This window comes from Pinus tabuliformis, chromosome 2_1 (genome assembly GCF_031772625.1).
Source record: "Pinus tabuliformis cultivar Carrire ecotype Pingquan chromosome 2_1, CPIR1, whole genome shotgun sequence".
NCBI lineage: Eukaryota > Viridiplantae > Streptophyta > Pinopsida > Pinales > Pinaceae > Pinus > Pinus tabuliformis.
The window spans coordinates 749,812,992-749,885,080 of record NC_142299.1 but is presented as its reverse complement, the minus strand read 5'-3'; positions in this window follow the sequence as shown (position 1 = coordinate 749,885,080).

Below are 72,089 nucleotides of genomic sequence, written 5' to 3'. Positions count from 1 at the left end.
ACGTAGCATTCACATGTAGCCCACATTCTTCTAGCGTGAGAAGTAGATTGGAGTAGAAAATATGATCTTTGAACATAGGGAAGTAAGTTTTTTCCCTATTATAGGAAAATACCTTGTAATATATGTTATGGAAAAATCTGTTATTAATCAAAGAAGACGTAGCATTCACATGTAGCCCATATTCTTCTAGCATGAAAAGTAGATTGGAGTAGACAATATGACCTTTGAAAATGTTGAGGGACATGTTAATGGTAGAATGGATGAAATTTATTTGCACCATAGTGAAGACATAGGAAAATGCATTGTTATATATTTTCTTATATATAAATGAATGTTATAACTTATAATGAGGAACTTATTATGGAGAAATTATTAGAATTGGAATAATCTCAAATCCCTAGGAAATTGGTGGGTGGGGTGGCATGTGGCACAAATCAATTTTTTTTAATTTATTAAAAGTAATGGACCATTTTGCTAAATAAATTTTCCTTATATATAAATGAATGTTATAAATAATAATGAGAAACTTAACAGAATTGGAATAATCTCAACATGGAGGAAATTATTAGAATTGGAATAATCACAAATCCCTAGGAAACTGGTGGGTTGGGAGTCACATGCCACCCATCTAATTTTTTAAATTTATTCCAGGTAATGGACCATTTTGCTGAATAAAATTTGTTTTTATATAAATGAAAGCTATAAATAATATTGAGGAACTTATTAGAATTCAAATAATCTCTACATGGAGTAACTTATTAGAATTGGAATAATCTCAAATCACTAGGAAATTGGTGGGTGGGGAGCCATGTGGCACGAATCTATTTTTTTTAATTTATTAAAAGTAATGGAACATTTTGCTAAATAAAATTTTCTTATATATAAATAAATGATATAAATAATAATGAGGAATTTGTTAGAATCAGAATAATCTCAACATGGAAGAACTTATTAGAATTAGAATAATCTCAAATCCCTAAGAAATTTGTGGGTGGGGAGCCACATGGCATGAATCTAATTTTCTTAATTTATTAAAAATCAATGAAACATAACAAATTCGTAATACACTACATTCATTAATAAACATTAAGAGAAGAATATGCATATTCCCTTGAGAATTAATCTAAGCCCTCAATTAAAAAAAGGTCAACAAACCTCCTTCCATCTAAAGTTCATATATATACACCTATCCAGGAATTATTATTAGTTTGGAAAAGTAAGTGTAATATGGGTTTAAAGTATAAAATAAATTATTATTATTTTTTAAAAGTAAATGTAATAAAGGTTTACGGTATAAAGTAAATTATTATTATCTTTTAGCAAATTATTAATATTTTTCAAAAAAATTAATAAATTAATAAATGATTAATAAAAAATCATTTATTTTTTTTATTTTAAATTTTAAAATAATTTTATTTTAACTTTTATTATATTTAAATTTATTAAACTTCTTCTTGTAATTAGCCCAATGCTTCTTATTTCAATTTAAAGTGGATAAAGGTCTCTTGATATTTTTTCTTAAGGGAATATGCTCAACATATGCTTAGTCTAAATGCTTATCAAGGGTTCGAAGTGTTAGAGAGTTTGATATGTTGCATTGAATTTTAATAAATTTAAAAAAATTGATGTGCTAAATCCCACCAATTTCTGAGGGATTTTCAAAGCATACCTAATTTAAGAAAAAATGTGCTATGTCTTAGTTGTAAAGAATAGAAACTTTTCAACACTTATGTTTTTTTATCAAGACCTAGAATTATTAAAGGTTAAAAAAATCAAAGCTATTAATAATATTTTTGTTGCAATAATTAACAATATTATTTTTGTTGCAATAATATTTTATTTATTTATCAATGGTAGATACAAATGAAGTCATTAACTATATCAATCACATTAATATTTTTAATATGATTGTATTAGTATAAAGAGATCTCAAAACTAATAATAAATTTATCTTAATTTATTTTATATATAAAATTGGATAAGAATATTATTAAAATAAAAATCTTTATATTTTAAAAAAATTAAAAGCTTAATATATAGATATATATTTGGAATACTGTAATTCAAAAATATTTTCGGTTAATAAAAAAATATTATAAATAATATTCATATTATTTTTATGTAATATGAGGGGATGTGACAAACCGTTGTAAACAGACCAGACATGTTAAACCTAAATACTAAAGAAAATGCGTATTATTAATTTTATATTATTTATTTAAAAATAAAATAAAGAATTAATAATATATTAAGTAAATTTAATATATGAAATAATTTTATAAATAATTTATTAGAAAATGGTTTACTTTATATTTATTTTCAAAATTTAATATACAAATAAATTTCTAAATTATCTAAAAAGATTTACAAAACAAATACAACCTTTAAAATAATTTATATATACTTGAAAATGATCCATTTCATTTCAAGTAAGTTGAATATATAAAATAACTTTTAAAATTACAAAAATTCAAAATATATTTAAAATAAAGATTAGATAAATTTATCTAAATTAAAGTATATAATTTTTAAAAATTATATAACAAAAATATTTTTTGAATATTTTTTTTTAAATCTATACTATAACCATGTTATATATTGGCCTGTCCTGATTCCCAAAAAAAAAAGAATTCTAGCAAATAATTCAAAATCGTTATTATAGTGAAAAACATTATAGAAATTTATATATTATATTAAATTAATTTAAAAAATATTGAATAAAAAAATTTATAAATATTTAAAATTAATAAATTATTTAAATTTAAAGTATTATGTATATGTGAAAATTCAAAATTATATATAGTGATATAAAAAAATCCAAAATATGAAATTTTTTTCCAAAATTATCTAAAATGAATTTAGATCTAAAAATCAACTTAAAAGTGAAAAGAAAAAGCTCAAATTAAGATCATATTAAAAATGACTAAATGTAATTTTCAGAATTATCTGGAGTGATTATACATTTGAAATAGACACTTCTAAAAGCACAAGCAAAAAACTCAGATAAATAATAAATTGACACTTGGAAGTGAAGGTAAAATACATATATGCTACATGTAGATCATGTTTCTGTTTAACATTGTAGTACGTTCACATTTGCAGATTTCAGATCTAGATCTCCGAGGTTTATGAATATATCGCAGAGTTGATTATATGACATGAGAATATTGTTATGAAGTATAGTGATTATATCATAACAAAGAATCTGCTTTAGAAGTGCACTGTACAGATTTCATGGCCTCTCTGGGTAATGGGATGTATGAAAAAGCTCAAATTTTTACCTACAATAAGCTAGTGAAAACGACAGTTTCAGAATGCAATCAAAGAATATAAAATTTTCAATGCCTCAAAGATGCAAAGACAAGTCAAGCTCCACATCTTCTGTACTAGAGGTAACGACACAACGAGAAGTTGTATTGTGCTGCTCAGGATCATCGTTTCTGGGCCTTTTCACAGAGGGTAAAGAGCTCAACGCCGATTCGATGGCATTACTGGCCCTTTTGACAGAAGACAGAGAGTTCGATGCCAGGTTGACAAGAATGTTGTGTGGCCACTGCTCAAAGTGAGGCTGATTATTTGAGAGCTCCACTCTCTGGAACTCAAAATTGTTACAAAGTCTACGATTGGAAGCAAAAATAGCATGAGCAGGCTTCTGTCCCACAGGAGGGTACTGAAATCTCTCGGTTGGCAGGCTATTCAGACTGGGATTCGATTTGGCTGCAGCTCGCTCTCTCTTATGGGCATTCTGATGGCCTCCCAGCGCCTTACAATTGTAGAACTTTCTTGGGCAATAGCGGCAAGGAAAAACACGGGCTTCTGGGCCCTGAGCGGAGCTAATGTTCTTGGAAGCAGAACCCTCTAACTCCGGCACCTCTTTATGACCTTCCTTGTTTGCACGTGTTTCGCCTCCTGAAATTTCCTTTACTTGGTGGTTATCATGGATGCAATTAGTGTTGTGCTGGTTGAGATCCACTCCGAACAGTCTGATCTCTTGCTTCTCATGATCGCCGCTGGAAGCCATGGATCCGCTGTATATATGACCTCTGCACTTTCCTACTGTTTCCAACTGAAAAACTACTGTCCGATCTCCCTCCGCTCACTCTTTGGCAGTGCTTTTTGAAAGCATTTGCTGTAGTGATGGTTTACTCACTCAACACAACTTCCTAAATTTATAGAAAAGCGTGGGCAAACAAACCCACTGTTGGAGATTTTGGGATAAACTCTCTCCCGATTTCGATACCTCATCACACAAAAATGAATGTTGTATGGAAAGAAGAATGGAACTTGCAACCAGATCCCAATCTTCTACCATTATTTGATTACGTTACCCATGACTGGTTGATTTAGTTGATATGATTATTGACGATGCTCGATAAATCACTTAGCCAAACACCGTAAAATGTAATTTGAAATGGCCATTGCACGGTAGACCAAATACAGGTTCCCTAGATGTGTGGCCAGTGAACGGTATATCAAACACAAGTTCCCCATATCCATGCTAAACACCCATGGTTGACATGGGATAAAACAAAGACATTTTAAAATTCGAGTGAACCAATGATTTTATTTTGTAGACATCCATGTAAATCAAATAATATATGTTTAGATAAATCAAGCACTTTTTTAGTGTAATTTTCTATTTAGTTTATATATTGGTAAGACTTAAACATTTTTTAAAATTTTATATGTTGAGTTGAATTATAAGTTAAGGTAAAATTGATGTTAAATAATATTATTTTTCAGGTGAGTTGGTTTATTTAATATATTTTATCAACTCAAAATCTCTAGAGTAAATGCAAATAAATATATAAATAATTGTTATTGTATTATATTATTTATCACAATTTTACAAATAAAATAAATATATTAAATATTAATATATAATTATGAGATTTGGTAACACAAAAATTTAAATGATGAGAGTTTATAACATAATAAGTTTTAGATGGATAATGATGATTATTACAATTAGTTTCCACTTAAATTATGTTGATGGTTTATTGGAACTTAATTTTTTTTAGTTTAAAAATCATTTCCAAAGATGCTCCACATTACCATAGTTCATTTAAAAAAAATATGAGGAAGATTGCTCTTGCAGTAAATATTTCTAACATGAGATCTAATCTTTCAATATGTAGTGCATTTTAAGAAAAAAAAATTATGCAACATTCTTAATGTTACAAAGGTGACAAAGTCTTCTCTTTCATCGAAGGCATTTTGGGAATTGATGAAAGCTCAATTTCACTATGGAGCTCATGAGAATTAATTCTTATTTTAGCAATATCTATTTTCATCTTTACGCTTGCCACAATAATAATATACTTTTGATCTCGGAATCGATGAAAGCTTAATTTCACTATGGAACTCATGAGAATTAATTCTTATTTTAGCAATATTTATTTTCATCTTTACACTTGCGACAATAATAATATACTTTTGATCTTTTAGATCATGGTGCATCGCCTCTTTATAATATCTTAATTTTATTTTTCCTTTAACAACTCATTTCCCCCTTAAATTATGTATTTCAATAACACTTTTGGCATTATCCTTATGTGGCATAATGATGTCTTCATTTATCCCCTAATGGTTTGCCGAGAGTTAGGCATCCTTATAGCATCTTGACTTGAGCTAAATGTGGTTTCAACTAGAGTTAGAAGCAATTTTTGGAAGCCTCTTACCTTCCAAGTTGTTCAACTTGCCTTCATACATGGTCATGCTTGTGTTGTCAATGGAAAAAATGTTTTCTTTTGTAAAAAGGATAGCATTAATATTATTTCCTTTAATTTTGAGATTATAGGTTATACAATTTATTTGGGTATATTTTATCTTTCTCCATCACTCTCGAGATATTGCTTCCCCAAAATTTGTATTAATATAAAATAGCAAGAGTAAAAAGAATGTTGAAAAAGATAGTTTTTTCTTATCTCATATACAAAGGTTTACTAATTTTGAATTGTTTTCACACCCATAATAAGCTTTCTACCCTCTATTTATCATTTTTTCAATGTTATGATTATAGTTGAGCTTGTGATGAATATTGATTCCAAGATATTTGTAAGAAGGAAAATCCTCCAAGTTATTGTTGTTATAAACAAAAGTATTATGATTGATATTATTAGAATTAATTATCATGACCTAAATTTTTCGACTATTATTACTTAGACCTATATTGGAGTAGAAATCCTTAACAATTCTTAGTTGCTTTCTAAGATCATATGGAATCCTTGCCATAAGAACAATATCATTAGCGTAAAGAAGATGAATGATGGCTATATTAGCAAGAATTGGGCCAATGTAATCTTCTTCTTCTAACTTATCACTGTACATGTCAAAAAATGTAGGAAACAAGGGACAAACTTGCTTCTAACACATTGAAAATGAACTTATTTATGGAGATACAAAAGTTCATTGTAAAATTGTGTAAATGTATTTGTTGATGTCCATATAATTTAGAAGATTTAGGTTATTATTTAAATCATGTAAGAAAAGATAAGGATTACTTTTTAAAAAAAACATATGCTTTCCATTATTAAAATTTGGTTGAATGGGGCCATTATACATGGAAAAGTTTAGAGTTAGGGTGAAAGGTCCATGATTAAAGTTAGATTCATAGGCAGTTGAAAGGTTAACAATTATGTTTGATTTGATATGTAAATGTCAAAGTCCACATAGTGGACCACACTAATTCCTATCCCATGAATAGAAGTCATGCGATTGGAGCTTGACCATTTCATTACACCCTTGTGAATTATTTGTTCTTGGTAACTTCATATTTTGACTAGATCAATACCAAAAAATATATTGGAGAAGTCTTCATAGTTTCTTCTATATTTGTTAGCTGAAATAATTTCTTCATCTAGTCATAAAATATCAGTGTAACAACCCTCGTAAAAGATTGATGTAAAAGTTAATAAACATAAATTAAGACCTTGATCATGGGACATGTATTCCAAGCTGAATGTTGGGTAGAAAAATAGTGATGGGGATCACTTGTGATTAATTAACGGCTCTTGAAATTGGCAAAGTAAATGGCTAGGGCTTTCGAAAGGAAAAATGGAATTTTTAGCAATTTGTTTTTGAAAATAATGGAAATCGGGAGGAAATGAAGGTGAAAGGTCACGAGTTGCACATGAGGAGGAAAATGAAGGAAGATAATGGAAAATGAAGAAAATAGAGGCCACATTAATAAAAATGCTTCTGAGGATTAGTTCATTGCTTTTGACAAGTTTAGTTTTGGAGCTCTCATTTTCTCTCTCTCTCTCTCTCTCATACTCTTGGAAACTTATATTTTTCTTGGAGCACTCTTGGAGGAATGTGGTGTACTTGGGATTTGGAGAAAGAAGGCAAAGGTAGAGTAGGAAAGTGCAAGATGACATTGGGATCAACAACTACAACATATTTTTCTTGCAGGTACCAAGTTTCATGTATTATTTCCTTGCTAGTTTTGTCATGCATGGCATATGCATATGGTTATTTGGTTATGATTTGTCATTGGAATATAGGATTGCCTAGATTGGCTGTGCTTTTCCCTATCCTTGCCATTTCTTAGATAGCCATGGTGTTCTAGGCTTTACTTTTGTTTTCTGGTTGGTTTTCTTGTGCCTTTGGCTGAGGGTTGAGCTATTAATTCCTAGAAGACTTAGTTGGACAAACGCTCTCGAACCCCCGTGAAAACTTAGGTTGAGTTACTAGTCCTAGAAGCCTCAGTTGAAAAAATTCTCTGGAATCCCTTGGTTAATTGAGTTACTAGTCTTGGAAGCCTTGGTTGGATAAACGCTCTGGAAACCCGATAATAGTTATGGGTTGAGTTATGAGCCTGGGAGCTCTGGTTGGAACAAAGACTCTAGAGCCCTTGACAACTTGGTAGAGACGAATCTGGTGATGGTTAGGGATGTCCGACCATGAAGTGGAATCACTGGTTAAGGGTTGAGGTGGTTTGGCCTCTAGAAGCCCTATATGGTTTCGATTGTTTTGTCTTTTGAGATCACACATTCATGCATGGCATGAGGTGACCAGATGAAATAAAGATTTGGTTTAGCCTAGTCCATGGTCGGGTGGTTCGTGGAAGTCCCATACTTGGTCGTCCTATGCAAACATCAATAAGAGTTCTCCTTTTCCTTGGAATTTTATGGGTAAATATACTTTTTTTATATGTGTCTTATATGGATATTATATACTTGATATTTTTGTTGGTTATATGTTGCTTGTGAATGAGTTTTATGATAGTGGAAATGTATGGCTCTCACATGTTTTGGTTACTCACTAAATGTACAATAAATATGGGACTTAATACATGGTAATGTGGTTATTGTGATGAGGAAACATTACTTGGTAGTGAATCTCAAATAAGATTGAGACCCCTATGCTCATATATGTTGTTTAGACCTGTAGGATGCATATTTGTGACATGTTTGATGAAATGCCTATCATGGCTAGTAGGGCTCTAGTCATGCCGTTGTTCAAGTATTTGCATCCATATCATTATTTCAATGTTAATTTTTATTCTGGAAGTTTCACGGAGTTTTGGGTAGTGGCACGAGTCCTGCCCCTGAAAAGGTGGCGCAGAATGAGGAGTCACTAGCACAAAACTACTTAGAAAAGTCCCCAATCACATGCATGCCTTGTTGTGGGAGAGAATGGAGGGCCCAAAGTTGCATGCATGCCCATGTCAAGGGAGAGATTGCAGCTTCAATGTAGCAAGAATTTAGTTTGTCTCAAGGGTTGTATACGTGGATGGGTTATATGGCTCATGGGGGCTATGTTGCATATGTAGAAGGTCAAGTTGTTTTTGTTCTATCAGTTCCACTTCCTTAACTTTTACATGGGGAGTTGAATCATATCATAATAACTCTTCATCACATGTTTACACCAATTGGCTGATTACTTGGGTATATATGGGAGGAGGGTGCTACATATTAGCATCAAAGCATGGTTTGTTGCTTGGACTGGATTGGCGGTGTGTTGGTCATGCATTAATGTAGGTTGCATATATGTGTTCCTTATAATTGTGGTCTATGTGATTGTTCCCTGTGCATGGTGTTGGTCATGGTTACAATGATTTCTCCATGCGGAAGTTGATGGCATTGTCATTCTATGTGGTTTTCATGAGTGTATGTCAGTTATGAATTAGTTATGCATGTTAGTGGTTATATAGCGTTATGCAAACATTGATGTGGTTGTAGCTGTCATGCATGATGCCATATCGTATGGTTGGTATTACCATGCATTGGTGACTATATAATGATCGAAATGATGAATAAATGTTGATCTATATATATGTGTGTGTGTGTGTGTGTGTGTGTGTGTGTGTATTGCGCTAATCTAGTTGGTCTTGCAGACGAGACATCCTTCCATAAACTACACTAAGGTACGTTGGTTTATTGGTATTTTGGTTTAGCTGACATGATATACCTTGCAAGAAGAGAAAAAACAAAGATGACTAGCAATATGGTAGACTACAGTTCCCTTAGACTCTCCCTATGTATCATATGAGAAGCATGGTGTTGGGAATTCTTATGACTTAAAAAACACATTAATAAGTTTGAAGGTAGAGATAAGAAGTTGTAAAGTAGATAATGAAAAAATAATGCAGCCACAGGAGAAACAAGTAGAGGTTAATGCAGTAATCCTTCAAATTTTTTCATAACCGTAGAGACAGGCACCACTTCGGATTATCCATGGACAGGAGGACATAACTAATGGGGCATATGGCAATAGGTATCGTAGTGGGTACATGTCAGATAGAGATGACACAATTAGAGATGGAAGGAGCTTGGATACTCTAGATAGGAAAGGTGATGGACATAGGTACTATTCTAGTTCTGGTTCTGACAGGTATCATGGTCATCATTTTTATCATCCTTAGAAGAGGAGTGATAGGGGATATTTGTAGTTTCAGTTAAAGAAAGAAAAGCCACCTACATTCGATGGGGAAGTGAAGAAAATATAGGATGCAGTAGCATGGTTTCTTGGAATGGCTAAGTTCTTTACATTTCATGAGTACTCAGAGAACATGAGGGCTAGAATAACTACACTCAGTCTTGAATGTAAAGCAAATATCTAGTGGGAATATCTAAACAACGTCTAAGATATTTATGAGGAGGAGTTGAATTAGAGTGAATTCGAGAGACTATTTAGGAATAAGTATCTATCAGATAGGTACTACATTGATAGGGAAAAATATTTTTATCAGCTAAATATGGGCTCTATGAATGATGAGGAGTACACTAGTAGATTTATGGAGTTGTTGAGATATGTGCCTTACCTCAAGGATGAGAATGCCAACATTCAGAGATTCATTGGAAGGTTGTCAATAGCATTCAAGGACATGATTGTGTTTGATGAGCCTAGATCGTTAGAGGAGGCCATTTGGAAGCTAAAGAATTATTATGAGAAATAAAAGCATATATCTTAGACTAAACCAAATCAGAAAGGTAATGCAAGGAATAAATGGAAATTGGATAAGAAGCGAGAAAGGCCTCAAGACACTGGTAAAAAGAGAATGCAGCACGGAAAAAGAACTTCATTACATCTCACAAAGGGAAGGGATTCCAGTCTGAGGAGAAAAAAAATGATGGAGGTTGGAAGGCTATATAGGGTTGGACTTGTGGCAAGGATCATCGCAGGAGAGATTTTCCACAACATTAGGGTGGTAGACAATAGATCTACAGTGCACAGGAAGCCCAGAAAGTGAAAGATGTTAGACAGAGTGTTCCTCAGATCTATGCAACGTTGGATAACAGGAAAGCATATCACCAAATGTCTATTATCGAGATGGATGGTAAGCTTTGTGATCAAGTTGTTTCTATTTTGATTCAACCTGGATCTAATTATAGTTATGTTAATCCTGACTTGGCGCATAAGTGTGGCTTGAATAAAGAAGTGCATGTAGAATCTCGGTTAGTACATTTGGTTACAGGTACAAAGAAGCAAGTTTGTCATTGGCTGAGATCTTATGAATTCGAGTTAAATGGTATGTCTACATCAACACATTTGAATGTATTTCCATTGGGTTTTTATAACATTATTTTGGCTATGGTCTCGTTGTATCTCCATAGAACCAAGGTGGATTATTATGATAAAGCTATTGTGTGCTTGGATGAGAATGGAGAACATTAAATATTGCAAGGGTAAGAAGAAAGCAACATCAGTTAGATTGATGATAGTTATGCAAGCAAAGTGCAGTCATAGAAAAGGATGTGTGTTATTTTCAATGCACATTTATTGTGACAAAGGTAAGGAAGTTTAGGATGAAATGTTTTCAGAAGGTACCCTATTTTACAACAGTTTAAAGATATATTTCCCATAAATATTTCAGAGTTTCTTCCTCACAAAGAAGTAGATTTTTCTATTGAGTTTGTACCAAGGGAAGAACCAACATCAAAAGCACCATATAATACGAGCACTCTAGAGTTGGTAGAGCTAAAGTTGCAGTTGAAGGAAATGCTTGACAAGGGATACATTAGGCCAATTTTATCACCATGGGGCGCACATGTATTGTTTTTGAAGAAGAAGGATTGTACTATTAGTTTATGCATTGATTACAAGTATTTGAAGAAAGTGACCATCAAGAATAGGAATCCATTGCCAAGTATTGATGATTTGTTCGATCAGTTGAAGGGAGCAATAATGTTTTTGAAGATTTATTTGAGATCTAGATATCATCAGGTATGCATTAAAGAAGATGGCATTGATAAGACAACATTTTGGACTAGGTACAAACATTATGAGTTTGTTGTCGTTCCATTTGGTTTGAATAATGCTCCAACTACTTTTATTTATTTGATGACTAGTGTGTTTCATCCTTATTTGGACAAGCTTTTTATTTTGTTCATTGATGACATCTTGATATATTTTAAAACTGAATAAGAACATGCCGAACATTTAGTAGCAGTTTTGAGATTGTTAAGCAAGGACCAGTTGTATGTTAATCTTAGCAAATGCAGTTTCTTTAAGGCAAAGGTACATTACTTGGGATATGGTGTTTCCAAGGAAAGAATTAGAGTAGATCCAGAAAAGATCATTGTAATCATGGAATGAGAAGCTCCAATGAATGTGGATGAAGTAAGATCATTTATTGGGTTAGAATATTATTACAAGAGTTTGATCAAGAACTTATCACAAATTATAAATCCCATCACAACATTGTAAAGGAAAGGTAAGAATTTTGAATAAACAAAAGAATGTGCAACAAGTTTTCAAAAGTTGAAACAATTGTTGAGAAATGCTCCAGTGCTAAAGATTGCAGATCCACAAAAAGAGTTTGTGGTATGCATACATGGTTGCAAGAGAGGACTTGCTGGAGTTCTTATGAATGAGGGATAGATAGTATGCTATGAGTCATGGAAACTGAATGAGAACTCACAAAATTATCAGACACATGATCTTGAGTTGGCAACAATCATCCATGCATTAAATATGTGGAGGCACTATCGTCTTGGCAGGAGATTTGTACTAATGAGCGATCATAGTGGATTGAGGTATCTATTTGACCTACTAAATTTGAATGACAGAAAAATTAGATGGTTGGCCACAATCAGTAGGTTTGACTTTGATATCAAGTACATTAAAGGTAAAGAGAACATGGTAGCAGATGCTCTTAGTAGGAAAATATAGGTGAACCACATAACAACTATTAGTTCTTATGGGACATATTTACATGCTTATATATTATAGGTAGGTCAGTAGGATAACAAGTACATGGAGCTCAGGCACAAGTTACAGCATAGTGCATGTATAGGAAAAAGTACATACGTAGGTACAGGTGCACAAGATGTGGACTATTATCTCATAGCAGATGGTTTGGTCAGATTTAGCAACAGTATATATGTGTGAGATGACAATTATCTTAAGAAGCTTATCTTAAGGGAGTTTTATGTGAAACCATATTCAAGTCACCCAGTATATTTGAAGACACTGATAGCAATGAATAAGTTCTACTATTGACCAAGGTTGAAAAAATAAATGATAGAGTTTGTGGCTAGATGCTTGGATTGTCAACATGTAAAGGTAGAGTGTAAGCATCGAGGTGGGTTACTACAACTGATCTCAATTCTAGAGTGGAAATGGGAGGTCATTTCCATGGACTTAATTATAAGTTTTCCCAATAAATCTAGACAACATGACTCAATTATGGTCGTTATGGAAAGGTTCACTAAGATAGTGCACTTCCTTCTAGTAAAGTCTACTTATTCAACTGATGATGTAGCATAGGTATTCATTATGGATATAACAAGGTTGCATGGTGTACAAATGAATATCATATCAGATAGGGATTCCATGTTCACTTCTAGCTTCTAGAAAGAGTTATTTGCAAGTTTGAGTACAAAGTTGGCCTTTAGCACAACTTATCATCCACAAATAGATGGGCAGATAGAGAGGGTCAACATGATATTGGATGATATGTTGAGGATGTATGTGATGCATCAACAATGAAAGTGGGAAGATTATCTTCCACTGGTAGAGTTTGCTTACAACAATGGATATAAGGAGTTTTTTAGGATTATTCTTTTTGAGGCATGGTATGGATGGAGTTTTAATACTCTCATTAGTTGGAATGATCTAGTGAATAAGGTGTTGATTGTTCCGGACATGTTGGAAGAAATGGAACAAAAAATGTAGGTAATCAAGAATAATCTAAAGGTACCACACGATAGACAGAAGAGTTATGGAGATCAAAATAGGTTGTTTAAGGAGTTTCAAGTTCGAGATCATTTGTACTTATTCATAAATCCCAAGAATATATCTTTGTGGATTGGATCATGTGGCAAGTTGGCCTATAGACTTGTACTATCTTCGACAGTGAAATTCCATGATGTTCTCCATGTCACATTACTTAAGAAATATGTTAAATATGTTGATCATATAATGTACTAGTCTGTATTACAGGTGGATCCACAAGGCCGATTCCAGTCGGAACTTCAGTGTATATTCCAGAGAAACATGATCATGCTCCGAAACCAAGAAATCGAGTAGGTTAAAGTGTAGTGGAAGCACTTTGGACACGATGATGCTACATTTGAGATGATAGATCAGATGTGGGCTATGTATCCTTCTATATTCGTTGTTTGAGTGAATGATTGGATTATGTTTTGTATATGTTTTGGTATATTTACATATGTATATGGATGTAAATACCACCCCGAGAAGTGTTATAAAGTTCTGATAAGTGATATGCCTGTCATACCATTACGGTTGTCATGTTGGTTTTCTTATCAGTAGGTTGATCATTGTAAATACTGCAATGAGATAAGTTCTAAATCTCCATGGGAAGTATGTTTTGTTTACATCATATTTTTGGTTGTAGGTGTTGTTGAACACTAAGGATGGTGTTCCCCCAAGGGGTATGGTTCTATAACAACCCTGGTAAAAAAATCCATGTAAAAATTGATAAAGGTAAAAGAAGACCTTGGTCATGGGACACATATTCGAAGCTGAATGTTGGCAATAAACATAGTGATGGGGACTACTTGTGATTAATTAATGGCTCTAGAAATTGGCAAAGGAAATGACTAAGGCTTTGGAAAGGAAAAATGGAATTTTTGGCAATTTATTTATCAAAGTAACGGAAATTAGAATAAAATAAAGGTGAAAGGTCTCAAGTTTCATGTGAGGAGGAATATTAAGGAAAATAATGGAAAATGAAGAAAATAGAGGCCACATTAATGAAAATGCTATGAGGATCTATTCATGGATTTTGATTAGTTTAGTTGTGGAGCCCTCATTTTCGATCTATCTCTTATACTCTTGGACACTTGGAGTTTTCTTTGAGCACTCTTGGAAGAGTGTGGTATACTTGGGATTTGGAGAAATAATGCAAAGGAGGAGTAGGAAATCGTAACATGACATCAAGATCAACAACTACAATGGATTTTTCTTGCCGGTACGAAGTTGCATGTATGATTTCCTTGCTTGTGTTGGCATGCATGACATATGCATGTGGTTATTTGGTTATGATTTGTCATTGGCATGGAGGATTTCCTGGATTGATAGTGCTTTTTCCTAGCCTTTCCATTTCCTAGATAGCCATGGTGTTGTGGGTTTTCCTTTTTTTTTCTAGTTGGTTTTCTTGTGCTTTTGTCTATGGGTTGAGTTATTAGTTCCTAGAAGCCTTGATTGGACAAACAATGTAGAAGCCCTATAGCGGCTTGGGTTGAGTTACTAGTTTTGGAAGCCTTGGTTGCATAAATATTCTGGAAGAACTTGGTGGGTTGAGTTACTAGTCGTGGAAGATTTGGTTCAACAAAGGGTTTGGAAGCCTCAAGTCAAATTTTTGGTTGAGTTACTGGTCCTGGAAGCCTTAGGTAGATAAAACACTCTAGAGCCTTCGATAGCTTGGGTAGAGACAAATCTGGTGATGGTTATTGATTTCTAACCTTAAGGTGGAATCATTATTTGATGGTTGAGGTGGTTTGGCCTATGGAAGCCTTGGATGGTTTCGATTGATTTGTTTTATGAGATCCCCACTTTCATGCTTGGAATATGGCATGAGGATGACTGGCTGAAAGAAAGATTTGGTTCAACATGTCTACAGTCAAGTGGTTCGTGGAAGTCCCATACTTGGTTGGCCTATGAAAACATCAATGATAGTTCTCTTTCTCCTTGGTATTTTATGGGTAAATATACTTGTTTATATGTGACTTATATGGCCATTATACCCTTGATATTTCTATTCATTATATGCTGGTTATTAATGGGTTTTATGATAGGGTTTCTCTCATCATGTTTTGGTTAACCACTATTTATATAATGAATATGTGGCTTAATAGATTATAATTAAGTTATTGCGATGATGCAACAATTCTTCTCAGTGAATATCGGATAATCTTGAGACCCCTATTCTCGAATTTGTTATTTAGACATGTAGGATGCATGTTTGTGACATGTTTGAAGAAATGTCTGTCATGGCGAGTAGGGGTCCAATCATGTCCTTGTTGAATTATTTTCATATGTATAATTCTTTCAATGTTAATTTTCATTTCTGGAAGTTTCATGGAGTTTTGGGCAGTGGCCTGAGTCCCGGCCCTGAAAAAGTGGCACAAAATCTGGAGTTGTTGGCACAAAAATACCTGGAAACGTCCCTAGTCGCACACATGCCTTATTGTGGGAGTGAATGAAGCGTCCCAGTTGTGGCCATGACCATGTCAATGGAGCTACTAAGGATTTAATACAACAAAAAGTCATTTTATCTCAAGGGTTGATCACCTGGATGGATTGGATGGCTCTTGGGAGTTCTGTTGCATGTGTAGAAGGTCAAGTTGTTTGTGTTCGATCGGTTCCCCTTCCTTAACTTCTACATGGGGAGTTGAATCATGTTATAATAACTCTTTATCACATGTTTACCCCAATTGGCCAGTTACTTTGGTAGGTGTGGAGGGAGGGTTATACAATTAGGGTTGGAATACTTTCTTAATAGAATAACTTGATTAGTAGCATATGTAGTATTAAAATCTCCATATTGTTTTTATCACAATAATTAGAATTAATAGGTGTGAAATAACAAATTTCTACACAAATATTAGCATTGATGTTAGATATTTATATGTAAGAGTATTCAACGATCTGGTTTATCTTATGAAGTTGAATGTGAGGAGAAACATTATTTGATTTGTTAGGCTATGCCTCCAATCCATCTGTGATAGTTATTCTTGTTCTATGCTAACCAAAAGAGAAGTATTTCTATGTTAGGGACAGTAGACTCCTCACACTCATAGATTTCAACTAAAAGGTTAATATCAAGTTCACTTGGGATCCAACTTAACATAGCACCTTTGTTCAATGGAAAGCCTCCTTAGTTTCCAAAACGCTCCGAACTATCCCAAATTCCTCTTTCATTAAGATCATTCTAGACTCTCTCCTTTATAGTAGTTTTTTTATCTCTAATTATTTCCCATTTTCCTTCCTTCATGGCTTCCTCTGCTTATTTTGAACTTCATTTATCTTTTTTGAACCTCATTCGAAGCTTCCTTTACCTTTTTTAAACTTCATTCCTTAATTCAACATGTGCTTGTGTAGTGAGGTTTTTATTTATAAATATTATTAACCCTTTTAAGCTTATATATTCACTGAGTTTTTCATACATCAGCCTAACTTTATGCTTATTCATTTTTCCTGACCTTGTTACTTCTGTAAGGTAATTTGTTTTGATTTATTTATTTAATTTTTAGTTCCTCTTTCACTTTTGTTAGTATATCCTTAATTTCTTTCTTTTTTAAACAAAACAATTATAGTATTTATGGTACTTTTATTGTAATTAACTTATTCATTTCCTCCTTGATGAGTTTGATATCTAATTTATAATATCCAAAGAAATTTTTTTAATTTCTACATAATGTATTTTCTAAAATAATCAAATAATAATTTTATGTATTTATGAGATGTGTCTAAATGAATATACGGAATTCATTAAATTTTATGATTTTTTAATAATGTCAATTAAATTAAGTATTCATTAAATTTTATGATTTTTTAATAATGTCAATTAAATTAAGTTTGATATTTTATTATGATTTTGATGTACATTGAATATATTATCATGTATTTTTATTTTCTCTTTTTCATGTTTATAAAAACATAAATTGAAATAAATAAATTAAATAAATATATTTATTATATATTTATACGCTAAATATATAAATTAATTTAGGATTTTATTTTTTTATTAAGAAAACTATGCTCTTTTGAACTATAAAAAGATATTATGATCATCATAAAATAATATTAATAACTAAAATAAGGTAGACCCAATGATGGTGATGATGATGATGATGATAATTGTGTATGTAGTATGAGTAGACCTTAAATGGTTAAAAATCATTCCTTGGAAGTCACATGTATGGGTAAGGGTTAGTTTAAGTAGGTCAATTATTATTCATGAGAAGTGCATTGTCCCCTAAAGAAGGGAGTCTCATCAATTTGGTTTTTGTTAGGTTATAATCTCAATATTAAGAAAATAAAAACAATAACCCAAAGGAACAAATTAAAGTAAAGTGATTAAAATGTTTTATGTATTATTATTTTTTTTAATTAAAAATAATTTAACATTACTTTTGCTTTCAAAAGTTGTCATCTTGTAACTTATCAATTCAAAATTTATTATCTCTTTGACTTTATTATAAATATTTCAATTCTATACATTTCTTGAATTATAAAATAGGTATATTTCAAGTCTATCTTATAGGCATAGTTATTATAAGATCCATTTTAAAAATTAACATGATGGACAACTCTACCTTGTTAGAAGCTTAACTAAAAGATTGCAGGTCTACAAGGAAAGTACAAGATGATGTTGGCACAAATATATAAGGATCATATGGAAGACACGTTGATAAGCCCTTAAATTTTATATTTAAAATCCCATGTATAACCTATATCACCTTATAAAAACATGCATTTATTGATATGCATTTTAATCATTTAATATTATTACTTATATTGAGTGTGTGCTTAATATATTTACCCATTTGTGTGAAATTTATAGCATTAGCATCTTAGTTTGACATGTTTTCTAAGAAGAAATGAGTTCCTCCAGTAGCTTACTAATATCCTACCATGGAGATAGGGGATTTCTCCCCATCACCTGCCAATATCCATGTACAAGGCTGATAGAAAACAAGACTTATCAATAGCTATATGAGAAGTGGTTATGTAGCACTCCCTAGGGACAAATTCACTAATTGTAGGGATTTTTGGAAGGAAAAATACCCTCTTATTAAGGATGATTCCCCATCAACATTTTGTATAAAAGGAGGACTGGAGCTAGTTGATGGTTGATAGTTTTCAAGGAAAAGGAAAAGGTTGTTGTTATTTTAGTCTTCCAAATTTTTATTTTTATACTTATGAAATGTTAATTTTTCATTAATGGAGAAATAGTTTCTTTTGGCAAGCATTTTGCGTTGATTTCATTAATTTTTTTGAACGCCTTCAGAAGGGCCCACCTATAATAAATCTTTAAAAAAATTTGTACCTTTTGTACTTTATTTCCATGTTAATCGCTTATGCTATCATCATTTACTTTACTATTTCAGTTAAACATAGTGAATTAGCATAGTTTTATATTTCCTATAGATGGAATCTAATTTTTCTTAGTTTTTAAGTGGTTATCATAACTGTCATGAGCTTGAGTCAACTTCATTTATCATTTTTTAACTCTATTTCACTATTTTTTATACTTATGCCAATTCCTAGAATTTCCAATAGAAATTTAGGTTTCCCTATAAAATTACATGGATTCCTATATAATAGGTCTGAAATCTTTGACTTTGCATAATTTCTTATGGTTTTATGTCATTCATCTAAAATAACCTTGATTAATAATTTTAGGCATGAATTAGTGAATTAGGGGGGTTGAAGAGAAAATTGTGGCATCTACATGATTTCCTTACACGATTACAAATTACCTTATTGTTGTTTTGTTGAATGGATTGATTTTTTTTTTTACAAAAGTACAATAGATATGATTTCCTTGAAAGTATGGTGTAGTTATTTTATTGCAAATAACATAGTCTTTAGTTCCTCGAACTTTACTTGTACTTCATTTCCTACAACTTTACTTTCACATCTTTTATTTCTTGCAACTTTATTTTTGCAACTTCACTTACTACACTTTAATTCTTTAATTCTCACCTCATAAAATATTAGGCCAAGTTGACTGACTATTCATCATCATGACCAACCCTTCCACTTTATCAAAAGGAAAATTTTAGTCATAGGTTAGTATGCATTTTGAAGAAGGAAAAACTATGACTTGCATACACAATGCATGATACCTTGGAAGCTTGTATGAAACCAAAGTTGACATATTAAAGTTAAGAGCTCCCAGAATACAACACTATTCTTGTAATTTTGAGGGCCATCAATTTTTTGGTGCCATTTACGAGGAGGTTTCAAAGATTTCAAGGTTTCCTTTTTCTCTCTTATAATAGAAAAACAACAATGAAAAAATCATTTATATTAAAACATGCATGCCTCCTAGATAAGAAATAAGGAAATTGTTTTCCAAGAATCGCGAGTATGAGCCTAAAAGTAATAATCAATAATATTTTACTAATTGTGAAACATTACCCTCCATAGAAAGAATCTTTGAGACTTATCTAGTAAAGTATGCTAGAGTATTTGAGACACTTTTAGAGGGAGTAGTTCCCCATTTCACTATGCAATGGATGAAAACGGATATTGAGCTAAGGTATTTATGTTTCCTATATAGGAAACAAATGGACAAGATAAGATGAAAAATATTAATATGTTTGTACTCCCCCACTTCTATGGACTAATTAGTGAAGATCCTTATACTTTTCTATTTATGTTTGTTGAAGTGTGTACAATTTCTGACTATATTATAGATGAACAAAAACTCAAGCTCTTCCCTTGTATTTTATAAGATTCAACTCTATGTGGTTCATGAGTCTTGAAGGTCTGAACATTACCACTTGGGAATAGATGAAACAAACCTTAAACATTAAATACAAAGATTATTGCTGAGCTAGGGACATAAGAGATGAAACCATTCATAATATCGAAGGAGACAACGAATCCTTAGAGAAATTTGAAGAAATATTTCAGTGAAGCTACAAGCAAGCACACAATTGTACACTAGATGATGATTATATGAAACTTGTTTTTCCGAAAGGAGTACGACAAGACATAAGAGAGACATTAAATATCTTAGAATATATATATATATCTATATATATATATATATATGTTATGAATATGTCAAGGAAATTTTCAAAATTAATTGTAGGGATAATAAGAATAAAGGTAGATCTAGTAGAGGTTTGGTAAGTCCTTCAACTTCTTCTTCTATTCTTACAAAGAATGAAATAAGAGGAATTTTGGAGGATATGAAAATGGAAATGTTGCACTCACTAACCTTTCAGATGGACACATTACATGCCAAGGAGAAATAGGAAGAGGTAGAAAGCACACTAGCTATATTTTGTCCCAAGTGTAGCAAAATGCATCCTCAACATGAATTTCCACTTGATAATACATAAATGAGTGTACTTTATGAGGAACAGAAAACTACTTGAAAATGTAATTCCTTTATATGATTAATGATTGTCTATGAAGGAGTTGAAGGATGTATGAAGTTAGTATGCCTCATTAATTAAAAGATCCCATTAGCACCAATACATTATTATCAAGCTATGGATTATAACTCTTCATAGTATTCTAGTGATTATCCTACACAGTTTCAACCTCAGTATCTTGTCCCTCACCTTGGCCCATAACCCTAAAATTACCTGCATACGAATTCTAAAACAGAAAATAAACAACGATGAAATAATAACACATAAAACACATATACATAGATATTTTCCTCTGATACCATTCTCCCACTTATTGTTTTCTTTCCACGAGGGGCCACAGGAGAGCTTAGTTACTCATCCAACCCTGCAATGCCCATTGTTTCTTTACGCCAAGAGAACTTCTCAGAGCTCATAGATTTTGTCAATGCATCTACAGTATTCTTCAAAGTGTTCACCTTTACCAAAAACACTTGTTTTTCTTCTATAATATCCCTCACAAAATGATACTGAACATCAATGTGCTTCGCCTTTGAATGATAAGCAAGGTTCTTTGCTAAGAAAATTTCACTTTGGCTATCACAGTCTATCCCTATAGCTCCATGTACTAAGCCCATACTTGAACACAAACTCTTCAACCAAACTACTTCCTTGCTTGCATGAGTGGCTACCATGTATTCTACCTCTATAGTTGAAAGTGCCACTACTGATTGTCTCTTACTCATCCAACTAACTACACCTCCAAATAGGTTAGACACATAGCCACTTGCAGAACTTCTCTGATCTAGATCTCTAGCCCAGTCTACATCAACAAAGCCACGGATGTCCAAAATTTTGTCCAATCGTGATCTTCCTTGGTGGAAAAAACCATAATCACTAGTGCCACACAAATACCTGAACACCTGCTTCACTATTGCCCAATGCTCCTTCCCTGGTTTTGACATAAACCTGCTCAATACTCCCACTACATGTGCAATGTCTTTTCTAGTACAAACCATCACATACATTAGGTTACCGACTGCACTTGCATATGGAACATGGGACATGTCCTCTTCCTCTTCTTGTGTATTGGGACACTGTTCAGTAGATAAATTTACACCTATAGGAATAGGAACCTTCACTGGTTTACTATCATGCATATTAAAACACTGCAGTATTGTCTCGACATACTTCCTCTGGTTTAACGAGAGCTTCTTCTTTGCTCGATCTCTTTTAATTTCCATGCCCAAAATATAGTTTACAACACCAAGATATTTCATGTTCAATTTGGAGGACAGTTGGGTCTTCAAATCATGGATAATCTCTTTGTCATTTCCAACCAACAACATATCATCCACATACAAGACTAGATAAATAACACGGTCACCAATTAATTTAAAATAGACACAAGGATCTGGTTTTCTTTTGGTAAAGTCAAGTCCCTGAATAAATGTATCAAATTTATGATACCACATACTTGTTGACTACTTTAACCCATACAAAGACTTTTTTAACTTGCATGCCAATTCTTTCTTACCCTTCACTGCAAATCATTCAGGTTGCTTCATGTAGATCTCCTCTTCAAGATCCCCATGAAGAAATGTTGTCTTCACATCCATCTATTCTACCTCAAAATAAAAAGCAGTAGCAACAAATAAAAGTAATCTAATAGAAGCTATCTTGGCAACAGGAGACAAAATATCGCCAAAATAAATTCCCGAAACCTAGGAATAACCTTTTTCTACCAACCAAGCTTTGTATTTCTCCACCTTTCCTTCTACATTTATCTTCTTATTGAACACCTATTTGCTACCAATGGGTTTCCTTCCATCTGGCAACTCCACCAGATCCCAAGCCCCATTTTTGTGTAAAGATGCCATTTCATTAACCATGGCCTCTTTCCAGAGTTTTCAATCCTATGAATCTATTGCTTCCTTCATAGTTCTAGGATCATCATCAGTAATAGATAAAGAAAAATTTAAACATAAAGTAGATGGACTATTCCTTTCTGGCTGCCTTCTTTCTTGAAATGATCTTCTCACAACCAAAGTTTGTGGCTCTTCATCTTCTGATTCCTCTTCTGTTGTAGATTCTGATTCTTCCTCCTTAAGCTCAAACTCTATCTTCTTAGGTTCTTTTGGTTGGACTTCAATTTTAATAACATCTATCTTCTCTCTAAACACCACATCTCAATTGTACACAATCTTCCTTGTTAATGGGTTCCAAAGCTTATAACCCTTTAAACCATCCTTATACCCAATAAAGATGAACTTTTTAGATTTACTATCCAACTTTTCTCTTTTGGAACATGTACATATGCATCACATCCAAATACCCTCAAATGTGAAAGAGAGGGTTTCTTACCAGGCCATACCTCTTGTGGATTCTTATCCTCCAACGGTGATGAAGGTGATCTGTTGACAAGGTATCATGCAGTATCCACCGTTTGTGCCCATAATTCATGTTCTAACCCGACACGAGTGAGCATGCTTCTTGCCCTTTCCATCAATGTCTTGTTCATTCTTTCTACAACTCCATTTTGCTGAGGTGTGTATGGAGTAGTCTTCTGTCGTGCCATACCACACTTCTTACATAATTCTTCAAATTCCTTCTTGAAAAAATCTTCACCATTATTTGTCCTCAACACTTTTATCTCATTTTTTGTCTGATTTTCCACCAAAGCCTTAGATTCTTTAAACCTGTCAAAGACTTTAGATTTCCTATTGAGGAAATATCCATGTATTCCTTGAGAAGTCATCTATAAATGATACATAGTACACAGACTTACCCAGTGATGGAACCTTCATAGGTCTAAACACATCATTGTGTACAAGCTCTAATATATGTTTCACCCTCTTACTACCAAAGGGGAAACTCACCCAATTCTGCTTCCCATATACACAATTTTCACAGAAATTAAAATCTAGAGATTTACTAGTCATACCTTCTACCATACCTTTACCATGAAGTATTTGAAGGCCCTTCTCCCCAATATGTCCAAGCCTTTGATGCCATACCATGGTATTTTCTCCACAGACCACTAGATTTTCTGCTCCACTTTCAAGAACCAAATAACTGTTGCACCCATCAATAATAGTTCTACTTTGCAGCTTGTGCAGAGTTCCAGTCCAAACTCCCCACATCAATACCAGTGCTTCTTGAACCATCTTATAGGTATCTTTCTCGAGCATTGTTTTTACACCTACATCATCCAGCTTTCTTATAGAAATCAAATTTCCGTCTAATGCAGGAATATGCAAAACACCCTGAAGTGTTCTAATCCGTTCAACTTGCAACTTCATCTTAACTTTTTTGTGACCAATGATTCTAGCCTTCCTATCATCCCCCAAGAAGACATCACCACCATCATATATCTCATACCTGCAAAACCATTCTCTATGGGGAGTGAAGTGAAAGGATGCACCTGAGTGAATCAACCATGCCTCATGATCTACATGTGTACTTTAGGAAGAAGCCAAGTACACATCCCCACCTTCATCGGAGGTGGTTTTTGCCTCTGCAGAAGGAGCATCATCACATCCCTTTCCTTTGTGAGGAGCTTTAGATTTACAATCCTTTTTGTAGTGCCCTTCCTTTTCGCATTTCCAGAACACCTTTACAAATTTTCCTAAAGATATAGATCTCCCTCTAGATTAGATCTCCCACTCGATGACTTATTTTTATTTATGTTCTAGGATTGTCCTCATATAGACAAGGCATCACCATTCTGTATCTCCATATCTTTTTGTCTCATCTCTTCCGTCGGCAAGGATGACACTATTTCATCAAACTGCAAGGTAGTTGCTTTGCTACCTATTGCAATACCCAGACTATCCCACAAATCTGGTAAAGAACACAACAAGTTAATGCACTTATATTCACATGAAATTTTCATATCAACAAACAATAATTGGCTTACCACAATATTAAATGCATTCAAATGCTCTATCACCGAGTATCCATCTTTCACCCTTATGTTATACAACATTTTCCATAGAAACAGTTTATTCACTAGAGACTTAAACTAGTACAATGTCCCTAACTTGTCCCAAAAATCTTTCGCCATATCTTCTCCTTATACATTCAGCAATACTGAATCTGAGACACACAATCATATTATGCTTTTAGCCTTCCAATCCAACTTCTTCCATTCTTTTTCGGACACTCCTGTTCAATTAGTACCGAGATCTACCATGATCCACTGATCTTTGTCCACTAGCAAATCCTCCATATTGACTTTTCGAAACTCAAAACTCTGACCATTAAATTTCTCGATCTCTATCTTTCCACTACTCGCCATCTTCTTTCACCACAAGAATTGATCCCACAGATCTCCCACTGAATAGGGTCTACCACAGACCTAAGTGAAACCGGTCAGCAACAAAGGCATCCCCTTGAAGCCAAAACAACTGTGATATCAAATGTAGATTTTAACCCTATAGATAAATTACCCGCATACGAATTCTAAGACAAAAAATAAACAACAGCAAGTGAATAACACATAAAACACATATATGCAGAGATTTTCCCATGGATCCCAACACCGGGACTATCAAATTGATTTTTCATTACGTTCCTTTCAATGTTACAACACATATATATATACATGTCGAAGCATCCATAAACCCTAATACATTAACCCTAGATTAGAACATAACCGTATTTCCCTTGACCTGATCTACATAATACCATGGACCGAAAACCATCACGCCCAAAACCATGTGCGAAATCCATGCACAAAACCATAGGTAATATAGGTTCCAAAAAAATGCCATAGGTAATATAGGCAACCCCATGCATGGGAGACCCCTGCATACCCCCTGACGGGGGGGCTTCCGCCCCCCCTGTGACTCCCCCACTAGTCGTGGAAAGAATATAACACAACCCAACAATTCTTACCCCATGGTAGCGCCCAAACCAACCTATCATCCATATTTACCAATCATTCTAGAACCAATCTCCTTAATAGAATAATTCTTCTCAAGTTTGGATGGATTTTATCCCTTAACCAATACCCTTAATACCTCCTCCTCAAAAACCTAACATATCTGAAAAAGATACATCAACAGAATAGCCTTGGCTTTGTACCTAACCTAATCAAAATCCTAATAATAAGAATACAAAACCTATTTATAATAGTCGTACTAATTTCCAACCTTGTTTCCTATGAGTTTAGAGATAAACCATAGATTTGAGAAGGTCCTATAGGAACCTCCTTAACCTTCTCCATAAGAAGATCCAAAGAGAGAAGAAGACAAACTTGCACTTGCACCTTAACAAATTCTTCCGTTCTTTGAGATATTAACCATTAGAAGGACACATACACTTGGACAAGTTCAAATACTAGGGAATTGAGGAATTTATGTGCTAATATACCACTTTTATGGGCCACCAAGTTGTTCCCATACAAAACAAATTTAATGAGGAAGAATGTCTCAAAAGGCCTTGAAGAAGAAAAGGGATTCCCCAAAATAAATGTCATAGGATTATTAGCCGATCTAATTCTTTGGAATATGATTTATCCAAATTTTATGGATCCTTGTATCATATTTGCTGATGTAAACCTCAGTCAAATAATATTTCAAAGCACCTGGATTGATTTAGAAGCTGGTATCAACATCATAACTAGGGATAGTATGTACAAACATAATCTTGAGGACTCCCTAAGAGAAACTATTACTATAAATAGAAACCAATTTTAATGGATATTCATTGATTTTAGGAATATTTTGGTTAGCTACAATAGATACCTATATCATCTATAGAGCAAGTAATATGACTATCATGAATGGGTAGTCATGGAAGAAACTTTTGTTGTATCCTCCTACTCAACTTCTAGTCAAGGAAGAATTTCCTATTTGGGTGGATGATGAAAAAGAATAGAATTCCATATTTTTTTCATCCTATCCTCTCTATACTATTGAAAAATATCTTACCAACAATAAATTTTACAAATATGGTTTAATTTCAAATATTCTACAAAATTAATATCTCGTTGTTATGTAAATTGATGGAATAAACTATGATCAACCCATAAAGGAAGCCTAGAAATCCAAAGAACAATGAGTGCGAATAATTATTCACTACTATATATGATAAATAAAATAGTAATAAACTAATAGCTACCCCTATAATTGCTAAAAATCAACATGTCTTTCACAACTGACTAAGAACAAGAGCATGCCACTATTTTGAGAAAGCACATTGATGTTTTTGCATCGGATTATAAGGTTATGAAATTAATCCATCCATACATTTATACCAATCACATCTAAAATAATACCATAAACCCATTCACCAAGATCAAAGAAGGATGAACCCCCCAATAAAGGACATTTTCAAGGAAGAATTACAAAAACTCTTAGATGTTGGGTTCATTTATCCTATTGCTAATAGTGATTGGGTGTCTCTTTTAGTTTTTTTTCCCAAAAAGAATGGAAATGGATAATATGTGTGGACTAGTGGGAATTAAATAAAGCCACTAGAAAATATCAATTTCCTTTATCCTTCATTATACAAGACTTATATTTTTTGGAAGGAAATAAATTCTTATTATTTATAGTAGAATTTATTGTTTATTGCCATATTGAAATCATCCCAAAAGATCAAGATAATACCACTTTCATTTTCTCTTGGGGGAAATTTTCCAATAAAGTTCTTCCCTTTGGCTTATGCAATGCCCCAACCACTTTCCAAAGGGAAATACTTAGCATATTTTCTCATCATGTTCATGATGTAGTAGATATGTATATAGATGAACTGACACCTTATGGAAACAGTTTTCAAGAATCGATCACGAGCCTTACTAAGATTCTCTAGAGGTATGAAGAGATTAATCTCTCATAAAGTTATGAGAAATGACATTTTTCTATGAGTGTGGGGGTTGTCCTAGGACATTACCTATATTACAACGGGACTGAGGTAAATCCTAGGAAGGAAAAAATTATCAAATATCTCCTTGTCCCTCAAAAAAAAAAAAATATTTGAATTTCCCTTCCCCATGCAAGGTACTACAAAATCTTTATTGCAGATTTTAGCAAAATTTCTCTCCTCTATTTTGGCTATTGATTAAGGACTTAGAATTTTCCTAGTCATCGAAATGCGAAGAAGCATTTGAAAGCATATATTGACACTTTTCCTACAAGGCCCCAATTCGAATTTATATTTTCATATCCAATTTGATTCCGAAAAGAACAAAATAGGGGTAGCACTTGGTTGAAAATTAGACAAGATTCATTATGTACTATATTTCCACAGCAATAAAATTTATAATGTTAATTCAAATTACATTGTAATAAAAAAATAATATATCTCATTTTTTTCATGCTCTAAATAAGCTTAAGCATTATATCATTGGTTTGCAAGTTTTTGTGTACGGATTGATCAAGCTACTATTAAGTTCCTAATGAGCAAACTTGATGTCAATCCTAGGATTATTAGATGGCTATTATCACTCCATTTTTTTTTTTTGACAATAGTTGGTAAACTTGGAAAGGAGAACATTGTTGTATATTTTTTTGTCTAGACTAAATATTATTGTAGATGAAGGCATGGTGGATGATCAATTCACTAGAAAGCACCTCTTTGCAATGTCAACATATACTCCCTATATTTCTAACATAGCAAACTTCCTTACTATAAGAAAACTACCCGCTCATATATGCCATAGGGAGAGGTCCAAGACCATCAGCAAAAGTAGGTCGTATACATGGATTGAAGGATTCTTTTTCAATTCAGGAATTGAATAGGTCCTAATATGGTGTGCAATGTAAAATTATGTGTATGATATTCTAGAGCCTAAATTCCATGATGGGACCTACAGAGGGAATTTCATAGCCAAAATAATAGCTTAAACATTCTTGTAGACTAATTAATTTTGGACTACCTTTCACAAAGATGCACATTAGTACAACTCTCAGTGGAATGAATGTCATAGGATGGGAAAGCATACTAGAAGAAATGGAATTTCCCTTGCAGAAATAATCTTCATTTGAATTGTTTGAGAAATGGGAGATGAAATTCAATGTATTGATTAACTCTTCGTCAAGGAAAAGGAAGTACATCATTGTATGTGTTGATTATTTTACTAAGTGTCTGAAGTAAAAGTAATAAAGGTGACTATAGGTAAGGTAACATAAGTTTTTAGGGATATTTTTTTCTACAAGTTTGGGTTCCTAAGCAAAATAGTTATAAGTCAAGGACTCAATGTTGGAAACAATACTAAGAGGGGGGGGGGGGAGTGAATCAGTATTATCAAATCAATATGACTTTTTCATTTCCATATTCAGATTCATATACGCTACTTCCACAATAATGCTTAATGCAACCAGTGTATATCCAATATACTTATGATTCAGTTAGTTGATCCTTAATGAGTGCATTAGAACATTATTAACCATATGAGCAGATCATCACACACAAGAAGCACACATGAACACCATGATATAAGGTGGAAACCCAATGTGGGTGAAAACCACCTACTGCAAGTCGTCTCTATATTCTTTTAATAAGAAATTTCCTTTTACAATATTTTGTACTGGTGCAGACTTATACCAGTACACAGGCTTCTACCTGCAGAAGGCTACAAACTTCACTCTTTCTCTAGATTCTCCTGGAAGGGAGCTACAACCCCGTTAGCTCTTGTACTAGCTGATCCATTAGTACGCAGGCCGCAACCTGCTGGCATGCTCCAAAGTTTTCTGTTACTAGAAGGGAGCTACCACCCCCTTAGATTTTGTACTAGCTAAGATACTAGTACATAGGCGCCAGCCTACAATCCTCTCTCCTCGGGGTGCGACGTTTCATACATTTTCAGACTGGATACTCTTGAAGCACAACACATAAACTGAAGGCCACGTTTTATCCAATTTTCATACTGGACCCATCAATATCATTGACGCACGTAATCAATCAATCTTCTAAATCACCAAATCATTATAAGGATAATATGTGTGTTAGCAACCAGATCTAGTCCATCAGTTCACTTAAAGATAAGTCATTATGAACCTGATCCATTATAGATCTCATCCATCAATACCAAAACTAAACATAATCAATCAACCAATCACTTCTCAGAATGATGTTATTAGAACATAGTACCAGTAACCAAACATTAATTCAGAACCTCGAACACAGCAGTAATAGACAAAATCAGCTAAAACATATTTTCTGAGAAGTCCGCAACTTCACCAATAGGAAGCCTGCGGGTATCCGCACTTTCTCCTTGTTGACCTGCAGATCACCGCACCTGTGCCTCCGGCTTTCCTACGCACCTTTGCACCTGCGACTGTGACTCTCCTTCACACCTCTACAGCTATTATTGTGTCTTTCCTGTGCACTTTCACACCTGTTGCTGAGAATCGCCTGTGCACCTCCGCACTACTGCTGAGAATCGCCTGCGCGCCACCGCACCTGCGCCGTGTATGGACTACGTACCTCTGGGTATAGATAATTTATGAGTCTTCAACTACACCCCAGACTATCAGATTTATAGATCTGATCATGCGCCAAGGAGATCTCAACCAATCATTAGATTCGTCTTGTAATGCTCAGGTTTCTCCTTGATTTAGATCAAGCTATCATTCACCAACCGACCAGAATTTTAGATCTATTTCTTCTTAAGATATTCAACCCATTCATGTCTAACCAAATGATCTCCTTTCCTTTTTATATACAAGTCCTTACTCAAACCATGGACCAAAACCATAGAAATATAATACAAGGAACCCAATACCAAGGATCAATACTTTAGATGCAAAACCACAGACCAAAACCATAGGATCAATAGCGTCAAACTAAATACCATGGACCAACCATAAGTTTTCCCATGTGTGTGTGCTTTTCTCTGCGTGAAATTCTTTGAACTTTTAGGTCCGCACCTTTTGTTCGGAACACCTGCGCACATGTCCGCACCTTTTGAATGGCACACCTGCAGACCCAGCCTAAGGCCGCATCTTTGTGAACAGGAACCTATGGGCCTTTCATTTTCTACATTCTTTGTAGTCTGATCATCAACTTTTTGCTACTGCCCTGCTGCACTATGATCTGTCATTTGTGTGAGCTGCCATCAAGGACAACACTTGTATCATAATGCCAACAATCTCCCCCTTTAGACTTGATGGCAAAGCTATCTTGCCATACTGAGAACTTGTCATCTGGTTCCTTTGATATGTCTTGCATCTCATGTATTCTGTCACATCTGATATCTTTTTTTTTAGATTCATCTAGTTATGTATAAGTGAGTTGTTCTTCTATGAGAGGGTTGCCATCAAGTACAACACATGCATCATAATGCCAACATATCCCCCTTTGGACCAGATGGCAACAACACCAAATCACTCTCCCCCTTTGGTATCAAGGGAAAAGGGGAGAACAAGATATTCTCTTTCCTTGGTAAAAATTCTGTTGACCATACTCCCCCTGAGTATCTGCTGAAATCTCTGAATGAGTGCCCCCTTTGTATATGCCAAGGTGTACCAATCTAGACCTACTCCCTCTGAGTACTGCTGAAGACTCTGCTTTGCTAAAGAGTGTTGTTCATGCTCCCCCTGACTGTAAGCAAGATCTGCAAAAAGATGTTCTACAAGAAGAACACGACTCTATACATCATAAATGACCTTCCTATCACCAAAGGTTCATACATACATCCATCTCCCACCAAAATGGGGATATACCAAACTTGACTCATCCACCCAATCAAGTGGGGATACATCAAGGTTTACACATGATAGCACAAGAGTATAACATCATCCATCCTAGGCATAGTGGGGAAACTAACATAGGCCGTTACTAATGACTGAAATATTTCATCATCCTTTCTATGCGTGAGGGTACAAATTACATCATATGACTAGAAAGGATTTCATCAAGTGACTACAATAGATAGAGACACACTATTACATTATGAGACTTTATATGACCTTTACATCGAATTGTGACATTTATAACAGAGACAAAACATCTAAATAAGACCATGGTAGTCCTCAGCAACTATCATACATAGTGCATGATTTGGTCTATAAGCATATATCAACAACATCCAGACCAACAACCTGTATATGTCCATTAGTGTAGATGGCATCAACCTGTGACAAGATATGTCATTATTAACTTCATCCAGAATCATTCACATTATATCATATGTAAGAAATACCTCAGCCATCATATCAACATCAAGATCTGCATGATCCAAGTATGCATCAATCAATATATGTAAGTATAAATCATATAGGTAAGAACTCATCATCATCATGTCTCCAATCATGCAACTTTGAGTAATCATCCATGTATCCAGCACTATGACCCTTGAGCTCACGATCATTTGTCAAGACTTCTTGATATCATCAACAAGAACAATCCTCATCCATATGAGCACCAAGAACTATAGGAATCCTGCATCATAACTGTATTATATGATCTTTATGCATATGACGACAACAACATATGAGCGACTCATCATCAGTAATGTGTATTCAAGCTTTGTACTTTTCCTTATCCTTATGAAGATCACCATGTAAGCACCATACATGCATCATTATAGAATCAACCACAAAACTCATCTGATCATCAACTGTGTAACCCCAAGAATCATATGAGACAACTCATAACTATATCATAGCAAGATATATCATCTAGCCATATAAGCATCATCACCAAGGATTACTACCATAATTCCAACAATGTATTTAAAATATATGCTCCCCCTGAGCCTGTGCCATCTTGTTTAACTATCAAATCTGATCATGTATATATCAGCAAGAAGTATCAAGGCATCATCATTAACAAGTTAGGATCAAAAAACTTCTGAACAATAATTTCCACACATCATCAGCAGATTGTAACCATTATCAAATAGAGCAAATAAAAAACTGAATCATATCAGACTCTGCTAACATATACGCGACTATACAGTGACTAACTCGCATATATACACGTCTTCCCTTTATCAAACTTGCGTATGAGATTTAGGACACTGAAGTTTTACACTTTCAGCTCCCTCTGAGTCTATATATTATGTTGTACCACATCTCTCTGTCTGTACTTCCTTCTTCTTCCATATCTTCAAGTGTGATGATGTTTTCTTCTTTTGGTATGGTGTCCATAGTTTGTTCTTGCATTCCTTAGCTATATGTCCAATCTTGTTACATGCATAACATCTTACATGTTTCATATTCCTTCTATAGCAATCAACAACTCTGTGACCAAACATATTGCAAGCAAAGCAATATCCATTAAAGTACCTGCAATGTGATGATCTTTCTGCATGATGACCTTGACCCATTCTGCATCTGGATGCAACATGTCCAGGACTATGACATACATAGCATTCAACCTTATTCATAGGAGGAGTAAAATATTTTCTTTGAAGAATTTATTTCCTTGGTTGATGATGAGATTGACCACTGATCTCTTTGTTGAGTATTTCAGATTTTGCATTAGAGTCCCTTGTCTTACTAGATTCATTTTTAATAGATTCATGAAAACCAAGACCAACTTTGATAGCAGGAGACCTTTGACTACTAAGAGTATCATCCAAAATCTTAGTACTATCTTAAAATCGTAAGAGCTTATCTTTTTCTTCTAGCTTATCTTTTAGCATATTTACCTCAACCCGCTGTTGCTCTTCCTTTTCAAGATATCGCTTCTTCATGTTTTCTTCCTTCTTCCAACTGATGTCTTAGATTGAGAACTTGTTTTTCATGAGCTTGGAGAAGTTCGTTATTCTGCTTCTTTGATTCTTCAAGATATTCCTTTAGCGATAGGATCGTAGCTTCAAGACTTTCATAGTAACTGGATCTATCTTTGAGTTTCTTGATTGTTGTGCTCTTCTCATTGACTTCATCTCTTAGTGATGTTACTTCATCCTGCAACTTTTGATATTTGTCCTTGAATAACTTCCTTACATTGTTTCCTTCCTCTAGTTGAGCTTTTAGTTTGGTAGCTTCTTCTTTGAAGGCACATTCCCTTTTGTTCAATAGATCTTGTTGATCTCTAATTTTTTCTGTTAGCCTTTTAAATTCTGCTTCTATTTGATATCTTTCTTGCTCACCCATAAGAGCAAATTCAGTTGTTTCACTATTACTTTCATCTTTTCCAAATGGATAGATACCTGTATCACCAGAGGATAACAAATTCATACCTGATAGATCATTTTCTTGTTCATCTTCATCATGAAGTGATTCCGAATCTGAAGTGCTTCTTCCACATATTCCCCAATCGATACTTCCACTGTCATAGTTCTTCTGAGATGTCTTCTTCTTCTTAGGTGCTTTCTTCTTAAGCTTCTTTCCCATTGTTCTACGGATCTCCTTTAAGCGATCAAGCTTCTACCAAAGGACCTGCTCTCATACCAATTGTTGGAAATAATACTGAGAGGGGGGGAGTGAATTAGTATTATCAAATCAATATGACTTTTTCATTTCCATATTCAGATTCATATACGCTACTTCCACAATAATGATTAATGCAACCAGTGTATATCCAGTATACTTATGATTTAGTTAGTTGATCCTTAATGAGTGTACTAGAACATTATTAACCATATGAATAGTTAACTGAAGCAGTAAAATAGAACAGATCATCACACACAAGAAGCACACATGAACACCATGATATAAGGTGGAAACCCAATGTGGGTAAAAACCACCTGCTGCAAGTGATCTCTATCTTCTTTTAATAAGAAATTTCCTTTTACAATATTGTGTACTAGTGGAGACTTATACCAGTACACAGGCTTCTACCTGCAGAAGGCTACAACCTTCTCTCTTTCTCCAGATTCTCCTAGAAGGGAGCTACAACCCTCTTACCTCTTGTACTAGCTGATCCATTAGTATGCAAGTCGCAACCTGCTGGCATGCTCCAAAGTTTTCCAACTGTTACTGGAAGGGAGCTACCACCCCCTTAGCTTTTGTACTAGCTAAGATACTAGTACGTAGGTGCCAGCCTACAATCTTCTCTCCTCCGGGTACCACGTTTCATACATTTTCAGACTAGATACTCCTGAAGCACAACAGATAAACTAAAGGCCACGTTTCATCCAATATTCATACTAGACCCATCAATATCATTGAAGCACGTAATCAATCAATATTCTAAATCACCAGATCATTATAAGGATAATATGTGTGTTAGAAACTAGATCTAGTCCATCAATTCACTTAAAGATAAGTCATTATGAACCTGATCCATTATAGATCTCATCCATCAATATTGAAACTAAACATAATCAATCAATCAATCACTTCTCAGAATGCTGTTATCAGAACACAGTACCAGTAACTAAACATTAATTCAGAACCCTGAACACAGTAGTAATAGACAAAATCAGCTAAAACATATTTTCTGAGAAGTCCACAACTTCACCAATAGGAAGCCTACGGGTATCTGCACTTTCTCCCTTTCTCCGTGTCTGACCTACGGATCACCGCACCTGCGCCTCTAGCTCACCTGCGCACCTCCGCACATGCGCCTGTGTCTCTCCTGCTCACCTCTGCACTTGCTGCTATGTCTTTCATGTGCACTTCCGCACCTGTTTCTGAGAACCACCTGCGCACCTCCGCACTGCTACTGAGAATCGCCTGCGCACCACCACACCTGCACCATGGATGGATTGCGGACCTCCAGGTATAGATAATTTATCAGTCTTCAACTACACCCCAGACTATCATATTTACAGATCTGATCATGCGCCATGGAGATCTCAACCAATCAGTAGATTCGTCTTGTAATGCTCAGGTTTCTCCTTGATTTAGATCAGGCTATCATTCACCAACCGACCAGAATTTCAGATCTATTTCTTCTTAAGATATTCAACCCATTCATGTCCAGCCAAATGATCTCCTTTCCTTTTTATATACAAGGCCTTACTCAAACCATGGACCAAAACCATAGAAATCCAATACAAGGGACCCAATACCAGGGATCAATACTTTAGGTGCAAAACGACGGACCAAAACCATAGGATCAACAGTGTCGGACTAAATACCATGGACCAACCATAAGTTTTCCCAGGTGTGTGTGCTTTTCTCTGCATGAAAGTCTGTGAACTTTTAGGTCCGCACCTTTTGCTCAGAACACCTGTGAACATGTTTGCATCTTTTGAACGGCGCACCTGCGGACCCAGCCTAAGGTCGTATCTTTGTGAACAGGAACCTGCGGGCCTGTCATTTTCTACATTCTTTGTAGTCTGATCATCAACTTTTTGCTACTGCCCTGCTGCACTATGATCTGTCATCTGTGTGAGTTGCCATCAAGGACAACACATGTATCATAATGCCAACAATCTCCCTCTTTGGACTTGATGGCAAAGCTATCTTGCCATATTGAGAACTTGTCATCTGGTTCCTTTGATCTGTCCTGCATCTCATGTATTATGTCACATCTAATATCTCTTCTGTAGATTCATCTAGTTATGTATAAGTGAGTTGTTCTTCTACGAGAGGGTTGCCATCAAGTACAACACATGCATCATAATGCCAACACTCAATTCACTTCAAACCTTAGCAAAAGGATTGTGGAGTAGCACCACATTCATCATATGAAGTCTACTCCATATCATCCTTAATCTAAAGGACACGTTGATGTAATAAACACAGAGTTGGAAAACATCCTAACATAATTAATCAACATGAGTAGGAAAGATGGGGTCGAGAGGTTCACTAAGTAGTATGGGCCTACAATACTACTTGGAAGACTACTACAAGGTTCCTACCATATAGTTGGTGTATGAAAAGAAGGACATCGTGCCCATTGTGATCAAGTTTGCCACATTAAGAATATCTTCACAATTGTAGATGGATCTAACGAATGCTCAATAAGAAATAATAAACAATTGAATGCATTAGAACATAGGATTCAAGCTCTATTTCATACTAGGATGACATGGATGTAAAGGAAATTTTGGAATGAAAAATTTATCAAAACTAAATGCTTCAAGGAAGACGATTTGGAATTACTCTATGATTCTAGATTTAAATATTTCAAGGCTAAATTCATGACAATATGGTTAGGACCATCCTTTGTAAAGAAGTGTTATGACAATTGATTTTTTCAAATCATAACTATTGATGAAGAACAAATTCCTTTGTTGTAAATGGTTTTGTTGCACATAGTGTTGTCATTGATGAGAAAATGTATCATTGATGTCAAAGAGAATTTTCAAGTTACAGTAGTATTGCTCAGAGGTCAAAGAAAGTAGTATGATAGTTGGACATCTTGCATACCCTCATCAAGTGAAGTCAAACAAAACTTGAATAAATTGGGTTTTTGACAAGGTTATGGTGCCCTAATGATCCTATAAACAACATGGTTGGTTGTTCCATATTGATTCCTTTCCAATGATATATATCACTTTGGAAAAATCCTCTCATATGCGAAATTATGGACATTTCATGGTCAACATTAGTTGAGGGCCCAAAACTATACGAAAATACACCCAAATAGAAATACGACAATTAGTATGCAATTATCAAGAAGATATATGGTTCAATGGTTAAGTTAATCCAATTTTTGGTAGGACTTGCATGAATTTTAAGATTATTAAGGAATCCACACATTTCTCAGATCAAACAATGGATTTATACCGACATGTGCACTAGTTAACCAGAGTGGTCCCACCACAATGGCAGCTAATATTTGGATGACATGTGGAAGAATTTGATTGGTTGTATCGAGGACATGTGGTAGTGCTTGAATATATGATGTGGCTACCTACACAATCAATATGGATGAAATGTTGTAGCTACTAATTAGATGACATGTTCACCTACACAGTGAGCACATATGACTCGTGGTAGTGTTTGATTGGATGACATGGTCACCTACATAGTTAGCAAGTGTGACACATTGCAATGTTTGGTTAGATGAAACAAGCTCCATGCATAATCATAAAATATCATCATCATAGTGATATGGAAACACCATGGATTTCCACTTGGTAGATGGATTCAAAGTATTCTAATTGGTTAGAACCTAAAAAATGGGCTTCCATGTGGCATGATGATGTCACACTAGTGTTCGTTGACCTCTTAAGCCAAACTCACATGGGTAGGGTCACATTAAATAAAGGGGCTACCCCTTTACATTGCAATGGAGGTCATATTGACATGGTCACATTGTTCAAAGGGATAAAACCTAAGTTCATATGTATGAGAATGTCATTAGAAAGAGAATCATATGAAATAGAGGTTAACCTCGATGTTAGGTAGGACCACACCCACATGTATAAATATACGGTGGCCTAAATTCATGAAAAAACATCAAACAACCAAAATTTTATTAAATGGTTTGTGGCAGGGTCAAAGCACTAACTTGTTGGTAATGTTGAGTGGTTGTTTATGGTTCAAGTCACCAGGAGAGTTGTCTTAGTATGTGTATGGTATTTACCACAATGACTTAACAAAAAAACTTTCTACTTTAGGCTCTAAGCCCTAGTTATGTGTAAACACCTCACCCGCACATTTGACACGATGATCAGATAGTAATGCAGTGTTGTTTGTACAGTGCAGGTTGTGGGTTCAAGTCCAGGAAGACTAGGTCAGATTTTTTTTTAGAATTATTAATGACACACCAAATTTCTCTATTTTTCCAAATAGTTAAACTTTCCTAGCACCCACAAAATCATCTTTATAGAATGAACCTCGAATTGTTATTCATTTTTCATAATGAGTAATTTTTGTATAAGTTTTATATGATTTCAAATGGTTTTTGGTTTATGGGCTCTTTTTAAGTACAAATTGAGTTTCAAAAGAAGAATAGCAATCAAGGTTCAATGGTGAACAATCATAGAGGCATGAAAAGTCTTAATGACGCATTTTAGATGACGAGAACCTTTGTTGTATGTTTTGGGAACTTATGAGAAGGTTATCATTGATATTGAGTATATGGTAGAAATAGGTTCTAAGATAAGTTTTATGTGACCATATTGAGGACTAGGTTTGAACAAAGTTAGGAGAGGTTCTCCCAAGGTGTCAACATCTGTATGACAACAACATTTAATTTCATTTAAATATATATATTGATTAATGAGTAGGTGGGTCTAGTTTGAAATATTTTAAAATTAGGTACATGAGAAGTTGAAGAAGGAGGTGGGTGCCTCAATCAGGTTGGAGCCTGAAGTAAGTCAAGGATTTATCATCTCTAAGATTGGTGCCTTAAATAGGTTGTATTCTACAAAGAGTATTTTCTTGCACATTTCCAATGTTGGTGCCTCAATCAAGTTGTACCATACTTCAAGTAGTTGTGTGCATATATTGTGGGTGGTTTCCTCTAACAACTCAGTGCTTTCAAATCAATTTAATGATTTAAAGAAGTAGAATAAAAAGGATGTGTGGTTTTCTCCCATATGGGTTTCCACATAAAAAATTGTCCTCTTTTGTTTATGTGATGAATTCATGATGGTTGATTGATATGGTAATGGCTTCTTGATACACTGTCATATTTATTTATATTCTGCAAATAATTATGATACATTTCTACATAATTGTTTATATATAATAGTTATGATATGGTAAAATTGTTGCCACATTGATTTGAACCCCCCTTCATTGTAATATTGGGTCCAAAAGTGGAATCATAATAGATTCCTTCTAAAATAGCTAACTGCTAGATGGTAGATTAAGAAAGCTATGCCCAATAAAAGGAAGAGAAAAAAAAAGTTATCTCAAAAAAAGAAGGATTGCATTCATGTCAACAATGTGTGTCATTATAAGGAGGACTCCTTCTACATACTCATGGATGTTGAAGAATAGGATATTGCATTTTGTTTCAATTTTGGTAAGGAAGGTCACTATATGTCTATTCATTCATATCTTTCTATAGATGATGAAGATGATATTGATCATCTAATTGAAGAGGAAGTAAAATATGAAACTGAATAAAAAATAGATAATGAAGGAGAACTAAAGAGTTCCTAAATGAACTAAAATCTTTAAGAATAAAATATAGTATATTAGAAGATCCACTCCAAAAAAATATGAACTCGAGAAGAAGCAAGATCATGATATTGCCACATTGAGGCTCAACCAGAAGAAGAAAGGATATTGGATGAAGTATGACAAAGTAATTTGACAGGAAAATAAGACCTTTGTGAAACCCTAAAAGTGGAAACTATCTATAAGGAGAAGAAAATATGAAAGACTCTAAGGAAAAGAATTACAATCTTATCAAAGTAGAATAAGAAATTGCTCACTTAAATATCGAGGTAGAAGAGGAAAGGAGAGAAGAAATTCTGACAAGTCATCTTAAAGAAAAATATGAGGACATGGACAAAATTGAAGCATAATTTGAAGTATAAATCATCTCCTTGAAATCTGAATTTGAAGAAATTGTTTCATTGAGGGCCGAAGTTGACAATCTCAACAAGAGCTTGAAGAATTGGCAAGTGTTGGATAATATTATTAGTTGTCGGAATTATCCAAAAGAAAAATTAGGACTGAGTATATAAGTAAGTCTCCGTGCAAAGAAGACTCAAGCTCCAAGTCTCTAAAGGTTGAATTGGAAGAAAAGTTTAAAGACAAAGATGAAGAAGGAAAGATAAAAAATATTGCTACTCTATGAAGTTGTGTCGATGTTCTAAATAAGCCGCATAAAAAATAAGGCATAATATCTTAAAAATACCTTCAAAGGAATATTTATCATCCATGTATCAAAGTACATTCCTTGGCCATTTTTTTTATATACAAATTTTCGGCATAATGCTAGTGATTTTGAAGCCTATGATAAAAATTATTATCAATCCTCTAGAAGCAAGTTTGCATGAAATAGAGATCCATATGGCTTCAATAATATAAAGTATACGTCAATTTCTCCTTCATTCAGGTATTGCACAAGATGCTTTATAGCTCACAATATTTCTTAGATTACATATGAATTCAACATGAGGTTCGTTAAGAAAACCAGGGAAGGAAATGTTTCTACTAGGAAAGGAGAAAGAGGCAATAAGGTTTGTAGAAGAAATATGTCGAGCCATTAAATAAACATTCTTTGTGTATTCAAGGCCGTGATATGAGTTTTTGATCAGGTTATGTTCGCTGAGGTAGAACCTATTATTATTATATTTGAAGTTTTGTCTAATAAATAAGTTCTATGTTTAAATATTGTTGTATTAGGTATGATTTGGTGAAGGATTTCAAAGGTTGACATCACGAAAATAATAGAATTTGAATTCAAACTAAAGAATGAAATGATTAACCATAATAAGCATGTCAATAAAAACACCAAGGATACCCTAGATATAAAGAAAGGAAGAGAATGGGATCCAAATATGAAGGAAAAAAACAAAATGAGTCAAGCGAAGATGATCACTACTAGGGAAGTACTTTTTGATAGAAGAGATCAAGGTATTGATCATTTGAGTATTTTTTAACTTCATGCTTTATGGGAGAGTATGATATAAAGAGGATATGTTTAATAGGAAGGATTGCATCATTGATTATAATCAAGAAGGAGGAGCAAGAGATGCTGATGTACATTGATCAGGTATATTTGAGGAGAGAAAGAAAGAAGAAAGCATATTCACTATCAGACTCAACACTTTTTTAGGGGATGACTTCACCAGATCCACAAGTCCATAGGAGAGTTGAAGCATAGCTAGAGAGCATTGGCAAGTAATTATAGAAAGCATGGTCAGAAGAGGGCCCTCCATCATGTCCATGGGATAATTTGGGGGAAAGTAGAGAATTCAGCCATGATAAACACTTACAAGAAAATGAGACATTTTTCTGGGGAAGAGATCCTATTAGGCCCACACGAAACTACATGAGAAACAAGGGGAGCATTGGTAGACACCAGAAGCATGACCTTAGGAAGATATTCTAATGAAATATGAAACTATGATAAAATTCCACATTGGACAACTCATATAATGGAGATTATAACGGCATTGAATTCCTCTTTTCGATAGGACGAAAATCAACCTAAAGATCACCTTGTTTGGAAAAGAAGAATTTGGATTTTCAATTTATGTACTCACACATGCACATTTGGACATGTTGGCCTCAACATCAAATGGACATTGTTAAACACCCATGGGAGCCTACAAATATAAAGGTCTTAGAGCTCATTAGGACATCACCAACCAATCATCTTCTTCTCTTTCCATTGATAGGTTTGCACAGGTTTGAGGAAAGGTTGACAAAGGAAGTTTTTAAAGGTGTGATATTTCAGGGTCTGAGGCTCGCAGTTGATTTAGGGTTTTTGGGCTACAGTCGTAGGATTGTCAGTGAGAAGTTTTAGCTATAGTGGCTAGCACAATGGAATCAAGGGAGAAATTGGAATCCTATAGTCTCTCTCACATCCCCTCATACATAATACTAGGGGTTTGACTGAAGTTTACCATTGGCTGAAGTTATCTAAATCTGATCGAAGACTAGAGAAGTTGTCTATGATATAATATGCCACTGGAAACATGTTTCTGAACGTTATTGGGTTGTATTATTCATGCTAATGTATTGGGATCATTGTACTCTTTACTGAACATTTTATGACAATCTAATATAAGAATAATTTCAAAGGGTTTTCCTCCTAGTGTGTTTTTCCATTGTATTTAACCAAATCTAGTGTCTCTTGTTGATGTGTTGATCGTCTCCTTTGTCATTGAATTTATTTTTATATCTTCAATTACTATTGATGAATGAAAAGACTAATTGTAATTGGAAACATTGCTAATTGAAGTGTGGAATTGGGCTAAAGTAATTCATTCAACATAGAAAAATATAAAAATCAATAGGCTATTAGAGCTAAGGTGAAGGAAAATCCCAAAAGGGTACAAGTTTTGAAAAAATCATCTTTGGAAAGTTGAAAGAGCCAATATATTCAAAGTCAAGATGACTTCCTTCTTCAACAGTGATGATAAGTTGGGTGACTCATCCAATTTTGATGAATGGAAAGTTAGGTTGGAGATCATAATTAATAATAATGATGTTTTGGACTACAATCAAGGAAAAAAAATTCAGCCTCCCAAGAATTCTTCCGCTGCTGTCAAAAAAAAGCATAAGAAAGGTGAGTTAAAATCAAATGAAATTATACTTGATGGTTTACAAGATAATTTACTTACATATGTTGGAAATTTGAGAAGATCTAAAGACATGTATAATAAGATAGTTGGCATGTATGAGGTCATCAATTTGAATAAAATGATCTCCTGGAAAGACAAACTCAAAGAAGCCAAGATGTGCAAAGGATAATCCATGCAATCCTACATAATGAGGATATCTCATCTTAAAGTTCAATTTCAAAGGGTTGGGGAAACTGTGTGTGACAAGGAATTGGTGATCGTGACTCTAAGAGGTCTCCCCCCTATTTGAGAAACCTTTGTTACTACCATAAGCAACAAAAATGTCCTCCCATCATTCGATGAAATTGTTGAAAAGCTCACTCAAGAAGAGTCAAGGATGATATCAAGAGGAAGTATTCAAAATCATGAAGAATGAGAGCCTTTCACATTCATCGCTAATGATAAAATGAAGAATAAAGGGAAAGTAGTTCCATCAAATTCAAGAGAGCCTCCTCCTTGAAATCTAAGAAAAAGGAATGAATATGTGAACATTAAATGCTACAATTTTCATAAGAAAGGCCACTATACCCGAGATTGCCTCGAGAAGAATAATGGACCATGCTACAATACTAGGAACAACAACAATAGGTTCAATGATCAAAGAAGAATAGATGACAGAGAAAATGACTGCAATGGAAGAGATGGAAGAAGAACAAGAGATGCTCTAAGCGACCATGAAGAAGGTCATTGTCCTCAAAAGAAGTCAAGATTCTCCAGGTATGAAAGTAATGTTGGGAATCAATCTAAACATATTCTTATTTATGCCCTTACTAGTCCATGTCCTCTGAATTCATGAGATAGTTGGCTGGTTTCTAGTGTGGAGCCACTCATCACTTCTCCAGTTATAAGGAAGTTCTCTCTAATTTGGTAGAGAGGGAGTCAAATTTGAAAATCATTCCTGGAGACAAATCCACTCATCCCATTAAAGTTTTTGGTTCCATCAAATTTCATTTGAATTTTGGGGTATCTATTTTTCTACATGATGTGATATATGTGCATGGGTTGAAGAAAAATTTTGTATCAATATCAAACTTGGAAGACAAAGGGATGAGGGTTCCCATCATCAAGGGAAAAGTTATTTCTTGGCCTATTGGATCACCTACTAGAAATGCATTCGAATTAGGATAGAGATTTGAAATAACTTATAGGGTCACTAGAAGACCACTACTAGCACTTTTCCATAATACTAATCATCTAGGTGAATTATCGCACCAAAGATTGGTTCATCTATATTATGATGCTCTTCTGAAATTGGATAAATTTGTCTAAGGGATTCCAAAGCTTCAAGCTCAACATGATGGAGTATGTCTAGGATGTGCTAGTGGAAAGAGGACAAGGGGACCATTCCCCTCTAGAAAGAAGAAGACCACTAACATCCTCCATCTCATTCATTCTGAAGGATGTGGTCTAATTCATGTGCACTATATTAGTGGTTATCTCTACTAAATCACATTAATTCATTAATTTTCAAGGGATACATGGGATATACTATTTGAAGCATAAGGATGAAGCCTTCGAAACATTCACGGAGTTTAAAGCATTGGTTGAAATTCAGGCAGGGAAGAAGATCAAAATATTCAAATCTGAATGGTGGAGAATACCTGTCAAATGAGTTCATTGAATTTTTCAAGAAGGAAGCTATCAAGAAGGAAACAAGTGTGCCATATACTCCCAAACAAAATGGTATGTATAAAAGGAAGAATAAGTCTACAGTAGAAGTTATCTAAGAAATTTGTCATGATCAAAACTTGCCTAAGTTCCTTTCGGCTGAAGTTTCACATGTTGTCGTATATGTTAAAAACAAGTGCCTCATCAAGATTTGGAAAATAACCCCCTCGATGAAGTGTTTACAAGTTTCAAGCTCAACATTAGTCATATCTACATATTTTTATGTCCCATATATTTCCATGTACCAAAGGAAAAAAGGAACAAATTGGAAGCTAAAGGAAGAAAAGGTATGTTTGTTGGATATTATGAAAACTCCAAAGGATTTAGAATATATATTCTTGGTAAAAGGAAGGTTTAAATTAGCAAGGATGTTACATTCAATGAATATTTTACCCTTGGAAAAGAAAGGGACCTTCCTCTGCCTCCTCCTCCTAAGAGGAATGATGGTATGTATATTTTGGATGCTCCTTTCGTGTCATAATCTGAGTCAAATATTATTGATGATTCCACAGAGCCCACGGATCCCTTAGATCCTCCTAAAAGTGATCTTTCTATGGGGAAGAGACCACTTTGGAATTGTTACACTATACAAGATGCTGAGAAATAAGCTCTCTTCTAAAGGTCATTTAGAAAAATGAATTTGTCATGCAGGTACTATGGATTTGTTGTAGTCATGAGTACTATGATTCAAGATGAACCTTCAACATTCAAAGAAGTTGTAAAATAGCAATTTTGGAGATATGCTATGGCCAAAGAATATGAATCAAATATCAAGAATGGTGTATGGGATGTGGTGCTGAAGAGACCACTTTGGAATTGTTACACTATACAAGATGATGAGAAATAAGCTCTCTTCTGAAGGTCATTTAGGAAAATGAATTCGTCATGCAGGTACTATGGATTTGTTGTAGTCATGAGTACTATGATTCAAGATGAACCTTCAACATTCAAAGAAGTTGTAAAATAGCAATTTTGGAAATATGCTATGGCCAAAGAATATGAATCAAATATTAAGAATGGTGTATGGGATGTGGTGCGAAGACTGAAGGGGAAATCTGTGGTGACCTCAAAGTGGCTATTCAAGATCAAGCATGCAACTGATGGACCAGGAAAATTTTAAGGATGAAAATTTATTTTAAAGTTTGGAAGTCTTGGTGAATCTCAATAGTCAACATTAAGCAATATTTAAAATGTTTGGAAATATCTTTGTAAAAATTTTCAAATTTATAATAATCTTATATAGTCTCTATGTAAAATTTTGGCGATTTTTATGGCAAAAAAAATTATACTATGAAATTTGGCTGAATAATTTTTATAAAAAATGGAAATTACCAGATCTTTTTTTTTTTAAACATGGAAAATTATCCCACTTCTGAATATTAGCCCCTAAAATTTTCATTGCTGATGGTAGGATTGAAAAATACAAGGCAAGGTATTGCTCGAGGTTTTCCCAAGGAGGGAGAATATTTTGATGATATATTCACACCTATGTCTCAATATACAACAATAGTTTCCTTTTCCACAAGTCAAGGATGGGCCCTTCATTAGATGGACGTAAGTACTACATTCCTCCATGGCATGCTACAAGAAGAAATGTATTTTGAGAAACCAAAGGGATTTGGAGTAGAGGATCAAAAGACACATGTTTACATATTGAAGAAGGAATTTTATGGTTTGCAGAAATCCCTCAGAGCATGATACGTCTACATAGACTGTTATTTGGTGAAGTTGGGACTCATAAGAAGCAATGTCGATCCCAACCTCTACTTAGAGGTAGTTCAAGGTATGCTGCTAATTTTTGTTTTATATGTTGATGATCTATTCTTGACAACTAGGGATCCTCTAATAATCGAGTGTAAGAGTGAGCTAGCCTCTAAATCCTTGGTGGAACTTGGACTCATGCACTAGTTTCTAGGCCTTGAGGTGTGCCAAAGTCTAGGAGAGATTTTCCTATCATAAGGAAACTATGTTGTGAAGCTGTTAGAGATATTTCCAATGACAAAATAAAATTCTATGACAACACCACTGGAAATAAGCTTCAAGAAGTTATGTGGAAAGGTTCCAAGATGCGATTTGGAAAATCCATTGAAGTATAGATAGTTGTTTAGGGCTATCATGTTCCTTATGAACACCCATCCAGACATATGCTATGTAGTGAACACATTGATTCAATTCATGATCGAGGCTCTCCATGAACATTGGATCACTACCAAACACATTTTGAGATATTTTCATCGAACGATCACAATTTTTCTGAGATATTCTACCAGAGATGTTCAACTTCATCGATACACTGAAGTTGACTAGGAAGGAAATGTTACCAATAGGAAGAGTACATCTAGATGTTTTTTTTACGCTTGAATCTTCCATGATATCTTAGATGAGAAGGAAGTAGAAGCAGGTAGCATTTTGTACCCCCAAGGCAGAGTATGTTTCCACTAGAATGGCTAGATATGAAGTAGTCTGGTTGAGGAAGTTCTTTAGAGAGATATTCGAGCAGTTTCTAGACACCACAATGATATATTGTGACAACAAGAGTTGGATCCTTCTAGAAGAGAATATTGTATTTCACAATAACTCCAAGCACATAGAGATTTGGTATCACTTCATTCGAGACATGGTGTAGAGAGGAGCATTATACTCCATCACATATCAACAGATGAGAAGATTGCAAATAGTCTCACCAATGATTTACCAAAATGGAAGTTATTGGTCTTTAGAGAGTAGCTTGGACTGATGGATGTTCCCCTTCTTGATAAGGGGCATGATCCGGATTTAAACAAGAATGCAAAAAATTATGGAGATAACCATAAACAAAGATATGCAACAGTACTTCATTTCATTAATGTAAAATACTAAAATATGCTTACAAACAGTAATGGAAATGAACCTGCTAGGGTGATGGTAGCCTATCTTTGAGAAGAGATGTGGCAGCTACATGCCTCTGAACTGTGTTACAATGTGGCTCGAAGACCTATTTATTGTTGAGAAACAATGGAAAACCCTTCACATCCCAAAACCTAACCCAAGAAGATGAAACGCCAAATTGTGGGCCCCGTTTGGGTAAATTGGTACATCAATTTCCCGGGGTCGTAACTTTGGCATACGATCTCCATTTGACGTGTACAATAGCTCATTAGAAAGATCTATCTAAGCACTAGCCTTTGGGAAGGGAAACATCATTCCATGAACCCATGTTGCCCCCAGATTTCCCAAGAAACGTCTTTTAGGGCCTCAAAATGGCTCCGGAAGTTCAGGACCCAAAAAACTGCTAAAAATAGTAAACTCTGCTACAATTTAGGAAACTAAAAAACTGAAAGAGACAGTTGTGGGGGTCCAAATGGGATAGGTGGGTGGCCACCAACATCCATCTGGATCATTCCCCCCCCCTAGGAAGCAATGGTCCCCATTGCATTGAGTTCCTCCCTGAGATGAGGAAGATTTTGTTGAGCTGGGTCTCTCGTGAGTCATTTTGCAATCTCTGATATATCTAGAAATGGTGGGAAGCATGGTTGACGATGGTCCACATTGAACACTCGGTGCAAGCAAAGGAATGGAGGAATGTTGTGCTTCAAAGCATTGTTTCCCGTAGCCTTGGTACTGGTGTAAGGACCATGTCGGAGTGGTCTGAGTTTCTGTTGGGTTCCAGTAAGACGTTCTCTCTACAAATGTAACCAAAATTTGTCACCCACCTAAAACATCTGTTGTACCCCCATGGGGAGGAGAAGTTGTTCCTGTGTTCTTTCATGACTGTTACACAAAAATATCATCACTATGATTATTTACAGTCAGTATGGGTCTATCATCACTTGTACTGACCTCCTAAGCAAGTCTAAGACCTCAGCTCTTCAAATCAAGCTTTGGAAGTGGGAGAAAGACATTAAAAATCAATGTAACTCTGGTTTCACACTTTATCTCATTGTCACCTGCGGTCCCGCACCTTCTGTGTATAAAAGTTGTGTACCTACCCGCTCTGTCCCTAACGGTGTAGTTGCAGACCCTGTGAAAGTCAAAAGGCGCAAGTTTTATCTTAAAAAACTCACTTTGGGTTAATTCTAGAGTTTCCTAGAAGGAATTTTGACGTGGATTGTTCGCTCTGAGGTGGTTCATGCATCCCAAAAGAGAAGAAGCTAATCCCGTGACTAAAGGAGCTATCCCTTTGAAGGAGGGTTTTATCCCTTTGAAGGAGGACCTAGTAACTTCCCTCCATTGCACTATAAATACTGGCATTGGGGTGAGGACTAGAGAGGTTAGAAGCTGAACATTTTGAGGGTAAATGCTGGTGAAATTAAGACTCTTTGGTTGAGCTTGAGAGGAGATATCACATACCTCTTGGTTCCATTGGAGAGTGAGTGAAACTTGTCAAAGTAGAGGAGACATCTTGTTGGACCCTGGGAGGAGCTTGTACAACGTCAAGGCAAAGGTTGTAAAGTTCTTCTTCTTTTGAATTAATACAATCAAACTCATTTTTCTCAACAAGTATCTTATGTTATTTGTTTCATGGACTCCTTGAATTTCATGTTAAATATGTTTTATGCAATTGGCTTTTCAGGTGCTATTTAATTTGTTTGCCTTGTTTGTGTTTGCAGATTCGCGAAAAGGAGCTCATTTGGATCAAAGGAGCGAGGGCATCCACAAGCTTGCGTTGGACCTAAGGTAGGCCCTAAGAACACTGGTTCGCTATTGTTTATTAAAGCATATTTAGAGAAAGACAGTGTCTGGTTGGTTTGCTTTTTGTTAGGTATTCTTTAGATTCTAGGAAGGTCTATCTTGTCCGCAAGATCGACTCGTTCCGTGCGACAATGACCGTATCCCTTTGTTGCTGCTACTGCTTGGAGGAACCCTTTGTGGGGGTCATGGATGTAGCAACGATCTTCCCCTTACTTTAGGAGCTAACCAGACAGAAAATGAATTTCCTAGTCTAGGAGATGAGCTTGCTGCCTTTCTTAGCAGTGATCAAAGAGGTGGTGGTAGGTAGGGCTACCTCCATTATCGTGTACAATGAATTATCTGAAGAAATAATGACAGCGTGAGGCCTTGACTCATACACAGCATTTCGCCCCCACAAGTATGGCTAGCCTAATAGTACATCACAAACATCCAGAGGTGTAACATCACATAATACCTCAACTGTGAAGGGCTTGATGCTCTAGGGAAGGTGGCACTGTTGGCGAACCTTGAGATCTCATCCTTAGTGAAGCCATCCGATACTGTATGGCTGCGGTTGTGGTGTAGTCGGTAGGACCAAGTGCTTCATGACCTCTATTGAAACGAGGTTATTTTGGCTGCCACTATCGACAATGAATTGCAGTGGTGAACCCTTCACCCACATCTATGAGTGGAAAAGATGCTCCCCCTCCTCTGGGTCTTCGGGCTCATTCTTTTGGATCTTGGCGGTGGCAACAATGACACTGGGCTCTACATCAATGATCTACTTCCCTTTGCCACTCCCCTTGTTGGGTTCTGGCTTAGGGTCGGAACATGCCTAAATTCGGAAGCCTTCAACTCGACCACGAGTGACTGCTTGGTCTACCACTCACTTGTGTTATGAGTGGGACTCTTGTGGAACTCACACCACTTTCCTGTGTCCTTCTTCAGCTTCATGATGTTGTTATTTTCTTGTGGCTTTGACAGGTTATCTTGCATCACCCTACCTTGGCTTTGTCCTTTGGGCTTCAAATTTGCAGATCTGAAGTCTCGCTTCTTCTGTTTGAACTTTTGCTCGATTTTGACAACATATCGGTACGTTGTGCTGAGAGAGGAGATGTTCAGGAACTCCATCTCTTCCAGGATGTATATGTGTAGGCAGCCGCGGTATCTGAATACCAGATGCAGCTCAGAATCTTTGATACCCAACTGTGTGCGAAGGGTATGAGAAATGTTTGTGAACTCCATCACATCTTGGTCTCGTCCCTACCGTAGTCTGGTCCATTTGATGTATTTGTCCTCATAGCTTTTGACAGGGTAGTACTGCTCCTAATGGCATCCCGGAATAAATCCGAAGTGGGTGCGACTGAAAATAGTGAGCATGTACTTTCATCCTTCTGCTCACAGTAGGTTTCCAACCAATCCTTGATGTGGGGGGCTGCTTTGAGAAGAGCGAAAACAATCTTTTCCTAACTTGAAAATTCATGGATAGAAAAATAACCCTCTAGCAAATTTAACCATTTATCTATGGCATCTGCATCTATCTGACCCTTGAATATGGGGATTTCAAATTTAACTTATACCTTATAGGGTGTGGCATTTCCAGAGTAGCTGCTGGAAGCCGATGCCTCACCTCTGGGTAGTCGCTAAAGAATCTGGGTAAAGTTGTCCATCATCACGTTCCTTTGTCACTCGAGGGCTTCTTCGAGAAATATTTTGATAGGATCTCCTGCCCCCTCATCTTTCTTCTCATCTATCATGAGAGGTCGTTGAGATTTGTAAGGTTGGTCTTGCAATGGTTCGACGAGTTCAAGCCCTAACTCCTTATATCCCAACCTTGTTGGGGACATGCAAAGAAAAATTGAGACAAAGCAGACCGCTCTAATACCAATGATCTAGATTTAAACAGGAACAAAACAAATTACAGAGATAACCATAAACACAAATATGTAGCAGAAATAATACTTCATTTCATTAATGTAAAATACTGAAATATGCTTACAAATAATAATGGAGATGAACCAGCTAGGGCGATGGCAGCTTATCTATGAGAAGAGATGTGGTGGCTACATGCCTATGAACTGTGTTGCAATGAGGCTCAAAGGCCTATTTATTGTTGAGAAACAATGGAAAAGCCTTCACATCCCAAAACCTAACCCCAGAAGATGAAACGCCAAATTTTGGGCCCCGTTTGGGTAAACTGGTACATCAATTTCCCGGGGTCGTAACATTGGCATACGATCTCCATTTGACGTGTACAATAGCTCGTTAGAAAGATCTATACAAGAACTACCCGTTTAGGAAGGGAAGCATTAGTCCATGGACCCATATTGTCCCCATATTTCCCAAAAAACTATCGTTTAGGGCCTGAAAATGGCTCCGAAAGTTTAGAACCCGAAAAACTGCTAAAAATAGTAAACTGTGCTACAATTTAGGAAACTAAAGGGGGTCCAAATGGGATAGGTGGGTGGCCACCAACATCCACCTATATCATTCCTCCCTCCTTAGGAAGCAATGGTCCCCATTGTGTTGAGTTCCTCCATGAGATGAGGAAGCTTCTGCTGAGCTGGGTCTCTCGTGAGTTGTTCTGCAATCTCTGATGTATCTAGAAATGGTGGCAAGCATGGTCGACGATCGTCCACATTGAACACTCGATTAAAGCGAAGGAATGGAGAAATTTTGTGCTTCAAAGCATTGTTTCCTGTAGCCTTAGTACTGGTGTAAGGACCGTGTCATAGTGGTCTGAGTTTCTGATGGGTTCTCGTAAGGCGTTCTCTTTGCAAATGTAACCAAACTTTTTCACCCACCTGAAACTTGTGTGGTACCCCCGTGGGTGAGGAGAAGTTGTTCCTGTGTTATGTCATGACCATATCCCTTTGTTGTTGCTGCTGTGTGGAGGAACCCTTTCTGGAGGTTATGGATGTAGCAACGATCTTCCCCTTACTTTGGGAACGAACCAGACAGAAAATGAATTTCCTAGTTTGGGAGATGAGCTTGCTGCCTTTCTTAGCAGTGATCAAAGAGGTGGTGGTAGGTGGGGCTACCTCCGATATCCTATATAATGAATTATCCAAAGAAATACTGACAGCACAAGGCCTTGACTCATACACAGCATGTCGCCTCCACAAGTATGGCTGGCCTAATAGTACATCACAAACATCCAGAGGTGTAACATCACACAATACCTCATCTGTGAAGGGCTTGATGTTGTAGGGAAGGTGGCACTTGTGGCAAACTTTGAGATCTCATCCTTTGTGAAGCCACCCGATACTGTATAACTGTGGGTGTGGTGTAGTCGGTAGGCCCAAGCACTTCATGCCCTCTATTGAAACGAGGTTCTTTTGGCTACCACTATTGATAGTGAATTGCAGCAGCAAACTCTTCACTTACATATGTGAGTGGAAAAGACGCTCCCCCTCCTCTGGGTCTTCGGGCTCATTCTTTTGGATATTGGTGGTGGCAACAGTGGCACGGGGCTCTGAATCAATGATCTTCTTCCATTTGCCATTCCCCTTGTTGGGTTTTGGCTCAGGGTCGGAACATGCATCTGATTCGGAAGCCTTCAAATCGGCCACGAGTGACTGCTTGGTCTGACACTTACTCGTGTTATGAGTGGGACTCTTGTGGAACTCACACCACTTTCCCGTGTCCTTCTTCAGCTTCGTGATGTTGATCTTTTCTTGTGGCTTCGACGGGTTGTCTTGTGTCAACCCGCCTTGGCTTTGTCCTTTGCGCTTTGAATTTGCAGATCCGAAGTCTTGCTTCTTCTATTTGAACTTTTTCTCAATTTTGATAGCATATTAGTACGTTGCACCAAGCAAGGAGATGTTCAATAACTCCATCTCTTCCTGGATGTATCTATGTAGGTAGCTGCAGTATTTGAGTACCAGATGTAGCTCAGAATCTTTGATACCCAACTGTGTGCGAAGGGTATGAAAAATGTTTGTGAACTTCGGCACATCTTGGTCCTATCCCTACCGCAATGTGGTTCGTTCGATGTATTTGTCATCATAGATTTTGATATGGTAGTATTGCTCCTTGATGGCATCCCGGAATGAATCCCAAGTGGGTACGGCTGAAAGTAGTGAGCCTATACTTTATTCCTTCTACTAACAGTAAGTTTCCCACTAGTCCTTGACGTGGGGGGCTTCTTTGAGAAGAGCGAAAGCAATCTTTTCTCGACTCGAAAATTCATGAACAGAAAAATAACCCTCTAGCAGATTTAACCGTTTATCTATGGCTTCTGCTTCTATCTAACCCTCAAATATGGGGATTTCAATGTTAACATGTACCTTATAGGGTGTGGCATTTCCAGAGTAGCTATTGGAAGCTGATGCATCACCTCTGGGTAGCCACTGAAGAATCTAGGCAAAGCTGTCCATCATCACGTTCCTTTATCACTCGAGGGCTTCTTCGAACAATATTTTTATAGGATCTCCTACCCCCTCAGCTTTCTTCTTATCCACCATGGGAGGCCGTCAGGATTTGCGAGGCTGGTCTTGCAAAGGTTCGACCAGTTCAAGCCCTAACTCCTTATATCCCGACCTCGTTGGGGACATGCAAAGAAAAATAGAGACAAAGCAGACTGCTCTGATACCACTGATCTGGATTTAAGTAGGAATGCAAAAAATTATAGATGTAACCATAAACAGAGATATGCAATGGAAATAATACTTCATTTCATTAATGTAAAATACTAAAATATGCTTACAAACAGTAATGGAAATGAACTAGCTAGGGCGATGGTAGCTTATCTCTGAGAAGATATGTGGCGGCTACATGCCTCTGAAATACATTACATTGAGGCTTGAAGGCCTATTTATTGTTTAGAAACAATGGAAAACCCTTCACATCCCAAAACCTAACCCTAGAAGATGAAACTCCAAATTGTGGGCCCTGTTTGGGTAAATTGGTACATCAATTTCCCGGGGTCGTAACTTTGGCATACGATCTTCATTTGACGCGTACAATAGCTCGTTAGAAATATCTATCTGAGCACTACCACTTTGGAAAGGGCAACACCAGTCCATGGACCCATGTTTCCCCCATATTTCCCAAAAAGACATCGTTTAGGGCCTCAAAATGGCTCCGGAAGTTCAGGACCCGAAAAACTACTAAAAATAGTAAATTGTGCTACAATTTAGGAAACTGGAAAACTGAAAGAGACAGTTGTGGGCATCCAAATGGGATAGTTGGGTGGCCACCAACATCCACCTATATCAGGGCATCGCTAATCGAGGACACTAAGCCAAATATCCCCTTTGTTTGAGCTCCCATGGTGTTTAATTTAGATAACGGACTCCTCGGGTTGAGGGAAATCTCGACAATAGGGTATCACCTACATATTTTACCCATAGGGTTGTAATAGTAGCTCACCCTATCTTGGTCTTTGAGCAGTATACCTAACTTAGCATCACACCCACAAGCTAGGATTCTTTGGATTGTCCCTCCCTGTTTGGCCAACAGATTGAGGAGTGTTGGAGGCATGTGATCCTTATCTCTTGGTAAGTTAGGTATCTCACCCAAGCTATGATTATGGTGTAGGTGTTCTACCACATGACTCTTAAGGGTCATTGTTGGGAAGATCGGTAGGCAATAGGATGGGTTGAGTAGTAGCTCCCCTACAACACCTATTGCTCGATATGGGCTCATAGTAGTAGCTCCCCAAGAGATTTTGGGTAGTAACCTGCTGTCAAAAATTACAGGTAGTAGCCTGATGGACAGAGGGTGGTATATTTTTCTCTTTGATGATCTTCTCCTTTATATTCGAGAATGTTTCAGTAAATAGAGTTGAGAAGAGATGGGACATATGACAACAAGATGAAATATTGATATATGGACACAATTTTACAAGTGGAATCCTCCCTAGTTGAGAGGGAGTGTTAAAATTTACAACTACAGTCAAATTCTACCTTGGATGATTATGGATATGATGATGGCATTGAATTCCTCTTTTCGATAGGCCTAAAATCGACCTAAAGATGACCTCATTTGGATAAGAAGAAGTTGGATTTTGAATTTATGTACCCATACACACATTTGGATAGGTTGACCTCAACGTAAAATGGACATAACCAACCAAGCATTTTCTTCTCTTCTCATTGATTGATTCACATAGGTTTGAGGCAAGGTCGACAAAGGAAGTTTGCAAGGGTCCATGCCTCACAGCTCATCTAGGGTTTCTAGGTTATTTTCGCAGGCTTGTGGATAAGAAATTTCATTTATAGTTGCTGGCACATAGGCATCAAGGGAGTGACTATGATCCTATAGTCACTCTCACATTCCCTCATGCATGCGAATGGGGGTTTCGCTAAAGTTGACCATTGACCGAAGTTATCTACAACTAACAGAAGAATGGAGAAGTTGTCTATGATATAATATGGCACTCGAAAATTCTTTCTGAATGTCATTGGGTTGTATTGTTGATTATATTGTATTGGGGTCATTTCACTCTCTACTAAAAATTTTATGACAATCTAATAGAAGAAGAATTTCAAAGGGTTTTCCCCCTAGTGGGATTTTCCCCTTGTCTTTAACCAAATATGGTGTCTCTTATTGAGGTGTTAATTGTTTCCTTTGTCATTTCATTTATTGTTATATCTTCAATTACTATTGATGAATGAAAATACTAATTGTAATTGGAAACATTGTTAATTGAAGTGTGGAATTGGGCTAAAGTAATTGATTTAGAATAGAACAGTCTGAAAATTAACAAGTTCCATAGGAAAGTTTCAGAACAATTGATAAGCAGTAACATACAAAAGGATTGATCTATGGATAGTTGATGAAAAGTGGCAGAAAAATAAGGAAGCATGCCCTAAGGGGGAGACTTTTTCAGGTCAAAAAGAATGTAAAAGAATATTTGGATGAACATTGAAAGACGCTAGCTACATGATCTCACATGAGATTTTGTACATAATTATGTAATAAAACCATGACCCTTTGCCATTAATGTCAAAGGGGGAGAGTATGAAAACATTGATAATTGACTTTGAGTAGGAGGAGAAGGAAATCCATTGAGCAGGAATATTGAAAGACAGAATTTAGAAGTAACATAGAAGAGAAGCAACATAGGAAAGTAGAAGTCCTCCACTGCATGTCAAGGGGAGTTTGGAGTTTTCACCTATTTCCATCAATGACCATCAATCTCTAGTGGTGTTTCCATCAATGATAAAAGGCGATAATATTACACATAATGTTGTCATTAATGACAACAAATTCCATTTTCATCAAAGGGGGATGTCTAATACAGCAAAATAATCATTCATGGGTCAAACAAAGAAGTATGAAAACTTGATGTCTTGCATATCAGCATAAGTGAAGTAAAATATGTGCCAACATGTGCACTTATTAACTAGAGTGGTCCCACCACAATGGCTAATCCTAACACTGTAGAAATTTTGAATAATTTAGCAAATATTCAATGGAGATTATCTTGATCATGTACTATTGCGGAAAACATACACAATACATAAGCTCCTCTACGTTGATCATCAATATAGCAGCATCAATAACAATAAAACATCAAGAGCATTCACACATTAACACAGTATGTATCCCGGGAAAGCATCTCGCTAAAAACCCCAACTATTTGTATATTAATGATTGAGACATGTAACATTACACAGCATAATACTTCTCACAAGTATCTCCACCTCTGTTACACACAATACATCTCAGATATGATCTCCAAATCTCTTCCACTACTTGCCTGCCTCCACTACTCAATACCTGCTCAAGAACTGATGAGAATGGCTTGCCAAACTCATTTTTCACCTGCAAAATAGTCACTCACACTTTGTTGGACGTGAGCACAAGCTATAATGTGGGCAAATACATGAGAAAACTCATTGGCATACTCAATCCCTTGATTGTGCAAGATCTGGTGCACAACTATAGTCACAACTGATAGCAATATGATTCTCTACCACCTGTCCCTGTTGAACTGAACATGCACTGACATGCAACTGAGTTAACTGATGTATTCATTAGTTGTATTATGAGTTAATAACTTGTGAATTAATTAATAACTAATTCACCCAACTCATCTCTAGTCCATTTGCCAGTTAGACTAAATACAACCAGTTTAACAAAGCTAAACTGAACACAACTCCATCAACTCCACAATCAACTCCACCAAACTCAACTGATTGAGTTCTAACTGAAGTCATGCATGCAACAACTCAACTGACTCATAAGAAAAGTGTATTTCCTTCTGACAGCTGCATGTGCCACCTCTGTAGCTCAAACTGAAGTGCTCCAAGAGAATAAGATTAAGTTTATAGTCCAAATATTATTGTGAGATAATAATATTTGACTTTTCTATTTTTGACAGCCAGTCTAAAATAGACTTTGATCACTCACACTGTGATCACTCACACTTTCATCAAAAATAGAAGTCCATCTATTTTTTCCCAACTTGATCAATCATCCATAAACAGCAACCTGCAATCCATAGACATGATCCATATGTCTAAAAATAGACATAGTCTAAAAAATAGACTTGCGCCAAAAATAGCCTGCGGGCCCACTTAGTGAAGGCGACTCTTTTCACTAAGCTCCATCATCTTGTTGCAATCTCAACACTCCCTCTCGACAAGATATGGATTATCAGCAACCCCTATCCTGCCTCGGTGGTACTCGAATTTGCTCCTGGTGAGAGCCTTCGTCAGAATATTAGCATCCTGATCCTCCGTTGGAATTTACGAAAGTAACATGATCCTCCACTGCACACAATCTCTGATATGATGGTACCTGATGTCAATATGTTTCGATCTATCATGAAATACAGGATTAGCCGAGAGTTTAATGCAACTCTGGTTATCACAGTAAATCACAATAGGATCCAAATGAGAACCGAACAAACCAACCAGGATCTTCCTCATCCATATAGCCTCGCATGCAGCCAAACTTGTTGCCATATACTCGGCCTCCGCTGAACTAAGTGCCACGGATCTCTGCTTCCTGCTGTACCAAGAAACTGCTGTCGATCCAATACTGAAGACCCCTCCTGATGTGCTCTTTCTATCTGTTGGGCTCCCTGCCCAATCTGCATCCGTGAAGCCACATAACTTAACCTCATCCTCATGTCTGTACCACAAACCATATCCCGATGTGCCTCTCAAGTAGGCTTGTCCGCCTTCCAGAAGAGCTTGGTAGGCTTAACCATAGCTTGTGAAAGCTGGTTAACTGCATAGCATATATCGGGTCGTGTATTGACCAAATACATCCGTGACCCCACCAACTGTCGATAAACAGTGGCATCCACTTCTTCTCCCGAAGTGGCATCCTCCTTCCTCCAACCTCCAGGAAGAGGAGTATCAACAGGCTTGCAACCATGCATGTTGAACTTCTCCAGTATCTCCCAAGCATACTTGCCCTGAGAAACAAGCAGTCCACCACTGCGCTGCCTGTTACACTAAAAAATGTCACCATGACTATTTACAGTTAGTATGGCTCAATCAACAGTCATGCTACCCTCTTAGGCAAGTCTTATGCCTCTGCTATCCATCTCAAACTCAAAAAAGAGAGAAAGTCTTGTAAAAAATGTGTTTATCTCTGGGGACACAGGTTCTCTCAAGCCTTACCTGCGAGGACGCTCACAATGTTCACAAAGGCTGCGTCCTTGGATGCTCTGTATGTTAAGGGACAGGTGTGTCCTTCTGTAAAAGGAAAAATGCGCAAGTTTCATCTTAAAAAAGTTACTTGTGGTTACTTCTAGAACTTTCTAGAGGTCGGTTTGATGAAATGGATGCGCCTCCAGTTGGTTCATGTATCCCTATTAACGAGGAACTTATCCCATCAATAAGGGAGCTATCCCACCCAAAGAGGGGGATTATCCCATTGATGGTGGACCTGAATAACCTCTTTACAGCACTATAAATAAAGGCATTGAGCCAGAGGGAGAGGAGGTTGAAGCTATACATTTTCTTTGGGTAAATGCTGCAGGAATTAGGACTCCAAGTTAGAACCTTGTGAGGAGAGATTGTCTTTGCTTGATTCTACTTGGAAGTGGGTGAGCTTTGTCAAAGTAGAGGAAAACCCTTGATGGACCCTGGGAGGAACTTGCACAACACCAAGGCCAGGTTGTAAGAGTTTCTTTGTTTCGTTATTAATACAAACTGGTTTATTTTTCTCAATAGCTTGTGTTAACGAGTTATTTCATGTGTTCCTTGGTCTGCATGTTGAATATATGTTTTATTATATGAAATGCAAGTGCTTGGTAATTGTTTGATTGTTTTTGGTTGCAGGAATTGATGTGAAGGAGGAGCTCATCCGGATCGGCAAGGACGGACTACAACAACAGCGTTTTGGAATAAGGTAAGCCTAAACACTTGTAGTTTTCATGTTTTAAAAGGTATATTTAGAGAAAGATCACTCCATTTTGTCTTGTTTGTCGCTAGAGAGTTTAGACTCCTAGGGAGGTCAGTTGTGTCCGCACAAACGACTGTTTCCGTGTGACAAATTGGCGACTCCGCTGGGGAAGCCATTAATGTGAAAGTCTTTTCCTTTGTGTGAACTTTGCTCTGAGAAAATCATTTTTATTTTCTGGTTTTTGACTGTGAGAATTAGTATTTTGGTGGCTTAGCTCTAGATTTAGTTAGATTTGGTTTTTCTTAACTTTTCCAGAAGGACGCACCCTCTGAGTACTGCACAGTGCGTCTTTGGACGCGTTGTTGCCGTTTGCACAGAGCGGGCCCGCGCCTGTTCTAACGGGTTGCCTGCGTCTTCCTGTAAAAATTTAGGAAAACTCCATTTTTGCTTTAATTGCTTTTAGATTTTGTTTTTTCTTAGTGTTTTCTGCCCAGATCCTTTAGTACCCTGTCAAAAATTTTCACCTGAACTTGTTTCATTAGCATTCCTGCTTTTAGCTTTCATCAATTGGGTGTTTTGAGTCTCTTTTTTGAGAAATTCTTAATTTGATTTCCTTTGGTCATTACTTGGAGGTTTCTCTCAGTCTTTTCACAATTTTGCATTATTGTGTATGAGTGTTAATCGCCTTTGAGTGTTTTTATGTTTTGATCTTTGGAACTCTCACCCAATTTTCTCGACTTGCACTTGATTGGTTCTTAGATTACATTAGAATCATCTTGTGTTTGAGAATTCTCTTGCATAGATCACATTTGCATAATTAGAGTTCTCAGTTTCAGAATATGAATGAAAAATGTGCATAGATTACATTTGCATACTTTTCATGTGAATTGTGCATAGATTACAATTGCATAGTTTACATTCTGAAAAATCAATCGTAGATTTAGATCAGCTTTCTTTGATTTGAATTTACACAAAAATAAAAATAAAAATTGGTTTGGAATTGATTTGCATTAGTTTTTCTTGATGAAATTAGTGCATTAGAGAATTTGTTAAATTTTCTCTTAATGATCAATTTTTTGCATTGTTGGAAGTGAATGGAAACTCTCTCCTTACTCTAGTTAGGATTCATCGAATTGAAAGGATTGCATTATCATATTCGATTGCATTCAGTTGAGTCGGGTCATAACACCATTGGTTTCATCTCCATTTACCCATTTGAGTAATAACAGCCTTAATAACACAGCGCTTAATTAAAATTCATTTAGTAATTTTTACATTTCTAGGGCTCTGAAACACCAACATAGCTTAGGCTAGGGTCTTGGAGTAAGTGAGTACTTAACTCTCCAAGACTACAAAACCAAACAGATAGTTTATCTTGAGTAGAATAAATCCAATTGTTTCAATTGCACTCTGGGAAAGCTCCTCTTAAAGGAGAAGCACGAGCTCGTGTCCGAACCAGTGAGGGGATCATTCCCCCCTCGTTGGGAACGATGCCAGACAGTACGTATTACAAACGGTAAACCTCGGATTAACCATTGTCGAGGAGCCAGGGGTCACTTATCGGTAAACCTTGGATTGTTGTCAAGGAACCGGTAAGGGGATTGAGCTTGCTACTCTGCCCTTGCGTGCTGTCGGAGTTTAGACTGTTCCCCCAGGTGTATTTGTTACTGTTGGTGACCTTAGTGACCATAATCTTTAGGGTTCTACCGAGGTGACGGTGGAGGGAAGGTCCCACTGTACCTGGAGCAGACGTCGGTTATACTCACTTGGATTTTCCGGGGGGTTCACTTCACTTCGAGACGGTTAAAGTGGAGGAACTTGTGCCGGTCTATTCATTAAGCAGGTTGCCGGGGTAACTGTTCCACCCGCCATTTCTGTACTGAATTCTGCGAGGTTGGGCTTCATCACCAACTAGTGTTTTCGGTCCGGAGAACTTACTGTTTGTGTGTGGTTTGACTCCTAGATTTGATAGCGCGTGTTAATTTGTTTGTTTTTACTTTTAGAGACCATAGGTGTGAATTGTGAATTTTAGTTGTTAAGTGTGAATTGTGAATTGTTAATTTTAGTTTTAAATTGTTAATAAAATTCACTGAAGTTGAATATAATGGCAAATGTTCCGGAATTTATCAACCTAGGAACCCCTCCTAATGAGAATCCTAGTACTTTTCCTTACTTTGGAAATGTTGGTCCTCCTTATATGGCTACTTTGTCATTACCTGGATTTACAATAGGTTTACCGATATGGTTATTTTCAACTTCGTTGGCCCAAAATACTCCAATTGTTCCATCTCAACCGGATGCTTCACCTCAACAGAGTTCACCATCTCAACATCACCAACCTTCTGTTGACCCTTTACCTTCTTCGCCTAATTTTTCTTCCTCCATTTCTTCCTCTTCGCCTGGTAAAAGCCTTGATGTTAGTAACCAGGAGGCTAAGAAGAAGAAGAAAGGGAAGAAGAAGAAGAAGAAGAAGAAGCAAGATAAGAAAGAAGTCAACCAACCAACCATGGCTGTAAGTGTTAGTTGTGTTGAGGAAAATTCCGACATGCATCGTAAACCCAAATACCCTTGCAGGCTTTGTAAGGGTGACCACTTCCTTGTCAATTGTCCTGGTATTCCAAAGGTCTTGGAAGTATGGTCAGAAAAATCTCATCAACTTTCCATTGATCCATCAACCAGTGATAGTCAGGTTCCTGGGAAAAAGGGTAAAGTTAGGTTTCCTTGTAAGTTATGCAAAGGGAGTCATCAAACTCACATTTGCCCTCACATGGATGAAGCCTCAACATTGTTGGAAAACCTTACTGTTCCACAGCAAGAATTTCCAACTGGTTACCGTAAACTTTCTCCCAACCTACCGTCAACTGACGGAGTGATTGATCTAAATTCAAGTACAGTCGATCACACTCTCCCATTGGAGAGTGAAACTCATGTCACTCAGGTTGATGATCCATTAGTTGATCAAGTGGTCGATTCAATTTCACATTCGGTCGATCACACTCTCCTTTTCGAGAGTAAATTTCATACCGCTGATGTTCTTCTTGTTACATCGGATTCTTCTATGCCGGGGGGCATTTCACCTGTTTCTACAGAACCCCCTCCAAGTACTGAGGTCTTTTCCTTTGATTGGAATAGACTGACAGAACCTCGTCTTCCTTCCTCCGTCCCTTTCCAAATCATTGTCAAGGCTGGTGGTAGGGACATACATCGTACTCAGGTAGATGAAGGTGCTTCTGTTAGTATTTTATCCTCAGCTGTTTGGAAAGCTTTGGGTTCCCCTCAGCTTGCGCCTATTACGCAGAATCTGAAAGCTTTTAACAGAACAATTAGTGAACCTTTAGGGATCCTTCCTAAGTTTTCTATTACCTTGGAAGGTAAAATTGTTTGTGTTGATCTTATGGTAGTTCGAGGTCCCTTGGATTTCAATTTACTCCTTGGGCGAGACTATGTTTATGCAATGAAAGCTGTCGTATCGACACTCTTTCGCGTGATGTCTTTCCCTCACAATGGCAGTATTGTGACTGTAGACCAGCTTTCGTTCCCTAGTCTTTTTTCAACTACCAATAATATGACACCCCTAAATGTTCCTGACTCTAAAGTGGTATCTACCCTGCCACGGGTTAATTATGTGGCAACCGGTCCCATGATTTCAGTTACCGATGTAAGTGAGCCTCTCACTGTTTGCTCATCTTCCTTTGATTTAGCTCCGGTAATTGACATGGAAAACTCTATGGGATTACTTGAACACGATGTTCTTATCCCTTTTGAGTCCCTTGACATGTGTTCCTTTCAAAAAACTATTCTTCCTTCGGATGAAGACCTTTTGGAAGCCATGATCAAGGTGTGTCCATTGACATGTCTTTCTTCCAGTTGGAAGCCATGATCAATTTTGCGAGGATAGTTTTTTCTTGTATCAACCTCGTTAAAAAATGAAACAAGGAGTCCGAGGAAAGTTCCTTTTACTGTGTCAACCTCGTTAAACAATGAATCAGTGTGTACGAGGATAGTTTTTCCTGAATCAACCTCGTTAAAAAATGAAACAGGCTAGCGCGAGGATAGTTTGTTCCTGTCTCAACCTCGTTAAAAAATGAAACTGGATGTAACGAGGATAGTTTCTTCTCATCTCAACCTCGTTAAAAAATGAAACTAGAAGTCATGAGCATAGTTCCTTGTCTTGTGTCAAGCTCATTAAAAAATGAAACAAGGAGTTACGAGGATAGTTTGTTCCTCTCTCAACCTCGTTAAAAAATGAAACTGGATGGTACGAGGAAAGTTCCTTTTACTGTGTCGACCTCGTTAAAAAATGAATCAGTGAGTACGAGGATAGTTTTTTCCTGTATCAACCTCGTTAAAAAATGAAATAGGCTGTAATGAGGATAGTTCTTTTACTGAGTCAACCTCATTAAAAAATGAATCAGGTTTGAGGATAGTTCCTGTTACTGAGTCGACCTCGTTAAAAAATGAATCAGGTTTGAGGATAGTTCCTGTTACTGAGTCGACCTCGTTAAAAAATGAATCAGGTTTGAGGATAGTTCTTTTCTTGTGTCAACCTCCTTAAAAATGAAACAACTCCCTTTTCAAGTTAAATATTGAAAGTAAACCTTCATTTCATCCAGCCGGTTGAATGCAATGAAGCCTGGGGGGCATGTACCTCGCTTTGCATCACTATCCTGGGGGCATGCGAACTTCTTGAGCATAGTTCCTTGTCTTGTGTCAAGCTCGTTAAAAAATGAAACAAGGGTAGGTTAAGTAGGTAGATTGTAGAAAGTAGTCATGAGCATAGTTCTTTGTCTTGTGTCAAGCTCGTTAAAAAATGAAACAAGGATTTTAGAGCATAGTTCCTTGTCTTGTGTCAAGCTCATTAAAAAATGAATCAAGGTTTTTAGAGCACAGTTCCTTGTCTTGTGTCAAGCTCGTTAAAAAATGAATCAAGGTTTTTTAGAGTAGAGTTCTTTGTTAGGTAGATTGTAGAGTAGTTATGAGCATAGTTCCTTATCTTGTGTCAAGCTCGTTTAAAAAATGAAACAAGGGTTTTGAGGATAGTTCTTTTCTTGTGTCAACCTCACTAAAAAATGAAACAACTCCCACAAGTCTTTCCAAGATCTTGAAAGTAAAGCTTCATTCCATCCAACTCATTGAATGCAATGAAGCTTGGGGGGCATGTACCTCGTTTTGCGTCATTATGCTGGGGGCATGTGAACTTATAACAAGCATAGTTTTTCATTTCAAGCTCGCGTAAACATGAAACTGAATCCGAGCATAGTTCTTTTCCTGTGTCAAGCTCGTTAAAAAATGAAACAAATCCTCCTCTACTTGAGTCGAGAGTTTGACTCGATCTCATAAATGTTAAGTTTTTAGGTTAGTTATTTCAGTTTTTTGCATAATTTTCTTATAGTTTTAGGTCGAGTCTTTCAAATGATCTCGTTCATGAACCTTCATTCCATCCAGCTTGTGCTTAGTTGAATGAAATGAAGTTGGGGGGCATGCTCTCTAGCAGTTACGCTTAGGGGGCATCGAGCACAGTTTTCTCTCTGTTTCAAGCTTGTGCAAAAATGAAACTACTTTGAAGCATAGTTTTTCTCTGTTTCAAGCTTTTGTAAAAATGAAACCTATCTCGAGTCAATTTCAGTTATTTTCAAGACTCGTTAAACTCATGAAAATCTCGAGATTATTTTGCTATCTTTCATTCTCGTAAAATAAATGAAAATGCCGAGTTCTTTCCGTCTTTTCCTGCTCGTAAATTAAATTGAAAGTCGGCCATATGAGTAAATTTTTATCATTTTTTCGAACTCATTAAAATTTACGAAAAAGTGAAAACCATGAGTACATTTTTATCATTTTTTCGAACTCATTAAAACTTACGAAAAAGTGAAACCTCAGAGTCATCTTTTAAGCCTTTTTCTGACTCCTAAAACATGAAAAGATTGCCGAGCGTTTCTTTTACACTCGTTAAAATGGAATTAAAAGACGATCCTCTTACAGCCCTTTTCTGACCGTAAAATCAGGAAAAGATTGCCGGGTTTTTGTCGTTTCAAACTCGATACGGAAATAAAACGACGTGTCCTTGATCGCTTTTTACTTTTCAGGTCAGTGGCACTAATTATGAAAGTACTCCTTGGTCGCAAGATCAAGCGGTTCCCCCAGGTATTATTTTATACTTTTTCGGGCTTGAGGGACACAAATCTACGAAAAAGTTCAACTTGGAGTCTTCTTAAGTTTTTCAGACTCTCTAAAATTGAAAAACACCGAGTTTCTCCTATACTGGGCTCGTTAAACATTTCACAGTAAAGGACCTGTTCAATTACAAACAGGAACGAACCACTCCTTCCTAGGGTTCGAATCAAAACTAGGTTGGACTCATCCGAAGGATGAGCTTATAATCAAGCATATGTTATCCTCCTCAAGCTTGTTAAAAATAAAGAGGTACTTGCCAGAAATGGTGGGGGAAAAGAGAGAAGAATGAACCTGTTTGTTACCTTTTGTCTCAAAAGAAACTTTATTACCACTCTTGAACACGACACTTTTTCATTCACCTGGGTTGGGAAATCTTTTACCTCACAGTTGATCAAACCACTTTGAAAGTCTTTAACCGGGTTCCGGGGATTAACTTTGAGTTATTCGTCACCAAGCCATCTGTCGTGTCGTTATGTGTTCAAGAGGTCTGCAAGCAAAACTTTCATCTGCAAAATACTTGTCATCCATTTGACCATCCCTGAGTCAGTCCTTACAGCAACATTTCTTCAACTTGAACAATGATTTCGTGGTGCGGGCTTGCCTGCAACGGGTCGCTTTCTATCGACATCGACACATTATCTAGAAAGATGACTTAGGAATCGACAGTACCTTGAAGTCTGCATGCATCAATGGCAGGTTTCTCGCCTTTGACGTCAGTTTACATCATTGACTTTCGATCAAAGGATTCCGTGAAGTGTTCGACATCAAAACATCTATTCACATTTCACGGGTTGTGCTTGGTACTTTGAGAATCATTGACATTACTGGTGGTCTCTCTCACGCTTGTTAACAGTTTACATCATCGACTGGTAATCAAGTGGTTTCTAACATGTTCGACATCAAATCATTTAATCACATGGCTAGAATCGTACCAATTCGGGAAGTAGAAGTGAAGACCCTGGATCTAGTTTCTACCATCCAGGCTGCGAGGAGTTTTGTATTCATTATCTATGTAGACTAATCATAAACAGATGGCTGCGTCCATACTGTGTCTACAAAAGTCTATAAAAAATGATGTACTGCAAGATCATTCCTGTATCAGAGTAGTTAGTCCATTAGTTAAAGTTTTGAATCTGAGTATGGGAATGCCTACCTCAGTGATGATATAATCTTATACATGTATTTTGTGTTGAAAATTGCAGGTTCCAACCAGGTCATCCACAAGACAATCCTTGAAATGATAAAGCGCTTCACCCTTCCTAGAATTACAAAACCCTAATCTATTCCAGGCTTCGCACTTTAGGGGGCAATCTGTTACACTAAAAAATGTCACCATGACTATTTACAGTTAGTATGGCTCAATCAACAGTCATGCTACCCTCTTAGGCAAGTCTTATGCCTCTGCTATCCATCTCAAACTCAAAAAAGAGAGAAAGTCTTGTAAAAAATGTGTTTATCTCTGGGGACGCAGGTTCTCTCAAGCCTTACCTGCGGGGACGCTCACAATGTTCACAAAGGCTGCGTCCTTGGACGCTCTGTATGTTAAGGGACAGGTGCGTCCTTCTGTAAAAGGCAAAATGCGCAAGTTTCATCTTAAAAAAGTTACTTGTGGTTACTTCTAGAACTTTCTAGAGGTCGGTTTGATGAAATGGATGCGCCTCCAGTTGGTTCATGTATCCCTATTAAGGAGGAACTTATCCCATCAATAAGGGAGATATCCCACCCAAAGAGGGGGATTATCCCATTGATGGTGGACCTGAATAACCTCTTTACAGCACTATAAATAAAGGCATTGAGCCAGAGGGAGAGGAGGTTGAAGCTATACATTTTCTTTGGGTAAATGCTGCAGGAATTAGGACTCCCATTTAGAACCTTGTGAGGAGAGATTGTCTTTGCTTGATTCTACTTGGAAGTGGGTGAGCTTTGTCAAAGTAGAGGAAAACCCTTGATGGACCCTGGGAGGAACTTGCACAACACCAAGGCCAGGTTGTAAGAGTTTCTTTGTTTCGTTATTAATACAAACTGGTTTATTTTTCTCAATAGCTTGTGTTAACGAGTTATTTCATGTGTTCCTTGGTCTGCATGTTGAATATATGTTTTATTATATGAAATGCAAGTGCTTGGTAATTGTTTGATTGTTTGTGGTTTCAGGAATTGATGTGAAGGAGGAGCTCATCCGGATCGGCAAGGACGGACTACAACAACAGCGTTTTGGAATAAGGTAAGCCTAAACACTTGTAGTTTTCATGTTTTAAAAGGTATATTTAGAGAAAGATCACTCCATTTTGTCTTGTTTGTCGCTAGAGAGTTTAGACTCCTAGGGAGGTCAGTTGTGTCCGCACAAACGACTTTTTCCGCCACGACACTGCCATATTTCCAATCCCAAGAAATAGTGGAGGAGGCCCAAATCCTTCATCTCAAACTCTGTAGCAAGATCCTTCTTGCATGACAGTATCAACAGCTCATCACCCGTTAGAATCAAATCATCAACATACAGTACAATGATAAGCAACTTACCCTCCACCACAATCTGGTATAGGTTCGGATCCGCCTCGCTCTTGGAGAATCCAAGTCCTGTGAAATAGCTGTCTATCCGTGTGTACCAAGCACGTGGTGCTTGCTTCAACCCATACAACGCTCTCTTGAGCCTGCACACATGCGCCTCACTGCTGAAGACTTCAAAGCCTTCGGGTTGCTCAATGTACACCTCCTCCTCAAATGACTCCGTTGAGGAACGCAGTCTTCACATCCATCTGATGAATGTGCCATCCCATCTGCACTGAGAGAGCAAGAATCGTCCGTATGGAAGAATACCTTGCGACAGGTGCAAAGGTCTCCTCATAATCGATCCCCTCAATCTGTGAAAAGCCTCGGGCAAAAAATCTTGCCTTGTACTTCTCCACACTCCCGTCAGCTGCCTGCTTCACTTTGTAGATCCATCTCGAACCCACCACTGATTTCCCTTCCGGTCTAGGAACAATCTTCCATGCACTGTTTCTGACAATAGAATCATACTCTTCCACCATGGCGTCTACCCATGCGGGATCCTCCACAGCTTCCTCGAAAGAGGATGGCTCAGTCACAACACACTTGCTCATAAGAGCGATGTATCCAGTGTACCGATCAGGTGACTGTCTCTGCCTGCGTTGGGCTATAGGTGGTCCTACAACTTTCTCTGCATCTTGAGCCAGTCGCTCAGCTTCTGTCAAGCGCTTTCGCCCTTTGATGGTTGGCGCTGCATGAGTGGTCTCTTCCACTCCATGAACCTCGTCCTGTGGTTGATCCACGTCCTGAAGCTCATCCTTAGGAACTAATAGCTCCTCATCTGCATGCAAGTGTAGCTCCCTCTCAAGCAAACACTTCATGGCTTTCTCCTCCTGAAATTTTATATCCCGTCGCACAACAGTTTTACCACTGTCTGGCAAATACACACGATAGTTGTGGGGCGTATCAGTGTACCCCACAAATATCCCAACCTCTACGGTCAGCTCCAACTTCTTCCTGGCATCCTTCGTCACATGCATGTAAACGTTAGCACCAAAAATCCTCAAATGAGAAAGATCAAGCTTCTTACAAGAATAAGCCTCCTCGGGTGTACTCATGCCAAGTATCCTATGAGGACAACGGTTCTGCACATAAACTGCTGTATTGCATGCTTCCACCCACAAGTGAAGGGGTAGGCCCTGATCATGCAACATTGCCTGTGCAGCACCCACAATCGTTCTGTTCTTCCGCTCAGCTACCCCATTCTGCTGTGGGTTATGGGGAGCTATGAGCTCTCTACGAATCCCTTCTGTTTTGCAGAAATCCTTGAACTCATCCGAGATGTATTCACCACCATTATCGCTCCTAAGAGCCTTCACCTTCTTCCCCGACTCCTTCTCGACCAGTGCTTTGAATTCACAGAACTTTGAATATGTCTCGCTCTTCTTTTGCATGAAGAAGATCCAGCACTTACGAGAGAAATCATCAACAAAAATCACATAATACCTGTGTTTTGCTGTCGAAGCAACTGAGAAAGGTCCACACACGTCTATGTGAATTCTCTCAAGGATCGTCGTGGCGCGACTATCCTTCTCGTGAAAGGTGGCTTTCACAAACTTCCCCAAAGTACACCCCTTGCACTGATCTGACTGCGCAAGTGTACCTTTAGGAAGCCCTGTAGTGATCTGCTGCAGTATCTTCAAGGCTCCATGGTGAAGGTGACCCAATCTCCTGTGCCACAACTCGCCATCATCCCGGCTCACCAATCCTTCTACCTTCCCTGCCATTGCTGCGCATCCATCTACATCCAACTGATAAAGGTTCCTCACTCGAACCCCTATCTTCCGGGTCTCACCAGTTGTCTTGCTGCGCAAGAAGGCCTTTCCCTCGCTGAAAACAACATCATACCCCTTGTCTTCTAACATCGCCACTGAGATGAAATTCTTCTTCAATCCTCGAACATGCATGACTTCCTTCAATACAAAGGGTTTACCAGACTCCCTCTCAAAGGAAATGGTACCGATACCGGTCGCACTGTATCTACCATCATCGCCCATCTCGATGTGCACTCCAAGATCTTTGTCCTCCAGATGAGAGAACAAATCTCTATCTCTCATCATGTGAAAAGACACACCACTGTCCAAGAACCACACTGATCCCATCACACTTGAAACCAAGCATGCGATCAATGAAAAATCAAGCTCAAACTGAGAAGCTAAGGCCTCTCCCCTTGCAGATCCAGCAGCTTTCTTGTTCTTCTTCTTCTGCGGACAATTTGTGGCATAGTGTCTGTGCTGGTGACAGTGAAAACACTTCACCTTGGACATATCATGCTTCTTGCCTTTCGCACCAGACTAAGAAGATTTCTTTCTCTTCCCTTTCTTTTCTTTGGCAGCCAAAGCACAATTCTCTTCATCAGCTCCCTTTGACGAAGATCCGTCCCTGGTACTCCGCCTGATCTCCTCCTGCACAAGATCTGACCATAGTCTTTCCCATCCTGGCAACTTCTCCCGACCATTGACAGAGTCCTGATAGGAATGCCAACTCTTCGGAAGACCAAGGAGAGCCAAGCTCACCAAGTCCTCATCATCGACAGTAACCCCCACACTTCCCAACTCATCTCGACACTGAGTGAACTTCGTGAGATACTTGGGAATATTGTCACCCTTCTCGCATTTGATGTTTCTGAGTTTATCTTTGAATGCCAGCTTCCTCTGATCGCTCTTTCTTTGGAATAATTCTATTAATGATTTCCACATCAAATATGGAGTAGCCTTTCCATGGAGGCTGGACACAATGTGATCCTTCACGCCCACCAACAGAATCCTTCGACATTTTGCGGTCTTCTTTTGCCAAACTTCCGCCTCAGCAGCATCAGTAGGCTTTGGGATATCCGTATCTATGAACTCCTTCAGCCCTTTATCATCCAATACTACCTCCATCCTGTCCTTCCATGCAATATAGTTTGAGCTGCCCTCAAGAGCATACTCCAATCGCAATCCGTTGAAAGACATTGTTGTGTTGTCACCAAGAAAACACTGCTGCAAATTCGAATTCCACCAGCAACCAACTCAACCGCCTCGGATCTAAGATTCGTGAGAACACAATATTTCTCGTACAGAGATTGAATGTATGGGCATTCACCAGATATCTCACCTTCCAAAGGAAGGATGAATCCAGAGGCTACCTGGCCTGATTACAGAATCTGCCTGAAGAAATAGAATGTAAACACTTCCTGAATAGTAGATCTAATGATCAACAGCTCTAATACCATGTAGAAATTTTGAATAATTTAACACATATTCAATGGAGATTATCCTGATCATGTACTATTGCGGAAAACATACACAATACATAAGCTCCTCTACGTTGATCATCAATATAGCAGCATCAATAACAATAAAACATCAAGAGCATTCACACATTAACACAGTATGTATCCCGGGGAAAGCATCTCGCTAAAAACCCCAACTATCTGTATATTAATGATTGAGACATGTAACATTACACAGCATAATACTTCTCACAAGTATCTCCACCTCTGTTACACACAATACAGCTCAGATCTGATCTCCAAATCTCTTCCACTGCTTGCCTGCCTCCACTACTCAATACCTGCTCAAGAACTGATGAGAATGGCTTACCAAACTCGTTTTTCACCTGCAAAATAGTCACTCACACTTTTTTGGACGTGAGCACAAGCTATAATGTGGGAAAATACATGAGCAAACTCATTGGCATACTCA